The 72,089-nt window shown below is 43.7% G+C and overlaps 1 long non-coding RNA gene across 1 annotated transcript; it reads left to right on the forward strand.

Moving 5' to 3' along the window:
• Positions 1 to 18,935: 18,935 nt before the first annotated feature.
• On the forward strand, positions 18,936 to 37,285 carry LOC137374895 (uncharacterized). The gene is made up of 3 exons (XR_010975912.1): positions 18,936 to 19,055; positions 35,315 to 35,394; positions 35,612 to 37,285. It is a non-coding gene; the product is annotated as an uncharacterized lncRNA (long non-coding RNA).
• Positions 37,286 to 72,089: the final 34,804 nt, after the last annotated feature.

Genomic DNA, 72,089 nt, shown 5'->3' on the forward strand with positions numbered 1-72,089 from the left:
TCATCCAAACTTTCTTTGCCTTTTTTTCTTTATCTTTCTATCTTTATCACCCTCCTACATGGTCGTTCCCTTTGTTTCTTTCTCAATCCTTAAATCTCATTGGTTAAGGAGATACACTGTTGCTCCTTCCGTTCACTAGGGTCCAGATTTTGTTACCCTTGTTGTGCTGTTATCAGCTCACACTTCCAGCAAGTTACACCTCTAACATTTTTTGAGCTGAAAGGTGCAAAAAAAGAAGTCTAACAGGGTACACCGCAAGATGCTCCAATTCAACACGGTACAAATGTGGAAGAGTTCCAAGTGCTTGTTGTCATAAGTACTGCTTAGAAACATGTTAAATCTGATAACAGAATAGCTAATAGTAAATAGAGGTTTCTATCAAAAGAATCTTGATAAGCACAATATAATAGTGCAATAATTATCATAGATTGATAAATAAAAGGAAACTCTTCTCAAAAGAAATATAGCAACCATAAAACAGAAAAAAAATAATTACATTTAGTAACAATATCCAGTAGAGTCTGCATGAGAAGGAAACAGGACAAAATATGTTCACAAACTAACTTTGGCAAAAAGTAGTTTGTGGGCGAAGCAGAATCATTATAGTATAGTTGAGGACTGCATTTGTGGCCCTGGGCAATAAGTCTAACATCAAATTTAAAGTAAATATGAGGCTGTGCCTGAAAGAAGCCCCAGTACCAATTACCAAGACATAACTGACTTCTTCCATGAAATGCATCAAACCTCTAATAAAATCAAAAAGGAATGCTGCAATTAAAGATGTGAAATTGGTGTAATTGTAACATCCTTTTCAGAGCTTTTGAAGGTTCAGCTGAAACTAGGCCCAGCGAAGTTTTATTTTAGTTCTCCAAGCTAAAACTCAATGAGCTAATATACTAAAGACATGAACAAAAACAAAGATAAAATAATTTCCAAGTTTTTTCTTAAAATAAATATAACAGCATTGACATAATGGCAGCACATGCCTGGAATGAGAGAAAAATCTTACAGCAAAAGCATAAAATACTAAACAATTTAAAAAAAAATAACACACAAATTCGAAAGCATGTGAGACAACAAAAGTCACTTCACACAAGGAACAACTCAAAATTGAACAACAAGCCCATTCGGGAAATTGTAAATAATGTGTGACGCAATGCAAACAGTTTATATTAACTTAATACTAGAGTAGAAATAAAGTAATTAAAATCATGTATTAGAGTGTAAAATATGTTTCAATTTATTACATTACAGCCAATAATTGGTTAAATCCTGTATGATCCAGAAAATATGAAACAAATTGAAAGCTGGATACAGGATACATTGACAAATGTGGCTATACTAGATGTTGGCATTAATGTGTTTGTATCTTTGCATATTTAACATTCTTGGGTAGGAATGCCAATGACCATATCTTTTAATATAGGGAATGGCTTCTCATTTTTCACTAGACAGTGGATGTTCAATGAGTTAGACAGTATGACCTAGTTTATGTTTCAGTTTACATACTAAATAAGTCTATGGTGGGTCTGCATGTCTCAGCCAGTCCTGTGGCTGTAGTTTGATGCTCTTGTGAAAGACATTGGAGGAGGGATATATCCTCCCCATTCCATTCCTGTGAGAAAAGAAATTGCAAAGCCACTTTTCTTATGTGGAATATGAAGAATGGGTTATTTTCTGCCTAAAGCACTATTTTAAAGACCTGCACAAACCATCATCACTAATTTGATACTTGATAGAGCAGAAAACCATAACAGGATGAATTCCTGTGGGAAAGTGAGTACAGAGCTATTCGTTCCAGAATCAGGTAAAGGATCTGAGGAGGGATATGGAAGGGTAGGGTAGGTAGACCAATAGTCTTTGTCTTCCCAAAACAGCACTTTGTTACTCTGCATGTTATTCTGTAGAACAAGAATGTAAGTCGGAGGAGGTGCTTTATCTTGCAACAGGTAAAAAGCTGTCTTGATAGCTACATATTTAAAATAGCTAAAATGGAAGCCTACCTCTTTGCTAGCCTAAAGACTTTATAATACTTTTTCCTTTAAGCTACTTCTTCTATTGTCATTTAATTGTAGTATCTGATTCACGTACTTAAGAGCCGTAATACATTTACATGCCTGGGATTGGGCCTCGGGCCTAATCCGAATAATCTGCATGAGCTGCTGGCATCCTTGGGGTCAATGGACCTCAAAATTGGACCATTAACAATCGCAACAATTCCAACCTCAACAAGTTTTACAGCATCTTGATATGATAACAGTTGTAATTGTTACCCTTATAAGATGTAATAATCAATGTAACCAAGAAACCAATGTAATCAAGAAACGGCTGAAGGCACTGGATACTGCAAAGGGAATGGGCCCTGACAACATTCCAGCAATAGTACTGAAGACATGTGCTCCAGAACTAGCCATGCTCCGAGCCAAGCTGTTGCAATATAGCTACAACACTGGCATCTAGCTGACAATATGGAAAATTGCCCGGGTATGTCCTGTGCACAAAAAGGTGTTACGATCAGGTGAGAAAGGGGTCTTCAGGGTTCCCTCTCAGCCTTTGCCTGGTTTAACCGTAACAGGGTTTAATTTTAAAACACCATGTTTTTAGCTTCCCCTCGGTGAATCCTTGTTCACGTCATTGCTTTCCAATTGCAAGGCACAGAAATCAAATCAAATAGATTTAAACAAGAAAGATGGAATTATTATTAATCTTAAACTCTAATTCGGTTAGCGACTACGAATATGCGATGTGACCTCGCTAGCATGCATACATGATAAACACACACACACACACACACAGAAATTGTAAAAAGAATAATGGGGAAAAGTTTGAGGCAGTCTTTGGTTGCCGGTAAGTCTTGCTGCACGTTGGGGCCCAGTGCACATTTTAACTTGTTTCGATGTAGGAATCTTTTCTCTCTTGAGGTTTACTTGTCTTCAGTGGGTCTGGAGGCTTGTGAGAAAGTGAGAGCCAGCCAGCCAGGAGACAGGCTGTCTTGTTCCAGGTTCAGTTACGATCTGCCGTCTGTGTCTTCAAACTGTCCTGTGAACATGATTCAAAATTCTAAGTTTGCCAGCAGGTTAGTCATGTGACCAGCTGGTTTAACCATCCTGCATTTGTGGGTTGTAAAGCTCTCGGTGAGGGGGGGTGGGTGGTAGTGCTGTCTCCCACCCCAACAAGATGTGGATCACCATTGCCCAGCCCAATCTCTGTTAGTTGAATCAGTGAGCAATTCTTTTGTCTCTCCAAGCACTTAGTATGCAAATGTTCTCCAGCCAGGACTCTGGTGATTTCTTGTAAAACAAGTAATTTCTTCACTCCAGCAACAGTTTAAAAATTAATGTTCATATGACGAAATTAATATGCCTCATTCTCGGCAGGTGGGGGTCTTCATGACACCTCCACACCCAGCAGAATGAAATGTGAATTTTTTTTTGAAAAGAGCATTTCACTAAAAGGGACGAGAGAGAAGATAAATACATGCATCTCTCTCATTCATTCAGAAATCCTAACAGTTGTTACAGCCTGTTTTTTCTTGGCAGCAGTGCTGCTTTAAACTGCCCTTTTTAGCATCCCAATAAAAATGTGGTTTTTGGGGAAGTTGTTCAGTTTGCACATTTCCATGACTGCCTAGTGTGTCTTTGTTCTTGTTGAGGTCTGCAAGGGGAGGGTTAGATTTAATTAACCCTAGGTTGGAGTTCTGCTCAGGGGCGGCAGCAGTGCGCGGTTCCACTCTGAACTCTCTTTCAATGCTTTGATGAGTCATACAAGGGCTTTTCACCTTAGGGAATGGTTGGTTCCCTTTTTCCCTGACTGTGGAGGTGGATTCTTTGCTAATCTTCCCTTTGTCCTCTGGGATACTCCCGCTTGCAGGTATTTGTCCAGATTCTACTGCACGCCTCTGCGGCACTTCGACTAAGTGTGGCATCACCCTGACGGTTTCTCTGCCCTCTTGAGGACTTTCTTTGTCTCTGCAGGTTCCTGTAAGTGCTGTTAACCACTCTGGTGGGGTGCTTCTAGTGTCTGCATTTACATAGGAGGATGTGGGGTCTAACGTTTCAAATATTTTGTGGGTTGGCAGACCGGATAGTCGGGGTTTCCTTCTGTGAATCCTCCCGGACTTCCTTTAAACTGCCCTCTTGGTCACTTTTTACCCGTTTCTTTCTAACCTTTTGCCTGCCTTGTGCCTGCTTGTCCCCTTTTGTTCTTGGCAGGGGTCCCTTACAGTTCATCAGCCCTCTACTGGAGGGTCCTCCAAACATCGATATAGGACATGGAGGTGCAGATTTCACAGTAGGTTGGGATTTCCCCTCAATCGGGCACATGTAGTAATGCAAAACTAGACATCCATGAGGCGCTGTGGGCCATCAGCAGCAGCAGAATTGTACTCAACCACAATCTGTAACCTCATGGCGCAGCATATCCCCCACTCTACCATTACCATCAAACCAGGAGACCAACCCTGGTTCAATGAAGAGTGCAGGAGGGCATGCCAGGAGCAGCACCAGGCACACCTCAAAATGAGGAGTCAACCTGGTGAAGCTACAACACAGGACTGTCTGTGTGCCAAACTGCGTAAGCTGCATGCGATAGACAGAGCTAAGCGATCCCATAACCAACGGATCAGATCTAAGCTCTGCAGTCCTGCCACATCCAACCGTGAATGGTGGTGGACAATTAAACAACTAACTGGAGGAGGTGGCTCCACAAATATCCCCATCCTCACTGATGGGGGAGCCCAGCACATCAGTGCGGAAGATAAGGCTGAAGCATTTGCTATAATCTTCAACCAAAAGTGCCGAGTTGATGATCCATCTCTGCCTCCTCCTGAAGTCCCCGGCTTCACAGATGCCAGACTTCAGCCAATTCGATTCACTCCACGTGATATCAAGAAACGACTGAAGGCACTGGATACTGCAAAGGCAAAGGGTCCTGACAATATTTCGGCAATAGTACTGAAGATCTGTGCTCCACAACTTGCCGTGCCCCTAGCCAAGCTGTTGCAGTACAGCAACAACACTGGCATCTACCCTGCAATGTGGAAAATTGCCCAGGTATGTCCTGTACACAAAAAGCAGGACAAGTCCAATCCGGCCAATTACCGCCCCATCAGCCTACTCTCAATCATCAGTAAAGTGATGGAAGGTGTCATCAACAGTGCCATCAAGCGGCACTTGCTTAGCAATCACCTGCTCAGTGACGCTCAGTTTGGGTTCCGCCAGGGCCACTCAGCTCCTGACCTCATTACAGCCTTGGTTCAAACATGGACAAAAGAGCTGAATTCAAGAGGTGAGGTGAGAGTGACTGCCCTTGACATCAAGGCAGCATTTGACCGAGTATGGCACCAAGGAGCCCTAGCAAAACTGAGGTCAATGGGAATCAGGGGGAAAACCCTCTGCTGGCTGGAGTCATACCTAGTGCAAAGGAAGATGGCTGTGGTTGTTGGAGGTCAATCATCTGAGCTCCAGGACATCACTGCAGGAGTTCCTCAGGGTAGTGTCCTAGGCCCAACCATCTTCAGCTGCTTCATCAATGACCGTCCATCAATCATAAGGTCAGAAGTGGGGATGTTCGCTGATGATTGCACAATGTTCAGCACCATTCGTGACTCCTCAGATACTGAAGCAGTCTGTGTAGAAATACAGCAAGGCCTGGACAATATCCAGGCTTGGGTTGATAAGTGTCAAGTAACATTTGCGCCACACAAGTGCCAGGCAATGACAATCTCCAACAAGAGAGAATCTAACCATGTCCCCTTGACATTCAACGGCATTACCATCGCTGAATCCCCCTCTATCAACATCCTAGGGGCTACCATTGACCAGAAACTGAACTGGAGTAGCCATATAAATACCATGGCTGCAAGAGCAGGTCAGAGGCTAGGAATCCTGAGGCGAGAAACTCACCTCCTGACAATGAGAAAAACTTATTAAAATGACAAGAAAAAATATTAACGGAAATGAATACCACACTGTACTAAAAGATGAGAATCAAAATTAAATAATAATTTCAGACCTTTTAAAAGCTGCATTGGTCCTTTAGTCAACTCAATCTTGTCGTAAACAAATAGAAAATTGCACAAGGCTTTATTTGAAATCATTATAATATTTAAATGAGCCTAAGGCTGTTTTTTTTACCTGACCACTTCAGGCTAGTCTAAGAGGCCTGCTGAAAGATTACACTTGACAATCAAAATGGCACACATCTGACTGGTTGGCACCAGGATCTTTTTTAATTGCTGCTTCTTTAATCCAAATTGTTAGACCCTGTTCAAATTACATGCAGGACTTTATCTGTGTTAATATATTTTAATGCACACAAGACCTGATAGGATCTAAATTTATTACAGACTGTAAAAACTTGAAGTGCTGTCGTGTATTTACCATCAGCTGTTGGCTACCAGACAACAATGATGGAGAGATTAGAATTAGAACATTACAGCGCAGTTCAGGCCCTTCGGCCCTCGATGTTGCGCTGACCTGTGAAACCATCTGACCTACACTATTCCATTTTCATCCATATGTCTATCCAATGACCACTTAAATGCCCTTAAAGTTGGCGAGTCTACTACTGTTGCAGGCAGGGCGTTCCACGCCCCTACTACTCTCTGTGTAAAGAAACTACCTCTGACATCTGTCCTATATCTATCACCCCTCAACTTAAAGCTATGTCCCCTCGTGTTTGCCATCACCATCCGAGGAAAAAGACTCTCACTATCCACCCTATCCCACCTTCTGATTATCTTATATGTCTCTATTAAGTCACCTCTCCTCCTCCTTCTCTCCAACGAAAACAACCTCAAGTCCCTCAGCCTTTCCTCGTAAGACCTTCCCTCCATACCAGGCAACATCCTAGTAAATCTCCTCTGCACCCTTTCCAAAGCTTCCACATCCTTCCTATAATGCGGTGACCAGAACTGCACGCAATACTCCAGGTGCGGTCTCACCAGAGTTTTGTACAGCTGCAGCATGACCTCGTGGCTCCGAAACTCGATCCCCCTACTAATAAAAGCTAACACACCATATGCCTTCTTAACAGCCCTATTAACCTGGGTAGCAACCTTCAGGGATTTATGTACCTGGACACCAAGATCTCTCTGTTCATCTACACTACCAAGAATCTTCCCATTAGCCCAGTACTCTGCATTCCTGTTACTCCTTCCAAAGTGAATCACCTCGCACTTTTCCGCATTAAACTCCATTTGCCATCTCTCAGCCCAGCTCTGCAGCCTATCTATGTCCCTCTGTACCCTACAACATCCTTCGGCACTATCCACAACTCCACCGACCTTAGTGTCATCCACAAATTTACTAACCCACCCTTCTACACCCTCTTCCAGGTCATTTATAAAAATGACAAACAGCAGTGGCCCCAAAACAGATCCTTGCGGTACACCACTAGTAACTAAACTCCAGGATGAACATTTGCCATCAACCACCACCCTCTGTCTTCTTTCAGCTAGCTAATTTCTGATCCAAAGCTCTAAATCACCTTCAACCCCATACTTCCATATTTTCTGCAATAGCCTACCGTGGGGAACCTTATCAAACGCCTTACTGAAATCCATATACACCACATCCACTGCTTTACCCTCATCCACCTGTTTGGTCACCTTCTCGAAAAACTCAATAAGGTTTGTGAGGCACGACCTACCCGTCACAAAACCGTGCTGACTATCGCTAATGAACTTATTCTTTTCAAGATGATTATAAATCCTGTCTCTTATAACCTTTTCCAACATTTTACCCACAACCGAAGTAAGGCTCACAGGTCTATAATTACCAGGGCTGTCTCTACTCCCCTTCTTGAACAAGGGGACAACATTTGCTATCCTCCAGTCTTCCGGCACTATTCCTGTCGACAATGACGACATAAAGATCAAGGACAAGATAAATATCAACTATTAGCAAGCACATCTTGCCAAAAAGTTTTTTACTAATCTTACTCAGGATTATTTCCCCAACTACCCCTACCTTTATCTCTCTATTAGAATCATAGGGCTGGAATTTGAGTTTGCGACACGCTGGGAGGGGGGTGTTGAGGGATGTCCAATAGTGTGCAGCAAACCCATGTCAATCATCTTTCGTAGATGGAAGGATACCAATCAAACCTGAAAGTAAGTGCTGTGCGTTTGTTAATGGCTTTATAACCTAGTTGATACAGCTGTACAGGGCCTTAGTTAGACTGCATCTGGAGTACTGCATACAGTTTTGGTCTCCTTACTTAAGAAAGGATATAATTGCATTAGCAGTTCAGAGAAGGTTCACTCAACTGATTCCTGGGATGAAAGGGATATCTTATGAGGAAAGGTTGAGCAGGTTGGGCCTATATTCATTGGAGTTTAGAAGAATGAGAGGTGATCTTATTGAAACATGTAAGATCCTGAGTGGACTTGACAGGGTGGATGCTGAGAGGATGTTTCCCCTTGTGGGGGACTCCAGAACATGGGGACACAGTTTAAAAATTAGGGTCTCCCTTTTAAGACTGAGATGAGGAGAACATTTTTCTCTGAGGGTCTTTAGTCTGTGAATTCTCTTCTCCAGTGGAGGCTGGGTCATTGAATATATTCAAGGCTGAGTTAAATAGATTTTTGATCGACAAGGGAGTCAAGGGTTAAGGGGGGGGTGGGGGTGCAGACAGGAAAGTGGAGTTGAGACCACAATCAGATCAGCCATGATCTTATTGAATGATGGAGCAGGCTCGAGGGACCAAATGGTCTACTCCTGCACCTAATACTTGTGTTCAGTTACTTCATTAACAGATCATTTCTTAGCATCTTGACCAATTAGCATCAGCAGGCATAAATGTCCCCTCTAAATTTTTTGTTGCGTGTGGCCTATTTATTTGAATGCGCAGTACTTTAAAATTCTTTTGTGCGGCTGCACACGCTCCATATCTTAAAGAGAACGGCTTGTGCAGTACCTTCCAGATAGCTGTGTAGCTGCATGCACACATAACTTCAGGGAACATTGGCGGGTGTGATGACAATCCACCTGATGTGATTTCAACTTCACAATTTAAAAGGGCACTCCAAACATGCAGGTTGAAGCAGATGGAGGTGGGAAGGAGAAAGAAACAAGTATTGCCATGGAAGGTAGAAGGTCAAAGGCTGCGGCCTGCTTCAGTGACACCAGGATGTACTGCTGGGGGCTGTGAGGACCCAGAGGGCTATACTGTTCCTTAGAGATGGGAGGAAGAAGCTGATTGCGGACACCAAGAAGGCGTATTTGGAACTGGAACAAAAGGCCAGCAGCAGAATCGTGGTACCATGCTCCTGCATAAAATGCAGGAAGCGGTTCAATGACCTAAGTAGTGCAGGAAAGGTGAGAACAATCACACATTCACCTATATCCTGATATGTATATCATCCCAAGCCCCACCCTCTGCCTTCTTAAAACCGACTCCTGCATATCATTTCTCACACCAACTTACTTTGCAGGTGCATCCATTGCTCTCTGTCTGTGCACTTCCTCACATTCCCATCCGTCCATCACCAGTGACACTCACCTTAATCTTTATACAATGCCATTCCTTTCCCTCATAGAACCCTCAGCAAATGCTGTCCATTCATCCATTCAACACGCGCCATTGCTCTCATTCCTAGGTCTCTTCTTTCTCTCCTTGCAGGAGAACAGACCACAGAACATAAGGGAGAGGCAAGAGAACCCGAGGTGGCTCTCACACAGCTAATGTGCAGAAGAGCAGGCACTGGAAATCAGTGGAGGTTCCGAATGCCTCTCTACCAGAGACGGGGGCCTTCCAGCGACCTGGTGACAGAATTAAATATCAGACAGCCAGGTGAGTGGGCAAAAATCTGGCAGATGGAGTATAATGTGGGAAAATGTGAAGTTGCTCAGTTTGTGAAGTTGACAGGAAGAATAAAAAAAGCAGAATATTTCTTAAATGGGGAACGACTGCCGAATTCCGAGGTGCAGAAGGATCTAGGTGTTCTAGTGCATGAGTCACAAAAGGTTAGTATGCAGGTACAGGAAGTAATAAAGAAGGCTAATGGAACGCTATCCTTTATTACGAGAGGAATGGAAAATAAAAGTAAGGATGTTATGCTTCAGTTATGTAGGGCATTGGTGAGACCACATCTCGAAAACTGTGTGCAGTTTTGGTGTCCTTATATAAGCAAGGATGTGAATGAGTTAGAGGTAGTTCAGAGGAGGTTTACTAGACTGATACCTGGAATGAGTGGGTCGTCTTATGAGGAAAGGTAGGACAGACTGGGCTTGTATTCACTGGAGTTTAGAAGAGTGAGGGGACACTTGGTTGAAGTACTTAAGATCCTGAACGGTCTTGACAGGGTGAATGTGGAGGGGATGTTTCCTCTTGTGGGGGAGTCCAGAACTAGGGGGCACTGTTTGAAAATTAGGGGTCGCCCTTTTAGGATAGAGATAAGGAGAAATTTTTTCTCAGAGGGTTGTGTGACTTTGGAATTCTCTGCCTCAGAAGGTGGTGGAGGTGGGGTCATTGAATATTTTTAAGGCAGAGGTAGATAGATTCTTATTAGGCAAGGGAATCAAAGATTATCGGGGCTAAATGGGAGTGTGGAATTCAAGACAGTAACAGATCAGCCATGATCATATTAAATGGCTGAGCTGGCGCGATGGCCTGCTTCTGCTCCTAATTCATATGGTCATATGGTATGTGGCTTACAACACTCACTCATGTTGACTTGATGACAACAGCAAGTGAAATATGATCATGTGCATAATGACAACTTCAAACATTCTTACCTTGACAGTTCGAATTCAGGTCTTTAATCTCCCAGAGGGCCTTCATGCATAAGATGACCCAGGTTGCTACCATTGCTGCTGACTCCTCAGGAGGAGGTCACTCATTCTGAGGGTGCTTGATCACAGGACTCATACAGATCATGCACCAGCTCAGATACTCACACTTGTGGGACAGGTAAGGAAGAAAGTTGAGTTTTCACCTGGTGACTCACACATCACAAGTAAGCAAGAGCAGATGGTGGAGACAGAGGCAGCTGTGGGGAGTCCACGTTGGAGGGTGTTGGACGCCCAAGCTTTGCCCAGCTGGACTAACGATGAAGAGGATACTTCTGGAGCAGCAGAAAAGAATATGCAATGTATGGGCAAGCGTTCCAGCCGCACTGGAGGAGTCTGTCTCAAGTATGAGTGGCATGATGTTGCAGGTCTTTGCAATGTTTTTGTCCATGGTAAGAATAGCCACCTACATGTAATATCAAATGCAGCTATCAAACGCGTGCATGCAGGCCCTCACCAATGGCTTGTACACTATGAATCTCACCTTAAATAGGCTGAATGAAACTCTAGCCTTGGCCCTTCAGTGTCCCACTGATCTGCAGCAAAGCGTTCTTCAGCTCATTGCTAGCAGGGAAGTGTTGCTGGGTCAGGAGAGGGAAGAAGGTGAAAGGGGATATGTATTTGGGGACTCATTTCACTTCTCACCTGTTGTCACCGGCAGCGCCTGCTCCTGTTGGTACAGCTCCTGCTGTAGCTGCTGGTGGCCATCTTGCTCCTCATGTGTGGTCAAAGTAGCAACAGCGTAAGTAGCACCCATGCTGATCTGATAGATCAGAGTACCAAAGTGCAGATCAGACCTCCGAACCTCCAAAGGGCTGGATTTTATGGGCTCCTCGAGGGAGGGTCAGAGGCGGGTGGGGGGTGCTCATAGAATTGTGATGGGAGGCAGTGGGGTGGAGGGCCCGTTGCCAAGAGATTTTGTTAGGGACGAGATAGGCTGATGACAGCTTTCCCGCCCAGAGGTCAATTGAGACCCTTAAGTGGTCTATTAACGGCCACTTAAGGGCTTCTTTCCCAGCCGCTGGGATTTAGCCAGTAGCAGGGGATGCCTCCGCAATCTGAGGCCCATGCAGGACCCCCACAGGGAAAAACTCCACCTCCCTGGACCCCTCACCCCCTACTCAACACGCCCACCCTCCCACCCCACCTCGCCAGGGCCTTCCAGACTGGCCCTGGCGACCCTGTCTCACTTGCCTGAGGTCCGTGTCTCCAGTGCTGGGCCTGGGTCCATAAGAACATAAGAAATAGGCGCAGGAGTAGGCCATTTGATCTCTCAAGCCTGCCCCGCCATTCAATAAAATCATGGCTGATCTGCCCCAGACCTCAACTCCTCTTTCGTGCCAGGTCCTCATAGCCCTCAACTCCCCGATATTTCAAAAATCTATCCACCTCCTCTTTAAATATTCTCAGTGATCTAGCCTCCATAACTGTCTGGGGTAGAGAATTCTAGACATTCACTACCCTCTGAGTGAACAAATTCCTTCACATCTCAATTTTAAATGAGTGTCCCCTTATTCTGTAACAATGTCCCCTATTTCGAGATTCCCCCACTAGTGGGAACATCTTCTCAACATCTACCCTGCCAAGCCCCTCAAAATCTTGTACGTTTCAATAAGATCATCCCTCATTCTTCTAAACTCTAATGAATAAAGGCCTAACCTGTTTAACCGTTCTTGATAAGTCAACCCCTTCCTCCTAGGAATCAGCCTAGTGAATCTCTTTTGAACTGCCTCCAATGCCAGTATATCTTTTCTTAAATACGGGGACCAAGACTTTCCTATTTTTAAACTCCAACCCCCTAGCAATAAAGGCCAAAATTCCATTTGCCTTCTTAATTACTTGCTGTACCTGCATATTAACTTTTTGTATTTCATGCACAAGAACACCCAGATTTCTCTGTGCTGCACTTTTTTGAAGTCTGTCTCCATTTAAATAATAGTCTGCCTTTTGATTCTTTCTACCAAAGTGCATGACCTCACACTTTCCTACATTAAACTCCATCTGCCAAGTTTTTGCCCACTCACTCCACCTATCAATATCCCCTTGCAGATTCCTTATGTCCTCATCACAACATGCCCTCTCACCTATTTTTGTATCATCAGCAATTTGGATATATTACACTCTGCCCCCTCCTCCAGGTCATCAATATAGATAGTAAATAATTGAGGCCCGAGGAATGATCCTTGTGGCACTCCACTAGTTACATCTACCAGTTCCCCTTTATCAACTCTGCTTGTTATATCCTCAAAGAATTCTAACAAATTTGTCAAACATGATTTCCCTTTCACAAAACCAAGTTGACTCTGTTTGATTGCATTAAGCTTTTCTAAATGTCCTGCTATTTCTTCCTTAATAATGGACTCTAGCATTTTCCCAACGACTGATGTTATGCTGACTGGCCTATAGTTTCCTGCTCTTTGACTCCCTCCCTTCTTGAACAAGGGCATCACAATAACAGTTTCCAATCGCTGGGACCGTCCTGGAATCCAGTGAGTTCTGGAATATTTCAACCAAAGCCTCCATTATCTCTGCAGCCACTTCCTTTAAAACCCTTGAATGTAGGCCTTCAGGTCCTGGCCACTTGTCTGCCTTTAGTCCCATTAGTTTGTCAAATACTTTGTCCCTCGTGATAGAGACTGTTACAAGATCTTTCCTCCCATTAGCTCCTTGCTTATCTGATATCTGTGGGATGTCTATAGTGTCCTCCACCATGAAGACCGATGCAAAATATTGGTTTAAATTATCTGCCATTTCCCTGTTCCCTGTTATCAATTCTCCAGTCACATCCTCCATGGGTCCCACGTTCACTTTAGCTACTCTCTTTCTTTTTATATACCCGTAGAAGCTCTTGCTGTTTGTTTTTATATTTCTTGCCAATTTACTTTCAAAATCAATTTTCTCCTTCTTTATTAACTTTTTAGTCATCGGCTGCTGGTTCCTAAAAAAATTCCCAATCCTCTGGCCTACCACTTGTTTTCGCCGCTTTGTATGCCTTTGTTTTTGATTGGGTACTCTCCCTGACTACCTTTGTTAACCATGGGTGGTTCATCCTTCTCATCGAGTCCTTCTTTTTGACTGGAATAAATTTTTGCTGAGCGTTATGAAATATCTGCTTAAATGTCTGCCACTGCTCATCCATTGACCTTTCCCTGAGACTATTTTCCCAGCCTGCTTTAGCCAACTCTTTCTTCATACCTCTGTAATTGCCCTTGTTTAAGTTGAGGACACTGGTTTGAGACCCGAGTTGCTCACCTTCAAACTGAATTTGAAATTCTACCATTAACTACGATATCTCTTATTAATCCTACCTCACTACACATTACTAGATCTAAAATAGCCTGTTCCCTGGTAGGTTCTGCAATGTATTGCTCTAAGTAACGATCCCTGATGCACTCTATAAATTCGTCTTCCATGTTACCTCTGCCAATCTGATTTGTAGATTAAAATCACCCACGGCAATTGTAGCACCCTTCTTACACATCTCCTTTATTTCCCGATTTATACTTTGTCTTACAGTGAGGCAACTCTTCAGGGGCCTATAAATGACTCCCACCTGTGACTTCTTCCCCCTGCCATTCCTTATTTCCACCCAAACTGATTTCACATCACGATCTATTGCACCTATATCACTACTCACCACCTCACTGATACCTTCCTTTATTAGGCAGTGGCGTAGTGGTATTATCACTGGACTAGTAACCCAGAGACCCAGGGTATTTCTCTGGGGACATGGGTTTGAATCCCACCACAGCAGAAGGTGGAATTTGAATTTAATTAATAAATCTGGATTTAGAAGCTAGTCTAATGATGGCCATGAAACTATTGTCGATTGTTGTAAAAACCTATCTGGTTCAATAATGTCCTTTAGGGAAGGAAATCTTCTGTCCTTACCTGGACTGATCTACATGTGACTCCAGACCCACAGCAATGTGGTTAACTCTTACATGCCCTCTGAAATGGCCTAGCAAGCCACTCAGTTGTACCTAACCGCAACAAAGTCAATATAAAGGAATGAAACCGGACAGACCACCCAGCATCGACCTAGGCACCGGAAACGAAAACAGCAAACCCAGCCCTGTCGACCCTGCAATGTCCTCCTTACTAACATCTGGGGGCTTGTGCCAAAGTTGGGAGAGTTGTCCCACAGACTAGTCAAGCAACAGCCTGACATAGTCATACTCACGGAATCAAACCTTACAGCCAACGTCCCAGACACAGCCATCACCATCCCTGGGTATGTCCTGTCCCACTGGCAGGACAGACCTACCAGATGTGGTGGCACAGTGGTATACAGTAGGGAGGGAGTTGCCTTGGGCGTCCTCAACATCAACTCCGGACCCCATGAAGTTTCATGGCATCAGGTCAAACATGGGCAAGGTAACCTCCTACTGATTACCACCAACCACCCTCCCTCAGCTGATGACTCAGTACTCCTCCATGTTGAACACCACTTGGAGGAAGCACTGAGAGTGGCCAGGGCACAAAATGTACTCTGGGTGGGGGACCTCAATGTCCATCACCAAGAGTGGCTCAGTAGCACCACTACTGACCGAGCTGGCCGACTCCTAAAGGACATAGCTGCTAGACTGGGTCTGCAGCAGCTGGTGGGGCAACCAACACGAGGGAAAAACATACTTGACCTCGTCCTCACCAATCTGCCTGCCGCAGATGCTTCTGTCCATGACTGTATTGGTAGGAGTGACCACCGCACAGTCCTTGTGGAGACGAAGTCCCGCCTTCACATTGAGGATACCGTCCATCGTGTTGTGTGGCACTATCACCATGCTAAATGGGATAGATTTCGAATAGATCTAGCAATGCAAAACTGGGCATCCATGAGGCGCTGTGGGCCATCAGCAGCAGCAGAATTGTACTCAACCACAATCTGTAACCTCATGGCCCGGCATATCCCCCACTCTATCATTACCATCAGGCCAGGAGACCAACCCTGGTCAATGAAGAGTGCAGGAAGGCATGCCAGGAGCAGCACCAGGCATACCTCAAAATGAGGTGTCAACCTGGTGAAGCTACAACACAGGACTATCAGCGTGCCAAACTGCATAAGCAGCATGCGATAGACACAGCTAAGCGAACCCATAACCAACGGATCAGATTGAAGCTCTGCAGTGCTGCCACATCCAGCTGTGAATGGTGGTGGACAATTAAACAACTAACTGGAGGAGGTGGCTCCACAAATATCCCCATCCTCAATGATGGGGGAGCCCAACACATAGATAAGGCTGAAGCATTTGCAACAATCTTCAGCCAGAAGTGCCGAGTTGATGATCCATCTCGGCCTCCTCCTGAAGTCCCCAGCATCACAGATGCCAGACTTCAGCCAATTCGATTCACTCCACGTGATATCAAGAAATGACTGAAGGCACTGGATACTGCAAAAGCTATGGGCCCTGACAATATTCCGGCAATAGTACTGAAGACCCTGTGCTCCAGAACTTGCTGCACCCCTGGCCAAGCTGTTCCAATACAGCTACAACACTGGCATCTACCATGCAATGGGGAAAATTGCCCAGGTATGTCCTGTACACAAAAAGCAGGACAAGTCCAACCCGGCCAATTACCGCCCCATCAGCCTACTCTCAATCATCAGTAAAGTGATGGAAGGTGTCATCATCAGTGCCATCAAGCGGCACTTGCTTAGCAATCACCTGCTCAGTGACGCTCAGTTTGGGTTCCGCCAGGGCCACTCAGCTCCTGACCTCATTACAGCCTTGGTTCAAACATGGACAAAAGAGCTGAACACAAGAGGTGAGGTGAGAGTGACTGCCCTTGACATCAAGGCAGCATTTGATCGAATATGGCATCAAGGAGCCCTAGCAAAACTGAGGTCAATGGGAATCAGGGAGAAAACCCTTTGATGGCTGGAGTCATATGTAGTGCAATGGAAGATGTTTGTGGTTGTTGGAGGTCAATCATCTGAGCTCCAGGACATCACTGCAGGAGTTCCTCAGGTAGTGTCCTAGGCCCAACCATCTTCAGCTGCTTCATCAATGACCTTCCTTCAATCATAAGGTCAGAAGTGGGGATGTTCACTGATGGTTGCACAATGTTCAGCACCATTCGTGACTCCTCAGATACTGAAGCAGTCTGTGTAGAAATGCAGCAAGACCTGGACAATATCCAGGCTTGGGCTGATAAGTGGCAAGTAACATTCGCGCCACACAAGTGCCAGGCAATGACCATCTCCAACAAGGGAGAATCTAACCATCTCCCCTTGACATTCAACGGCATTACCATCGCTGAATCCCCCACTATCAACATTCTTGGGGCTACCCTTGACCAGAAACGGAACTGGAGTAGCCATATAAATACCGTGGCTTCATGGCAGGTCAGTGCTAGGAATCCTGAGGCACGTAACTCACCTCCTGACTCCCCAAAGCTTGTCCACCATCTGCAAGGCACAAGTCAGGAGTGTGATGGAATAGTCTTCACTTGCCTGGATGGGTGCAGCTCCAACAACACTCAAGAGGCTCGACACCATCCAGGACAAAGCAGCCCGCTTGATTGGCACCCCATCTACAAACATTCACTCCCTCCACCACCGACGCACAGTGGCAGCAGTGTGTACCATCTACAGGATGCACTGCAGCAACGCACCAAGGCTCCTTAGACAGCACCTTCCAAACCTGCAACCTCTACCAACTTGAAGGACAAGGGCAGCAAATACATGGGAATACCACCACCTGCAAGTTCCCCTCCAAGTCACACACCTTCCTGACTTGGAACTATATCGCCGTTCCTTCACTGTCGCTGGGTCAAAATCCTGGAACTCCCTTCCTAACAGCACTGTGGGTATATCTACCCCAAATGGACTGCAGCGGTTCAAGAAGGGGGCTCACCACCACCTTCTCAAGGGCAATTAGGGATGGGAAATAAATGCTGGCCAGGCCAGTGATGCCCACATCCCATGAATGAATAAAAAAAAACTACCCCACCTCCTTTTCCAAGGCCTCTGCAGTACCGGCAGTGGCTACGGCTCCCAGTGGCGCTGCCGATACTGCTGAGCTGCTGGACCTGTGATTGTCAGACAGCTCTTCGAGGTGGGATTCCCATCTTTAAAGGGACGGGGATCCTGGTACCGGCCACTTAAGTATCGGAACAATAACAGATCGTGGTGGGGGGCGGGGTGCTGGGAAAGACCAAGGCGGGGTTTCGCCGTCTTTTTGGCCCAGCGGCGAGAGCCCAGCCGATGCCACGAAATCCAAAGGGTATAAAGCACCTCCAAACTGTATAAAGTAACCTCTCATCAGAAGTACTGTAAACAAGCAGTAAGAAAACAGCTTTGAGCTAAGTACTTATTGCCATATTTCCTTGCCATGTCTTCAGCCCCATAAATTGCCACTGTCTAGTTGCTTTGCTTTCACTGGCACATTCCAGGAAGCCCCAGAAACCTGTGGAGCCAGTTAAACCATAAAATCCACATTAATGTTGCTCTAATTGAGTGATTAACACATGGAAATTTCCAAGCTGCACCACATGCAGTGGTTGTGCCCTTGTAGCCTAACGTGCTGGAGTGAAATGCAGAAGTCGGTGCGTTGGAACTGACATCCTGATGCCCTCACGTTTTTCCTGGATTTCACTCCCCACCTACTCCCAAACCAACATGTTCACCCTTGCTAAAATTGACCTCATTCATTCACAGCCACTGGTGATTTACTTGATTAATAATTTCTCTCTTTAGTTTTAAGTACAGAGTCCCGATGTTGCTAAAGAGATCTGTGCAGATTGCATATTGTGTAACTATTTCTTAACCTCCTACATGTACAAACAGCTTGACAAGGCTGTCTGTCAGACCATTAGATACCACACCTTAAAAATGTTTTGCTTACAAAGTATTACAGTTGAAAATGTACACCGCACTTTCAACTGAATAGTTCAAATATCATTTTCAGACAATGTCAATAAATCACAGCTGTCTAGGTACAAAACTTAATAAACATGTAGCAAATAGAATAAAAACATCCAATCACATGGTTCATTCCCTGTGCCTCTGAGTCACCCAGGGCTTGAGTTCATTAAACATGAGAGTTATGACTGTTAACTTTATGAAGCAACTGTGTAAAGTAGCATACTGCATCTCCAACAATGCTGCTATGCCTATATGTTGCAGCATTTTTAATGATTGACAGCAAAATTGACCACTCACAGAATGTGCCAGGATTTTCTGTTTATAAACCCACCCATCCTCTGCCACCATTGCCAGAACGTTTTGGAGGTACAAAGCCAGAAAATCATTATTTGAAGGTATGTATGAATTTGTTTCTGTATATGTAAAAATATGAAAGCAATGTAAAGTCTAAAATTTTGAACTTTTGTGAGGTAATTTTTGGCTGGAAACATTGTACAGACAATATAAAAACACTTGTTCATGCAATTTATGTTCAGTCCTCCCCTTGTCCAGGTGTCACCATACCTCAAGAGTATTACTCTGGTTTGGTTTTTACTTGAAATGTAGACTGTAAAAGTTTCTATAGGTATGTGAAGAGAAAAAGATTGGTGAAGACAAATGTAGGTCCCTTACAGTCAGAAACAAGGGAATTTATTATGGGGAATAAAGAAATGGCTGACCAACTAAATGCATACTTTGGTTCTGTCTTCACAAAGGAGGACACAAATATCATACCAGAAATGCTGGGGAACACAGGGCTTAGTAAGAGAGAGGAACTGAAAGAAATCAGTATTAGTAGAGAAATGGTGTTGGGAAATTGATGGGATTGAAGGCCGATAAAGCCCCAGGGCCTGATGGTATGCATCCCAGAGTACTTAAGGAAGTGGCCCTAGAAATAGTGCATTCATTTGTGGTCATCTTCCAAGATTCTATAGACTCTGGAACAGTTCCTACAGATTGGAGGATAGCTAATGTAACCCCACTATTTAAAAAGGGAGGTAGAGAGAAAGCAGGGAATTATAGACGAGTCAGCCTGACGTCAGTAGTGGGGAAAATTCTAGAGTCCATTATCAAAGATTTTATAGCAGAGCACTTGGCGAACAGTGGTAGAATCAGGCAGAGTCAGCATGGATTTACGAAAGGGAAATCATACTTGACAAATCTACAAGAATTCTTCAAGGATGTAACTCGTAGAGTTGATGAGGGGGATCCAGTGGATGTGGTTTATTTGGACTGTCAGAAGGCTTTCGACAAAGTCCCACATAAGAGATTAGCATGTAAAATTAAAATGCATAGGATTGGGGGTAGTATATTGCGATGGATAGAAAATTAGTTGGCAGACAGGAAACAAATATTAGAGATAAATGGGTCTTTTTCTGAAAGGCAGGCAGTGACGAGTGGGGTATCGCAGAGATCGGTGCTAGGACCCCAGCTATTCACAATATACATTAATGATTTAGATGAGGGAACTAAATGTAATATCTCCAAATTTGCAGATGACAGAAAACTGGGTGGGAGGGTGAGCTGTGAGGAGGATGCAGAAAGGCTTCAGGGTGATTTGGACAAGTTGAGTGAGTGAGCTAATGCATGGCAGATGCAGTATAATGTGGATAAATGTGAGGTTATCCACTTTGGTAACAAAAGCAGGAAGGCAGATTATTATCTGAACAGCTTTAAACTGAGAGAGGGGAATGTGCAGCGAGACCTGGGTGTTCTCATACACCAGTCACTGAAGGTAAGCATGCAGATGCAACAGGCAGTAAAAAAGGCAAATGGTATGTTGGCCTTCATAGTGAGAGGATGCTCCTGCATCCCTACAGGAGCAGGGATGTCTTGCTGCAATTATACAGGGCCTTGGTGAGGCCACACCTGGAATATTGTGTGCAGTTTTGGTCTCCTTATCTGAGGAAGGATGTTCTTGCTATAGAGGGAGTGCAGTGAAGGTTTACCAGACTGATTCCTGGGATGGTGGGACTGACGTATGAGGAGAGATTGAGTCGGTTAGGATTATATTCGCTGGAGTTCAGAAGAGTGAGGGGGGGATCTCATAGAAACCTATAAAATTCGAACAGGACTTGACATGGTTGATGTAGGATGTTCCTGATGGTGGGGGAGTTCAGAACCGGGGGTCATAGTCTAAGGATACGGGGTAAACCTTTCAGGACTGAGATGAGGAGAAATTTCTTCACCCAGGTGAGCCTGTGGAATTTGCTACCACAGAAAGCAGTTGAGGCCAAAACATTGTATGTTTTCAAGAAGGAGTTAGATATAGCTTTTGGGTCTAAAGGGATCAAAGGGTATGGGGCGAAAGCGGGAACAGGTTACTGAGTTGGATGATCGGCCATGATCATAATGAATGGCGGAGCAGGCTCGAAGAGCCGAATGGCCTACTCCTGCTCCTATTTTCTATGTTTCTATGTTTATGTGCAGGCCAGGGTTTAGATGCCCGGCGCTTCTGCATCCCCCCGCCCCACACCGCACCGCCCCCCCACCGCCCTGCACCCCCACCCCCCCCACCCCAGTATTCTTACCAAACCTAACCATCCCCAACATCACTCTTCTGTACCAAAGATTGCGTGCCATGTGATCCTGAGATGCTGTTCTCTCCCTGAAATTTACAAATCTATTTATTTGCCTAACCATAATATGGGAGGGAACAAATTTATTTATATAGCTATCTGCTGCAATTGATTTATTTTCTGGGAACCATTTTAAAATGCACCGCACTGAGAAATGTATTTCCAAGTACTTTCAGCAAAATCTGCACCCTGTCCTACTGCCCTATCCTAACACTTTGCCCTAATATAGTAACCTCTGATGCACTATAACCAACAGCACTGGAGATCCGATAATATTGAAAAATATCCACTACTAAGCATTACATTGTTCCTTCCCAGTCCATTGTAACACTAAAGAACGTGTACTCCTTTTTAGTCACATAATGGATTGTTGACTCTCCAGTTTTATGAGAATGCTGTATGTTTTTAAAAATAGTGCAGACTGCTGTCAGGTTGAGCAGTCTCCTGTTACAAGGGCAATCAGTGTAATTAATCTGCAGGGAAGTTCTGATAATCAGATGCTACGATCACAGACATCTGTCTGTAGGCACTGCTGACTTGTTTTTCCATTTTCTTTGTTTGAAGGAAAGTGTTATGAAATGATTTGGTAAAATCTGGGTTATTTAGTAGAGTTAAATGCATTTCTTTCACTTGTTTAACTTCAATTACTTTAAGAATACACATAAATGCTCCACATTAACTTGACCCTGTGAGATTCTGTTGCATTTGGTTAATGAGTAAAAATGTTTGATATCTGGAGTACATGTAAACATGCTGATACACTATAGACTGAACATACTTAGATTGAGTGCATAGTTTACAGCTGTAGCCAGCCACTTCTGTCAACTGAATACATATTGACATAAAGCAAGCCTTTGTAAACTTCTTTTACTGTGGTTATGTTGCATCAGCTCAATGTCAAAAAACAAAGCATCCAATGCATTATTATTAAAGCAACAGTTGTCTAATAAGTGCTTCACCTTTTTTTTTTAGTTTTTAGTTAGAAGCTTTGTAAAATGCCCTTTGCAAATGGTTCATGGCATGTCAGCTGCTGCCTCTCAGTCAGAAAGTTTGGCCAGGATTTCATGGGACTCAGCAGGAAAGGGAAGGTGGAACTGGAAGCAGGTGGCGAAGGCCCTCCCTCTCCGATTCCCGTTCCCATTGGAATCTTGTGCCAGCTAGCAGGCATGGTGGCCAGCCACTGAGTGGCTGGAGGTGGGCATTGTGGCGATGGCTGCATCGCCAGCTGATGCAGAAGGAAATGCTTGCAGCAGCACCCGAGCCCTGTATCAAGCTGTGGGAGCAGGAAGCCTGCAACCACAATCTTCAGTCAGCAACCAGAGCCCTTCAGCCTCCAGACAAGGACCTCAATCAGCCTGCACGATGCCCATGCCACCAGAGCCCTGCTGCTGTAACAGGGGCACCTTTCCAGTGGGTGCTGAAACTCTATCCAGACCACCCCATTCTTGGGCCCCTCTCCAGTAAGGCCCTGACAGGAGGAACAATGCCTCAAGGGGGCCTCGACCCTAAATAAATGATTGTCCTACTCCTTCCTTGCATTGAAAGTGAAACACCTCACTGCACATTTGCTGAGTGTCGCAACACTAACAGTGGCTGCTCCATTGCCGCCCTTTAAAATCTGTCGAGGCTCTGACCCCTGTAATGCCCCTGCACTACTCGAAAAATTTGGAGGGGCCTGTAAAACCAGTTTCAATTGCCTCCTTAATTATCTAAATTACTGTTTAATTCCTTGTTTTCCAAACTCGAGCTGAATCCCCACACGACTTGCCGTCCGTAGCTCATGAAATTGCATCCCAGATCTTACGGCTCTCCTGCCACCGCGCCCCCCCACCCCCCCCACCCCCAACCTTCACTGTCTGCTTTTTTCCTGTAAAATCCCAGCCATTGGGTTCAAATCTTTTTTTCCCAAAAATATACGTTATTTATAAAAATTTGTAAAAATACATTACATAATTCAAATTGGACATTACAAAGTGCAATACAGATCAGTATCTTTCAATGCAGTACATGAGGTACCTCAGTACGCTTGTCATTTCAGGTTATATTTACAATGTACATTGACATTACACAATAAACATTTTCTGGTGCCTACAGCCTGAGAGATTTTACACAGGTTCCAGCCCCTTGGTTCGCTATGGCGAGAGGGCCTTACACAGTGGCCTTTCCCCATTGAGCCTTTGCAGCAGCTACCCCAAGCTACAATGCGTCCCACAGCATGTAATCCTGGACCTTGGAATGCATCAGTCTGCAACACTCGGTCGTGGACATCTCTTTGCACTGGAAGACCAGCAAATTTCAGGCAGACCAAAGTGCGTCTCTCACCGAGTTGATGGTCCTCCAGCAGCAGTTGATGTTAATTTTGGTATGCATCCCTGGGAACAGCCTACAGAGCACTGGGTCCTGCGTTACGGAGCTGCATTTCTTTCCAGACTTGCTTTGCAAAGGAACATTCCAGAAGGAGGTGGGCGATGGTCTCTTCCCCACCGCACCTGCTTTGAGGGCAGCGTGCTCAGGCAGTGAGCTTCTGGGAGTGCAGGAAGGGCTGATGGTGAGGGCCCTTCTCACCACCAACCAAGCTACATCTTGGTGCTTGCTCAAATGTTCTGGTGATGAGGCATTCTGCCAAATGAGTTTGACAGTTTGCTCGGGGAACCATCTGACAGGATCCACCATCTCCTTTTCCTGCATTGTCTCAAGGATGTTATGTGTGGACTACTGCCAATGGACTTGTGGTCAATGGTACCAACTTCTGTACAAACCTTTCTACGACGGACAGGTGGTACGGCATGGTCCAACTGAACAGCACTCCATGGCAACATGACCGGACCCATACTCCGTAATACTGAGGACAAATAGAGCCTCAGCACGTAATCCCACTCCAGAGATTTGAGCATAAAATTTAGGCAGGCACTCCAGTGCAGTACTGAGGGAGTGCTGCACTATCAGATGTGCATCTTTTAGCTGAGGCGTTAGACAGAGACCCTCTCAAGTGAAGGTAAAAGATCCCATGCCAATATTTTGAATTTGAAGAACAGCTTGGGAGCTCTCCCCACTGTCCTGGCCAATATCAATTCCTCAACCAACATCACAAAATTATCTGGTTATTATCACATTGTTGTTTGTGGAACCTTGCTTTATGCAAATTGGCTGCAAAGCTTCCTACATTACAACACTAATTACACTTCAAAAGTACTTCATTGGTTGTAACGTGCTCTGGAAGATCCTGGGGTCTTGAAAAGCTATGTATGAATGTAAGTCTTTTTGAATGTTGTGAAATGCTCTTATTACTCAAAAAATATTGTTACCTACAATGATTTTATATTTTTGAATTTAGCACTGCCTTCTGATCATCTGTTGTGGCTATATTGACATTTTTTCGCCTTTATTTTCAAATTTCTGACTGAATAGTTATATAAAACACAATTGTTGTGCATTCAGAGTAAAACTACATGAGGTCTTTATTGGGAGCAGCATGTTGGAAACTTTTATTTACATCTCCCAGAGAGGGCAGCAGAGAGGCAGTATACAAAAGATATTGCAATATACCACTCTCCTTCTCCACTTATTTTTTTTGTACATGAAATGTAAAATGGTACTTGTATATAATTTTCCAGAATACAGAACTCCCTTTCTAACAGCACCGTGGGTGTACCTACAGCCCAAGCACTGCAGCAGGTCAAGAAGGCAGCTCACCACCCTTCTCAAGGCCAACGACACCCACATTTCATGAACGAATGAAAGAAAACCCTGAAATTTAACAGGTTGTGTTACACGCTTGTTAGTGTAATCACAACTAAAACATATATAACCAATACTTGCAGAGAAATTAACATGTAAAAAATTATCTTTCCTTAACACCAGTATGGCTTTAACAAAAACATCCTACTACTACCAAAGGCAAGTAATGGGTTGCATCATTGTATTCCACCTTAACACTCACTTCACCTAATACTGGAATACTGTTATTGGAATAACTAACTAGTCAGCTTCACACCAGTTTTTCATTATGGAATGTGACCTAGGGACTTCTTGCACTCTTCTTCCGCGATAACCGGCACTGCTGCAGCTGTATCGAGGACGAACGCAAGTTGTGAACCTCCGATTTTAATTTTTATTGTGGGCGCTGGAATTATATCTTCAGCCCCTTTTCTCTCAACTTCTGTTTTCCTTGCTCTGTGATCGAGTACAACTCTTGATTTTCCTGCTGGATAAAATCAACTTCTGTTTCCATATCTACCATATGCACATTCGAGGACTTCCAGGAGCCTGATCTAGCTCTAGGTCTACCGCAATCTCAACCTGGTGTATTGCTGCGACCTGGAGCTTTACTGAAATCTGGAGCATTACTGTTTCCTCTACTCCTGCATGCCCCCTAGATTTGATCAACTTTCCCACAGGCATAGCACTTTGACTGGAAATGGGAGCATTTGGATGGTTGGTGGCTACCATGGCAACGATAGCATCTAAATTTCTGATTCAGACTGCAAACCTGGCTGCCGTGGCCTGGTTCCTGCTGAAATCCAGTGGAGTTCCCCTGCTGGCTCAGAAAAAGAATTTCCTTGCAATCTGCCACTACCTCTTCCTGCCATTTCCATGCTTGTGGCCTCATTGCAGGCCACCTTCCACGTCAGTTTATTGCCTTTACTCAAAAGCTAGGCCTGGACTTTACTGTTCTTCAGACCTCCAACAACTTGTCTACAAGGTTTACTTGTAAGTTGGCACCATAACCACAGTGACAAGAACGTTTCTTTAACTCAAGAACATAATTTGCAATAGACTCATTTGGTAACTGCTTCCTTCCACAAAATGCAACTCAGAGCGCAAGTTCATTCTTAGTTGAGGCATAATGAGTCCAGAATTGCATTTAATTCAGAATAGTCCAAAGTACTGGGGTCTCGTGGGCAACATTGGTTAAACACCACCACAAACACATTCACCCCAACAGGGTTAGGAAAAAATTCACTTTATCCTGATTTCCGATTTTGTTAACTTAAAGCCAAATGTGTAACCTTTATTTATAAATACACCGGTCCTCTTTGTGAGGGTTGAATTCCCCTATTGTCCCAAAATATGTCTTCAGTGCCATATTTTTAAAATAATGTACTCACTGAGCTATAGCAGAACATGTGACACATGAAGCAATCTTTCAAATTGCACAAACTTCCTCAAAATCAAATGTGGCAGTTCCAAAATGTGTGTCAGAATGTTCTTCAGATTGTAATCTCTCGAATGAAATGCAAAAAAAAATCAGTCCCATCCTTTGTTGTCCTGTTTCAGTTGTTTATTCAGAGTAAAACTACATGGGGCGGTGGGGGGGGGGGGGGGGGGAGGTGGGGTGGTGGGGGTTGATTTTAACATTCCTTCATTTTATGTCACCAAGCAAAGCAGAATAGTAAGAAATGCAACATTATGAGGTAGTGTTTTTAATGGAGAGGTGTACAATTTTACTCTGGTATATTCTTATGGCTATGACTGGGAGAGTACAGTAAGGTACAGAGCTACCCAGGTATCTTAAAAACAAATATAAAAATAGAAATGACTAGAAATGCTCACTCGACAGCTGGAAAAGAATAATCAAAACGTGGAGGGTTCCCTACAAAATAGTAACCTACTTACTTTTCTAGATGTTTGCTGAGCTGCTGTGTATTTCCAACATTTTCTAATTTTTAAAAAATATTTTGAACCCTTGTGTTTCTTAATCAATCACTGCTAGAATCTCACCCTAAAAATATCAAACCTCACCCCAATCTGCTTCCAACCCTATCCACCTCTGGTTTAATGGAGACAGGACAAGGAGTGAGCAGCCAGCCTACTCCCAGGAGACGGGTTGGCAATTTAAATGTTTTAAAGATGCTGGCAGCTTCAGATTTAACCTAATGTGCAGGTTTAGCCCTGGCTGGCCAGTTTCCCAGACCTTAGGAAAGCCGGAGGCTGAAGGGAGGTGAAGATAGCTTCATGGAGAAGGGAAGTGCCTAGTCCCCAGCACTACTTGTGGAGGAGCAAATGCGCTTTTCTCTGCCACCCAAATGCCCCTCCACCATCGGAACACACCGCCCCCCTCCACATCCCCATACAACAACGATTCAGGGTCATGGATTGGACCTACCTCATGCTCCCAATAGCAGCTGCAGGCTCCATACCTGGGGCTGTGGCCTGCTATGGACTGCTTCCTGCCCAACTGGAAACCAAGCCTGTCAATCAAGCTGACTTCTGGGTGGGGAACCAATGAAAATAATCCACACGCTGTGGAGTCAAACCTCCAGAGCATCTGGGAAAACTTAGACTTCGGGGTTTCCAAACTGAGACTCCGGCCGGAATTTTAATCTTAGACAGGAGGCGTCCACTGACCGAAAAGTCAGTGGCGATCCTGCCTCTGCTGGGCCTGGGGATCCAGACCACATCTTACGGCTCCCAGGCCCTTAATTGGTCTGAGGTGGGACTTCCACCTCATTGAGGCAGGAAGTCCCCCCTAATGCAGCTGCTGGCCAATCAGCGGGCTGGCAGCTCTTAGTCCCAGCAGTACCACCAGGAGCGGTGGCTACTGCTGGGACTGCAACCCAGCTTCAAGAAGAGGACACAGACACAGAGTTATACAGCACAGAAACAGGCCCTTCGGCCCATCGTGTCTGTGCCGGCCATCAAGCACCTAACTATTCGAATCCCATTTTCCAGCACTTGGCCCGTAGCCTTGTGTGCTTGATGTTTCAAGTGCTCATTTAAATACTTCTTAAATGTTGTGAGAGTTCCTGCCTCTACCAATTCTTCAGGTAGTGTGTTCCAGATTCCCACCACCCTCTGGGTGAAATTTTTTTTCCTCAAATCCCCTCTAAACCTCCTTCCCCTCACCTTAAATCTATGCTCCCTGGTTATTGACCCCTCTGCTAAGGGAAAAAGTCTCTTCCTATCTAACCTATCAATGCCCCTCATAATTTTGTATACCTCAATCATGACCCCCCTCAGCCTTCTCTGCTCTAAGGAAAACAACCCTAGCCTTTCCAGTCTCTCTTCATATGGCAAGTATCCTATATGCCTTCCTAAGCACCTTGTCTACCTGTGCTGCTGCCTTCAGTGATCCATGGACAAATACACCAAGGTCCCTCTGACCCTCTGTATTTCCGAGGGTCCTACCATCCATTATATATTCCCTTGCCTTGTTAGTCCTCCCAAAATGCATCACCTCACACTTCTCAGGATTAAATTCCATTTGCTACTGTTCTGCCCATCTTACCAGCCCATCTATATCATCCTGTATCTAAGGATTTCCTCCTCACTACTTACGACACCACCAATTTTCATGTCATCTGCAAACTTACTAATCATACATACCTCCTATATTCACGTCCAAATCCTTAATGTACACTACAAACAGCAAGGGTCCCAGCACCGATTCCTGTGGTACACCACTGGTCACAGGCTTCCACTCGCAAAAACAACCCTCGATCATCACCACTTCCTGCCACTAAGCCAACTTTGGATCCAATTTGCCAGATTGCCCTGAATCCCATGCAGCACCTTATCAAAAGCCTTACTGAAGTCCGTGTAGACCTCATCAACTGCTTTACTCTTAGAAGCAGAGACAGGAGAAATTATGAGGAAATGGCAGAAGCAGTGAACAAATACTGTGTGACTGTCTTCACAGTAGAAGGCACAAGTTGCATGCAAGAAATAGAGGATAACCTAGGGGCTACAAAGAGTGAAGAAGTTCAGGCAATTAGTATCAGCAGAGACAAAGTATTGCTGAAACTTAAGGGATTAAGATGACAAATCCCTGGGACCCGATGGCCAACATCCTAGGATTCTAAAAGAGATAGCTGCAGAGACAGTAAGGATGGCTCCGGGAAAAGGTACGTTTTTGGGGCCTCGCCGGGGGTGATCGGTTGGGCCCCGGCGAGGCAAGGGCGGTCGAATGGGGGGGGGGGGGCGTATTGGGCGTTGGTTGGGGCATTGGGAGCAGCCCTCCATTGGGCACAGGGTGCCTGATTAGGAGGGCACCACTCCCAGGCTGTCAGAAAGCCACCTACTTTTAACAGGTGGCTTTTCTCAGGCCTGGGACGCCCGCCTGCCAATGGTAAAATTCCCATAGTGACGGGCGGAGGCCCTTAAGTGGCCATAAACTGGCCACTTAAGGACCTTGATTGGCCTGGGGAGGGTGGGTCATTTCCCGCCTTCGCCCCGGGTAAAATGGTGGCGGAGGTGGGAGCGGGTCGGGAAGGGCCCCCAAGCCTCCCACACCATTTTATTCCCCCCCTCCCCCCACCGTTACCACCATCCTGCTCTTTGGGGGGCAGGAGTGAAAATTTTCGGCCCCCGCCTCATCCGCTGAAGCAACCGGCCATCAAGATTGGGGTCTATATCATGAATACAACTAGCTGTCTCCCTTTAACCTCTATCCAAGAAGTCAATGTCATCCTCAGTGGCCTAAGGAAGCAAACATCTAACATACTTTTCCAAACATCAGTAATCACCTCCTGACAAGCTTGGTCAAGTGCTGCCACAATTGCTATTGCATTTCATCAAAAGCTTAATTAATGAGGTCAGTTCAATACTCCATGCGGCGCTGTTAAATGCACTTTGATTTATATTTATTTATTTTACTATGGATAAAGTTTGTGGGACATGTTGATTGGATTTAGGAAGATTTTTAATCTAGTGAAAGGCTAAAGGTGGTCAGATTCTCAATTATGTTTTAATTGGGTCTGTAATTTCTTCTCCACAGCAACAGAATGCAAAGTGTCTTTAAACATTCTGAATTTGCATCTTTAAGACTGAATTTGATCAGTGGTGAAAACTGCACAGTTATCTAGAGTGTTGATAAATTATCTAGTGTAGTCTGCATTCTGGCAAAAAATAGTCGACTCCAAGTTGAGCAACAGTGGGAAGATCAGAAAATTCAATATGGAAAATTGCAGATGTGGAACTTCACCACTCTGCTGCCTTTTTTGTTGGCAATCAGATCTTTCAGCTCCTAGAAAGTCCAATGCGGAGCCGTGACCAAGATATGAGGGGCACAGTTTTTGTGCTGCATGACATCAAAATTCGTTGCGGGATTAATGTGTTTGAAGTTGCATTTCCATTTTTTTAAACTGTATTTTCATACTTTGAAATACCTTTGAATACAATTGTTGGAACAGAATATAAATGTGACTCAAATAGCAACATGAGAGAAAAAGAGCGTCTGTTCTGTTTGCAGATTCCTTGAAGGAGGAATAGCACGTAGGCCTTGTATTTACTGGATGGCTTTTTTAATTCTTCTACTAATCCCTATCAAGACACACCAGATTTGCTATTTTTTCAATTAACTTCTTCAGATGCTATGAGGTTCATCTGTCTTGGCTCTGCAGCGTTTTAAATCAGAAGCAACCATTGTAAGTGGAAATATGATCATTCTGGCAAGATTCAAAAAGATAGCACTCTGATTAGTTGGCTTTCATCAGCATGCTTTGCAGACACATGCCTGAGATTTGGGTGAGTTGAATTGGCTGTGGAGTTCATGTGGGAGATTCGGTGGCAACATTACAGAATCACAGAATCATAGAATTCTTACAGTGCTGAAGGACGCCATTCGACCCATCTTGTCTGCACTAGCTCTCTGAAATAGCAATTCAGTTAGTGCCATTCCCCCACCTTCTCCCTGTAACCCTGCACATTCTTCCTTTTCAACAGTCTAATTCCCTTTGAATGCTTCGATTGAATCTGCCTCCACCACACTCTCGGGCAGCACATTCCAGACCTTAATCACTCGCTTTTGCTTCTTTTACCAATTACTTTAAATCTGTGCCCTCTCATTCTCAACCCTTTCACAAGTGGGAACTGTTTCTCCCTATCTACTGTGTCCAGACCCCTCATGATTTTGAATACCTCTATCAAATCTCCTCTCAGCCTTCTCTTCTCCAAGGGAAACAGTCCTAACATCTCCAATCTATCTTCATAACTGAAGTTCCTCATTCCTGGAACCATTCTCGGAAATCTTTTGTGTACTCTCTCCAATGCCCTCACATGTTTCCTAAAGAGCGGCACCCAGAATTGGACGCAATATTCCAGCTGAGGCCGAACTAGTGTCTTATATAAGTTCAACACAACTTCCTTGCTCTTGTACTCTATGCCCCTATTAATAAAGCCCAGGATACTGTATGCTTTATTAACTGCTCTCTCAACCTGCCCTGCCACCTTCAATGACTTATGCACATATGCACCCAGGTCCCTCTGCTCCTGCACCCCTTTAGAATTGTACCCTTAATTTTATATTGTTTCTCCATGTTCCTCCTACCAAATGAATGACTTCACATTTCTCTGCATTGAACTTCATCTGCCACCTATCCGCCAATTCCGCCAACTTGTCCATGTCCTTTTGAAGTTCTACACTATCCCCCTCACAGTTCACAATGCTTCCAAGTTTCATATCATCTGCAAACTTTGAAATTGTGCCCTGTACACCAAGGTCTAGATCATTAATATATATCAGGAAAAGCAAGGGTCCCAACACTGACTCCTGGGGAACTCCACTACAAACCTTCCTCCAGGCTGAAAAAAAAACCCATTGACAACTATTCTCTGCTTCCTGTCACTCAGCCAATTCTGTATCCTTGTTGCTACTGTCCCTTTTATTCCATGAGCTATAACTTTGCTCGCAAGTCTGTTGTGTGGCACTGTGTCAAACACCTCTCGAAGTCCATGTACACCACATCAACTGCAATGTCCTCTGTTACCTCCTCAAAAAACTCCAGCAAGTTAATTAAACATGATTTTCCCTTAGGAAATCCATGCAGGCTTTCTTTAATTGACCCACATTTGTCCATGTGATTATTAATTTTGTCCCGAATTATTTTTTCTAGGAGTGTCCCCATCACTGACGTTAAACCGGCTGGCCTGTAGTTGCTGGGCTTGTCTTTGCACCATTTTTTGAACAAGGGTACAACATTTGCAAGTCTCCAGTCCTCTCGCACCACCCCCAAGTCTAAGGAAGACTGAAAAATTATGGCCAGTGCCTTGGTAATTTCCACCCTCACTTCCCTCAGTATCCTTGGATGCATCTCATCTGGTCCTGGTGGTTTTATCCACTTTAAGTACAGACAGCCTATCTAATACATCCTCCTTATCAATTTTAAACCCTTCTAATGTCTGAATTACCTCCTCTTTCAACATTGCCTGGGTAGCATCTTCTTCCTTGTTAAAGACAGATGCAAAGTATTCATTTAATACCTCAACTATGCCTTCTGTCTCCCCTTTATGGTCCCTAATCGGCCCAACTCCTCCTTTTACCACCCTTTTACTATTTGTATGTCTATAGAAAACTTTGGGATTCTCTTTGTTAGCTGCCAGTCTCTTTTCATACTCTCTTTGCTTCTCTTATCTGCTTTTTCACTTCCTCTCTGGACCTTCTGTAATCAGCCTGGTAATGTAAGGAGGGAACAAATGGAATTCTGCCTGTCTCTAATGTGAGCAGAAACAGTTGGTCCGATGATAAAATTAGGTCTTTTTATCCAAATTTTTAAAAATTCTTTCATGGGATGCAAGTGTTGCTGGCAATGCCAGCATTTGTTGCCCATTCCTAATTGCCCTCGAAGGTGGTGGTGAGTTATGACAGTCCCACTTATGACTTTTATGTAAGTTGATTTGTGGCATATTGAATGATAAATAGTGATATTGTGACCATCCATTGACCATTGCTCCTCTCTTTACTCTGCCATTTCTTGAGTGGCTGTGAATTTGGCCATTTTGCTGTGTTTAGAAGAATAATGTCAATTTACCAGCTTCTGTTTTGTGGCAATATGGGGAATGCTTATGAGCAGGAGGCAGGCCTCCATTTGCACATGATGCTGGGGCCATCAATTTTTACACAGACAAAAATCAGTGGAAGAGGGAGATTATTGGTAACTGTGGACTAGAAATGGTCATGCCCATGTAACCCACTTGGTAGGCTAGTTTTCAACAATTTGTTGATTGGTTTACTTAGTATGTGATGCCAGATTAAATACTAAGTCACAAAATCCTGTGATTGAGGATGTCATGCAGACTTTTTTTCCCACAACATCCAAAATGTACCCTAATTTAAGGTAAAAATGTATTGTGAACAGGAGAAAATTCCAACATCTTCCTGCAAAAGGAATTTTATAACATTTAAACAAGTTGTTTTAACTCACATTCAGTCACAGAATGAATGATGTACATGGATGTAGAAATACTTCAAATTGATTATTCTAAAAAGTCCTGATAAAATGCATTTTTATTTCAATTAGGGCTGTCAAATGACAAAAAAAGAACGTAACTAATCACAATTTTTTTTTCCTTAGTTAATCTTGGTTTTAATCACATTTAATTGATACAACATTCCATCCATCTGATTTGTTTGGTTTATTACTGATAATTATTAATACACTGAATTATAAGTTTATTGTGGAGTACTTCTGTAATACTGGAACTCAGTTTGACAGTAGATGTAAGTAAACGTCTTTCTATCCAATTAACCATTAGAAAAAGTTAAAAAAAAATAAACGTAATATTTACAAGGCATTCACTTTACAGTGCTTTGCTCGGTAATACTTTGGTTTACATTTACCAGTTGCTTTCTGTTGTAAATGTTTTTCAAGATAGGAGAGTTAAAGAGGTTACATTATGACAGCATGTAGAATGTACAGAAATGAGTCATGCAGGGTTTTATTAAATCTCGGGAATTAAATTTGAATGAAGACCAGCAAAAAACAACCCCAACAATAACATTTTTCATCATATTATTTGACGAATTATGTATTTTAGTAAAAGATGCATATGAATTTTTAAAAATAGCAATTCTAATTTGCATAAACTTACCTTTTGATGATGCACTGAAGAAAAAAAATGGGAGAAAGTCCTGGAGCTATACCGTGAACTTCAAAGATACCCTGGTGTCAAATCTTATGAGCTTTTGCGAAATCCGGGTAAACTAGCAAGTCTGTTAGTATTGCAGTTAGAATCAATAAAAGTTAGTTTAACAATTATTCTAAAATCTAGGACTATAAAAGATATCTGTAAAACTTGAAATTGGGGAACCTTAGCTGCATAATAATAAAAGCAAAATACTGCGGATGCTGGAAATCTGAAATAAAAACAAGAAATGCTGGAACCACTCAGCAAGTCTGGCAGCATCTGTGAAAAGAGAAGCAGAGTTAACGTTTCGGGTCAGTGACCCTTCTTAACCTTAGCTGCATGGTCGTTCAATTAAATCTTTCCCTCTACTGGAGAATAGAAAGCCGTTATATTTTGCCATCTTGTGGCCATAGGCTGTATTTACAAGTTGTAATGCTGTCTGGAACACTGCAACGTTGCAAATAACATCTCTATCTTTCAAAAATTGCTTCAAAGGGAGACCCATGAGTTAAAGGCAAGTCTCGATCAATTCCAACTATTTTGCTTTAAGCATTAGCAATAGAAACAGCTCAAAGAGACTGTGATAGCACAAATATTTAATTTAAAAACACGCATATGTGCACAAGCAAATTCCCTGGGTCTGATCACACACTCTAGGCTCCTCTAACTGCGGCACTGGTGCAGTACTAGCACCTTTCAAGTAGCAACGTGAGTGCTAAAAATCATGGCCCCATCTTTAATCCAACCTGGAGAGGGGAATGGCATGGATGAGCAATTAAAATCATGAAAATTGATTTCCCATGCATTCCTATTGGAAATCCACCAACCACCAATTTTAATTCTGAAGCTGACTCAAGTGCCAGAAATAAGCAGTTGCCTCGTGAATAAATTTAAATCAGGGTCCTATGACTTCATTAGGATGCTGATGTGATTTTAATTGGATGGGTCAGATGTCCCACCCAGTGGCAAACCTGCTAAGTATATTGTAATGGAATATGCTTAACAAACTGACTGATGTGACTGGATGCTGCATTTAAAGGGGCAGTTAGTTGCAAGCATATAGGCCATCATGATCCGTGTGCCTTCGTGAGTACAATCAAGCAGTTTTGACCTTCCAGTTTGCTTCTTTCTAATTTTTTCTCCTCTTACCTACCTTCATTAAGCTCTCATTACTTATAGATACTGTTTTTCAGTCACTCCCATGGATGGCCAAATAGTTGGAGGAAGAGCAACGTGAACTCCCAGGACAAGCACCAGGTGGGCTAGTTAGAAGGTGAGTGGGGCTGCTTGTAAAAGGTTATATCCATCCAACCAGCTGTATATGCCCAGAGTTAATTTCTTGGATATTTTTGCAGAGTGGTGCAGGAGGAGGCGATATTTCACCAGGTAGGTTGTTGCTCACTTAGCAGGACATGCTGATTGCTGCACCGGGGGTCATAATTTGCCAGTAGCTGTTAAAGTCACCACCTCTTTTATCACTTCTGTTATAGGCTCCTTTCAGATGACTGACGAGAATGGGACATCTCCTGCATCTCCCAGTCTGCAATGCACGGCTTCCTCAAATGGGTCACCAGTGCCCTCCTTGCTAGAGCAAACTAGTATATTACTGTCTCAATGGATGCCAATGGTCAGAATGAGAGCGCTCTAGGGTTTGCTGCAGTGACCAGCTTCTCCTATATTCAGGGCATCACAGACTGTACTCGTGTAGCTATCAGGATACCAGAAGATGGGCCAGCAGCTTATTTGAACAGAAAGACCTTTCAATCCATCAATGTTCAATTAGTGTGTGATCACCACAGATGGATAATGCAGGTCTGCACCAATTCCAGTGACAGTTGACACAATAACTTCAATCTGTGACATTCATTTATCCCCCCCACTTCTCCTGCTGTAAGACATTGCTTTACAAAAATTTAACTCCATGTGGAAGCTTGACTATACTCATGCCATATCCTGCAAATAACCAATGAACTGTGTTGAAAGAAGGATTTCTTGTCTTTAATTTAAACTGGCTGCTCTGTGGCATGAACCAGGTAACACTATCAGGAAGGAACAAAGACATTCCGATTAAAGGAGATATCTGTTCAAATTAATGAGCCACAAAACCTTGAGAAGTCCTACAAGAATGAGATAACACAGAACCTAATGATCTGTTGACTTCTTCTGCAGAACAACTTTATTTGGAAGTTGGCCAGCTCGATGGATGAGCCTCACAACCAATCCATGACTCTCAACTGTTGCAGCTGTTCGTCACATGATGGAAAATTACTGAAGGATGTCCAAGGAAGGTGGAGAGCACCAGGGCGGGCTTTCTCAAACAAATGGGCCAGCATATGGTTGGACATTTGGCCTAAGGCAAATACCATTTGGAGAATAAGCCACTGTCAGTATGATGTCTTGTCCCTCCCTAAAATTAAGGTATAAAGGAAACTGCTAAAGAAACTTTGGTATTGCAACTGCAGGGGAACGAGTGACTTGGTCAGTCACTCGGAAACTGTATCAATCTGAAGTTGACTGCTCTCGGGTGATTGTATTTCGCTGACTTCATATTTTGGGAATAAGTAATTATAAATGTTAAGTAGTCCATAGTAGGGTAGGTCACTGTATTGTATGATTTTTAGATATCTGGAGTAACTCAAAGTTTAATATCTGACTTTGTGTTTTGAGTGTATTCCATTATTCCTGTGATTTTCATGTGTGAACCAGAATAAGTAGACTAAAAAGTTCTATACAGCCACCCTGAAGAATCAGAAGATTTTTTTGGGGACAGGAGATGGCTCCTTACACACATGGCTGATGACACTCTTCATAAGTCCGTAACATACTGCTCTATCACCTCAGTTGAAAAGTCAGATAAAACCTTCCCAGCATTAACAGTCCTTATTATCTCTTCACCATTCCTTTGACTCTGCATTAAAGAACATTAGGAGTAATTTTGACTTTGTCAATGTTAAACAGGTGCAAGTGAATTTGCATCCTGTTTTATATCTTTCCTGATCGATATTTTCAGTGAAGTCAAAGGTTGAATAGTAGCAGATGTCAGGCATCGCAATGCAGCTCGATGTAGTAAAGCCACCAGAGTTGTTCTTTGGTACATGCAAGGATGCAAGTAATGGCGAGACCCTGTTCAAAGAAACCCCTCTACTCAAAACGTGGTAGGCATTGGCGTAGTGGTATTATCACTGGACTAGTAACCCAGAGACCCAGGGTATTTCTCTGGGGACATGGGTTCGAATCCCACCACAGCAGAAGGTGGAATTTGAATTTAATTAACAAATCTGGAATTAAAAGCTAGTCTAATGATGGCCATGAAACCATTGTCGATTGTTGTAAAAACCCATCTGGTTCACTAATGTCCTTTAGGGAAGGAAATCTGCTGTCCTTACCTGGACTGATCTACATGTGACTCCAGACCCACAGCAATATGGTTAACTCTTACATGCCCTCTGAAATGGCCTAGCAAGCCACTCAGTTGTACCTAACCGCTACGAAGTCAATATAAAGGAATGAAACCGGACGGACCACCTGGCATCGACCTAGGCACTGGAAACGACAACGGCAAACCCAGCCCTGTCGACCCTGCAAAGTCCTCCTTACTAACATCTGGGGGTTTGTGCCAAAGTTGGGAGAGCTGTCCCACAGACTAGTCAAGCAACAGCCTGACATAGTCAAACTCACGGAATCATACCTTACAGACAATGTCCCAGACACTGCCATCACCATCCCCGGGTATGTCCTGTCCCACCGGCAGGACAGACCCACCAGAGGTGGTGGCACAGTGGTATACAGTAGGGAGGGAGTTGCCCTGGGAGTCTTCAACATCGACTCCGGACCCCATGAAGTCTCATGGCATCAGGTCAAACATGGGCAAGGTAACCTCCTACTGATTACCACCTACCACCCTCTCTCAGCTGATGACTCAGTACTCCTCCATGTTGAACACCACTTGGAGGAAGCACTGAGGGTGGCAAGGGCACAACATGTACTCTGGGTGAGGGACTTCAATGTCCATCACCAAGAGTAGCTCGGTAGCACCACTACTGACCGAGCTGGCCGAGTCCTAAAGGACATAGCTGCTAGACTGGGTCTGCGGCAGGTGGTGAGGGAACCAACACAAGGGAAAAACAAACTTGACTTAGTCCTCACCAATCTGCCTGCCGCAGATACTTCTGTCCATGACTGTATTGGTAGGAGTGACCACTGCACAGTCCTTGTGGAGATGAAGTCCCGCCTTCACATTGAGGATACCGTCCATCGTGTTGTGTGGCACTACCACCGTGCCAAATGGGATAGATTTCAAACCGATCTGGTAATGCAAAACTGGGCATCCATGAGGCGCTGTGGGCCATCAGCAGCAGCAGAATTGTACTCAACCACAATCTGTAACCTCATGGCCTGGCATAACCCCCACTCTACCATTACCATTAAGCCAGGAGACCAATCCTGGTTCAATGAAGAGTGCAGGAGGGCATGCCAGGAGCAGCACCAGGCATACCTCAAAATGAGGTGTCAACCTGGTGAAGCTACAACACAGGACTATCTGTGTGCCAAACTGCGTAGGCAGCATGCGATAGACAGAGCTAAGTGATCCCATAACCAATGGATCAGATCGAAGCTCTGCAGTGCTGCCACATCCAGCCGTGAATGGTGGTAGACAATTAAACAACGAACTGGAGGAGGTGGCTCCACAAATATCCCCATCCTCAATGACGGGGGAGCCCAGCATATTAGTGCGAAGATAAGGCTGAAGCATTTGCAACAATCTTCAGCCAGAAGTGCCGAGTTGATGATCCATCTCGGCCTCCTCCTGAAGATCTCAGCATCACAGATGCCAGACTTCAGCCAATTCGATTCACTCCGCATGATATCAAGAAACGACTGAAGGCACTGGATACTGCAAAAGCGATGGGCCCTGACAATATTCCGGCAATAGTACTGAAGACCTGTGCTCCAGAACTTGCCGCCCCCCTAGCCAAGCTGTTCCAGTACAGCTACAACACTGGCATCTACCCTGCAATGGGGAAAATTGCCCAGGTATGTCCTGTACACAAAAAGCAGGACAAGTCCAATCCGGCCAATTACCGCCCCATCAGCCTACTCTCAATCATCAGTAAAGTGAAGGAAGGTGTCATCAACAGTGCCATCAAGCGGCACTTGCTTAGCAATAACCTGCTCAGTGACGCTCAGGTTGGGTTCCGCCAGGGCCACTCAGCTCCTGACCTCATTACAGCCTTGGTTCAATCATGGACAAAAGAGCTGAACTCAAGAGGTGAGGTGAAAGTGACTGCCCTTGACATCAAGACAGCATTTGACCGAGTATGGCATCAAGGAGCCCTAGCAAAACTGAGGTCAATGGGAATCAGGGGGAAAACCCTCTGCTGGCTGGAGTCATACCTAGCGCAAAGGGAGATGGTTGTGGTTGTTGGAGGTCAATCATCTGAACTCTAGGACATCAGTGCAGGAGTTCCTCAGGGTAGTGTCCTCGGCCTAACCATCTTCAGCTGGTGCACAATGTTTAGCACCATTCGTGACTCCTCAGATACTGAAGCAGTCCGTGTAGATATGCAGCAAGACCTGGACAATATCCAGGCTTGGGCTGATAAGTGGCAAGTAACATCTGCGCCACACAAGTGCCAGGCAATGACCATCTCCAACAAGGGAGAATCTAACCATCTTCCCTTGACATTCAACGGCATTACCATCGCTGAATCCCCCTCTATCAACATCCTAGGGGCTACCATTGACAAGAAACTGAACTGGAGTCGCCATATAAATACCGTGGCTACAAGAGCAGGTCAGAAGCTAGGAATCCTGCGGCGAGTAACTCACCTCCTGACTCCCCAAAACCTGTCCACCATCTACAAGGCACAAGTCAGGAGTGTGATGGAATACTCTCAACTTGCCTGGATGGGTGCAGCTCCAACAACACTCAAGAAGCTCGACACCACCCAGGACAAAGCAGCCCACTTGATTGGCACCCCATCAACAAACATTCACTCTGTCCATCACCGACGCATAGTGGCAGCAGTATGTACCATCTACAAGATGCACTGCAGCAACGCACCAAGGCTCCTTAGACAGCACCTTCCAAACCCGCGACCTCTACCAACTCGAAGGACAAGGGCAGCAAATGCATGGGAACACCACCACCTGCTAGTTCCCCTCCAAGTCATACACCATCCTGACTTGGAACTATATCGCCGTTGCTTCACTGTCCCTGGGTCAAAATCCTGGAACTCCCTTCCAAACAGCACTGTGGGTATACCTACCCCAAATAGACTGCAGAGGTTCAAGATGGCAGCTCACCACCACCTTCTCAAGGGCAATTAGGGATGGGCAATAAATGCTGGCCTGGCCAGTGACGCCCACATCCCTGAATGAATAAAAAAAAAATATCCTGCTCTGACAGCTCTGGAGGGACCACTGATGCCCAGTGCTTGTTTCTCTAGCTCTGACAGAACAATGAGGTTGGCTGGTCCTCTCCTGGCCTTAATCGTCTCCCTTGCATTGTGCATTGTCTTGCCCTGCAGAAACAGAGAAGGAGAACGTTAATGAATGTCTCCTGCAAATGCGAATGCAGATGTATGTGGCTTCTGCTTGTTGTACATATGCTGAGATTGAGAAAAAGCAAGGTTGGGGAAAGCATGTCTATGGGGTGTGAAGTGAGGAAGGAGGCATGAGAGAAGTTAGTGATTGTGCAAATGTGGCAAGTGGGAATAGAATGATGTTGGTGGCTGCTGGGAAGAGAACAATAAAGAGGTTCTGACAAAAGGTAACAGACCTGAAATGGTAACTCTGTTTCTCTTTCCACAGATGCTGCCTGACCTCGTGAGTATTTCCAGTGTTCTCTCTTTATATTTTAGGTTTACAGCATTTGTTGTAGAGGCAAGTGTGTGTTTCTGATGGTAATGGAACCAGTATACTGTGCCCTTGTGCTGGATGGTGAAGGATGGGAGGGAATTGTTCATGGCACTGGGCAAGTGAGGAAAGGACTGTTCCCCAGAGATGCAAACATGAAGAGGTGTACTCATCCTGCTGCTCTTGTAAAGTCATTGAAGTGCTTCCTGCACTGCATCCAGATCCTGGGTGTGATGTTCCTGGAGCTGGCAATTTCAGAACTGTCTTTTCATGCTTGGTGTATTGGGAGTCTCCTCCCATTAGCTGATGAGAGCTTCCTTTAAGGATCTGGCCTCATCCAGGGACCTCTAAGGTGGCTTCAGAAAACCTAGAGATTTGCCAGTGGCTGATGTTCAATCAGTCTTGATCTATCACTCCAACAGGGAAATCATAGAATAGTTACAGTACAAAAGGAGGCCATTTGGCCCATCATGTCTGTGCCAGCCCTCTGCAAGTGCAACTCACCTAGTCCCACTCCCCTGCCTTTTCCCTGTAGCCCATCAATTTTTTTTCCCCTTCAGGTAATAATCCAATTCTCTTTTGAAGTCCTCAATTGAATCTGCCTCCACCACATTCTCAGGCAGTGCATTCCAGATCCTAACCACTCGCTGTGTAATAAAAAGTTTATCCTTATGTCACCGTTGCTTCTTTTGCCAATCACCTTTAAATCAGTTCTGGATCCTTCTGCTTTTGTGAACAGTTTCTCCCTATCTACTCTGTCCAGACCCTTCATGATTTTGAACGCCTTTATCAAATCTCCTGTTAATCTTCTCTTCTCCTAGAGAACAGCCCCAGGTTCTCCAACCTATCCAACTGTTCACCCAAAACCCATCTGGAGTTAAAATTGTGGCCCAACATTTTTAATTCAGAGAAACAGAAAAGCAGCCAACTGTATCATCAAATATTTTTGGAAAAACAAAGTGGATAGAAGATGGCATGCAAACCTTGGCAGATGTGAAATAAAACTGAAAAAAACTCTTGGAGTTGGAGGTCGTCACATTTATTAGCACTACTATCTCCCCTCATGCCCTCTCCAAGCTGATCTTGTACATAGATCGACCTGATCTTGTACATAGATCGACCTCCTGCTCCCTCGACCCTATTCCCACTAAACTGCTGACCACCCAACTTCACTTCCTGGTTCTGATGTTGGCTGATATTGTTAAGCTGCTCTGTTCTCTCTCCTCTGATTCTGTCCCAGCTCTCCCTCAAATTTGCTGTCATCACTGTTCTCAAAAAAACAACCATTGACCCTTTTGTCCTTGTGAACTACTGCCTCATTTCCAAACTCCCTTTTCTCTCAAGACCCGTAAAAGTGCTATCAGCTCCCAAATCCCTGCCCATCTTTCCTGGAACTCCATGTTTGAATCCCTCCTATCAGGTTTTCGTCCCTGCCCCAGTACCAAAATAACTCTTATAAAGTCTCAAACTACGTCTTATGTGTCTTTGACAAAGGTAAACTATCTCTCCTTGTCCTTCTCGACTTGTCTGGAGCCTTTGACACGGTTGACCACACCATCCTCCTCCAATATCTCTCCACTGTCGCCAAGCGGGGGGCACAGGGGGAACTGCATTCACCTGGTTCCATTCTTATCTATCCAGTCATAGCCAGAGATTCGCTTGCAATGACTTCCCTTCCCACTTCCACACGATTACCTCTGATGTCCCCCATGGATCTATCTTTGGTCCCTCCTATTTCTCATCTACATGCTGCAACATCATCCGAAAACAGTCAGATTTCATGTGTATACTGATGATACCCAGATCTACCTCACCACCACCTGATTGCTCCACTGTTTGATTTGTAATACTGCTTTGGCCAAAGCCCATTTTACTTTTAGTTATTTTTTTCTTTTTTATTTCTTGTGTTTATTTTATTTTAGTTTGTTTCTACTGTGCCAACCCACTGTGTTTTTTTCATGTTTGTGCTTGTGGCTGTTCAGTTTTCAGTCCATTAACACCCTATTTGTACTAATGCTTTGTCTTTCAGCACACCATTAACATATTGTTTGCCTTGCTCCATGACCTTCTGGTCAGCTATATATTTTTTTTATTCATTCATGGGATGTGGGCATCGCAGGCCAGGCCAGCATTTATTGCCCATCCCTAATTGCCCTTGAACTGAGTGGCTTGCGAGGCCACTTTGAGGGCATGTAAGAGTCAACCACATTGCTGTGGATCTGGAGTCACATGTAGGCCAGATCAGGTAAGGACAGCAGATTTCCTTCCCTAAAGGACATTAGTGAACCAGATGAGTTTTACAACAATCGTCAATGGTTTTATGGCCATCATTAGACTAGCTTTAAATTCCAGATTTATTAATTGAATTCAAATTCCACCTTCTGCTGTGGTGGGATTCGAACCCATGTCCCCAGAGCAATACCTGGGTTACTAGTCCAGTGACAATATCAGTACGCCACCGCCTCTCCTATTCTGTGACCTTGTCCTATCAACACCATTTTTGTTATCTCTTGCCCCACCCCCGCTTTACTTGCTTAAAATCTTTTACATTTCTTATATCTGCCAGTTCTGAAGAAGGGTTACTGACCTGAAACGTTAACTCTGCTTCTCTCTCCACAGATGCTGCCAGACCTGCAGAGTATTTCCAGCGTTTCTTGTTTTTATGCTTATTCTAGGTATTAGTCTCGTAAATACCTATTCTAGGTATTAGTCAAGTAGTCTGTACTGCTTCCAATGCATTTACATCCTTCCTTAAATAAGGAGACCAGTACTGTACACAGTGCTCCAAATGTGGTCTTACCAATGCACTGTATAACTGAAGCATCACCTCCCTACTTTTGTATTCAGTTCTCCTTGCAATAAACAATAACATTCTATTAGCTTTCCTAATTACTTGCTGTACCTACATACTAACCTTTTGTGATTCATCTAGGACACCCAGATCCCTCTGCATCTCAGAGCTCTGCAATCTCTCACCATTTAGATAATATGCTTTTTTATTCTTCCTGCCAAAATGGAGAATTTCACTTTTTCCCACATTATACTCCATTTGCCAGATCTTTGCCCACTCATTTAACCTATCCATATCCCTTTGTATCCTCCTTATGTCCTCTTCACAACTTACTTTCCTACCTATTTTTGTGTCATCATCAAATTATTATCAGCCAATTAGCAACCATATCTTTGGTCCCTTCATCCAAGTCATTTATTTAAATTATAAAAAATCTGAGGCCCCAGCACTGATCCTTGTGGCACACCACTCGTTACATCTTGCCAACCAGAAAATGACCCATTTATGCTTACTCTCTGTTTCCTGTTAGCTAGCCAATCTTTTATCCAGGTCAATATGTTACCACCTACATCATGAGCTTTTATTTTCCACAATAACCTTTGATGTGGCACCTGATCAAATGCCTTCTGGAAATCTAAGTACAATACATCCACCGGTTTCCTCTTTATCCACAGCACATGTTACTTCTTCAAAGAACTCCAATAAATTGGTTAAACATGATTTCTCTTTCACAAAACTATGTTGACTGTGCCTAATTACCTTGAATTTTTCTAAGTGTCCTGCTATAACATCTTTAATAATAGCTTCTAACATTTTCCCTATGACAGATGTTAAGCTAGCTGGCCTTGGTTTCCTGCTTTCTGTCTCCCTCCCTTTTTGAATAAAGGAGTTACATTCTCTATTTTCCAATCTATTGGAACCCTCCCCGAGTCCAGGGAATTTTGGAAAATTAAAACTAATGCATCAACTTTGTTTGCAACCTTGGTGTTATATTTGACTCTGAGATGAGCTTCCAACCACATATCTGTGCCATCACTAAGACTGCCTAGTTCTACCTCTGTAACATTGCCTGACACAGCTCATCTGCTGCTGAAACCCTCACCCATGCCTTTGTTACCTCTAGTCTTGACTATTCCAATGCACTCTTGGCTGGCCTCTCATGGTATACTGTCTGTAAAATTGAGGTCATCCAAAACTCTGCTGCCTGTGTCCTAACTCGCACCTAGCCCCATTCACTCATCATCCCTGTGCTCGCTGACTTACATTGGCTCACAATTAAACAACGCCTTGATTTTAAAATTCTCATCCTTGTTTTCAAATTCCTCTTTGGCTTCACCCTTTCCTATCTCTAATATCTATAATTGATTCTAACACCCAACCTTCTGAGATATCTACATTCATCTGATTTCACCTCTTGAGCATGCCCAATTTTAATCACACCACCATTGTTGGTATCAATGTTGTAAGCTCTGGAATTCCCTCCCTAAACTTCTCTGACTCTCTACCTCTCATTTCTCCTTTAAGACACTCCTTAAAACCTACCTCTTTGATCAAGCTTTTGGCCATCTGCCCTAATAACCCCTTATGTAGTGAGGTGTCAAATTTTGTTTGATAACACTCCTGTGAAGTGCCTTTCCTTGTTTTACTATGTCAAAGGTGGGATATATAAGTTGCTGATGATGATGTTGACGACAACGATGATGCTTGAGCTGCCATTGGTACTAGCATGATCAAAATCACCACAAATCACCATTTGATACTTACGGTGAGGGGGAGGTCAAAAATGACTAAAGGACTTGGCAATGCCAGAGATGTGGAGGTCCTGCAGAATTTAACGGCACTATGTCATTATCATATGTCTGTTCCCTTTCCTGCCCAACAATCGGAAAGATTGACAGCCTGGCCAATGGCTTGGAGAGAAAATCAGCAGCAGGAGGTCACAGCTGGGGACCCTTGGTGATGGGCGCCGGCAATTAGGAGGGGAGGTTGGCCATTGAAGCTGCTGAGGAAGGATATTGGCAAATGCGGCACAGGGAGAGAGAGAGAGAGAGACCATTGGGGCTGGGTGGCGAGGTCAGTGAGCAGGCTGGGGGTGGGAGGTCAGTGATCAGAGTTGCCGGGGGAAGAGGGGGAGTTGTTGATGAATGTGATGGGGGAGAGACAGGTCAGGATAAGTGGGGATAGAGGGGAAGAAGGCTTCCATTAGGGGCTGGGGGAGTACTCCTGTTCCTCCTGGCCCACAAGGAGTGCTGGAAAAGGCACTTACCTTATGCAGCCAGCAGCTTTCACCTCCTTTCACTGCCGGTTTACCTGATCCCTGGGAAACACGCACAGCAGCAGCAGTGAATTTTAAATCAACCGTTGCATTGCGGGAGCTCGACTTTAAATATATTAATTAAGTATCCTGCCTTTCTATGGTTGGACATGCAAACGATCCAATTTCTGTAAAAATGTCAGCAGGCGCATGTGCGGTGTGTTGAGGACACATTCCCTGTATTTAAATCTTTAACACCCACCTCAACCCCCAACATCTTTCGACCAGTCATGGTAGGGAGTGGGGAGGGGCAGGCAGATTAATTTTTAATTTTAATTTTTTTAAATTTTAATTTAGAGATACAGCACTGAAACAGGCCCTTCAGCCCACCAAGTCTGTGCTGACCATCAACCACCCATTTATACTAATCCTACACTAATCCCATATTCCTACCACATCCCCACCTGTCCCTATATTCTCCCCACCTGTCCCTATATTCCCCTACCACCTACCTATACTAGGGGCAATTTATAATGGCCAATTTACCTATCAACCTGCAAGTCTTTTGGTGGTGGGAGGAAACCGGAGTACCTGGCGAAAACCCATGCAGACACAGGGAGAACTTGCAAACTCCACACAGGCAGTACCCAGAATTGAAGCCGGGTCACTGGAGCTGTGAAGCTGCGGTGCTAACCACTGCGCCACTGTGCCGCCCTCAAGCCAATGTCCTTGCAGAAAAATGTAACTGTCATAAAGACTTATTCACACTCAGGTCCTTTATTCTGTTTCTATTCATTTCTGTATTAATAGAGAATATTGATGACGTAATAAAAGAAACTGCTTCTGAGAAATTACTGAGCCTGACAGTGTCAAATAGGTTAAAATGAAAGATCTCTCCCGTACCATGTCTTATGTGAAAGTGTTAATCTATATGGAAAATCTTCAGCTATTCCTCATGTTTTGCAAATTTGAACAACATTGTCTTTGCTGTAATTCTATGAGCTGGATTTTACGCTCAATTAGTTTTTTGGCAGGGGGTGGGGGTTGGGCGTGTGCCAGAGAATAGGTGCGGAGTTGCCCACCATGGAACCCGATACTGTAATGCCGGTTTCCGATTTTCTCAGAGGTGGCGAAGTGTGGTGGCAGCACCTCCGCCGCAATGCGACGGGATCATAATTTAAATCTGTTACCTACTGTTTTGCATGAATTTGTATCTAATTCACCGTGATCCTACCAAGCGTTTGCAAACTTATGCATGATGTGCGGCACTCACGTGACTTCACTTTCCCACCTTTGAAAAGCTGGCACCACCGAGGTGAGAGTGCTCAGTGCCTGCAAAGGTTAGGTAAGTTATCCGTTGTTATCTTGGTTATTTTTTTTTCACATCGGACATTGCTGCTGAGCTCAATCTGCAGATGTGAGGGAAGGTTGGAACTCTGCAAGTGGATGTTGTTGGGGGAGGGGGCAGGAGGGAGCTCTGCAAGTGGATACTGTTGCAGGGGGGAAGAAGAGAACTCTGCAAGTGGGTACTGTTGGTGGGGGGGAGGGTTGAACTCTGCAATCCAACATCAGGTGACGCTGTTAACGGCATCGCCAATGCTGTGCCCGCCACATGATTGGGAGGGGGAATGGCCGCCGTCATTATGCTAAATGGCTGCCCACTGCGTAATCACGGCAGTGTGGCCATTAACATCACAGGTTGGACCACCGCCATTTTGTGCACCCGCTGCCGCTCTTGGTGATGGGGTAATAAAATCCAGCCCGAAATGTGCAATTGTGCATAAATTTTGTTCAGATTCATAAGAATTCAGACACAAATTGTGCTACTATAATAGTAATGATTTGCAAATAAGTAAATAAATATGGACCGAGGTGGGTAGATGGAGTTTAGGCAGACATCAGCCATGGTAAATGTGTACCACTTTATTCTGTATACTGACGTGCAAAGGATAAAATGGTAAACAAAGATTTAAAGAAACACAACAGGAATGGGCAATGTCACATATGTGATAAGATGTTTGAATTGTTGGTTGCAGAAACAATGAAATTCACAGGAGAGTCTTTGGGATGAAGTTGTGATTTCACAGTTCACTGCCACTTTACTCATGAAACCCCCACTGACAGATTCACAATGCTTCAAAGCAGTAAGAGTATCAAATATTTAATTGTCCAATATTGTTGCATTTGCCAATGTGTTAAATTTCTTTGTCATTTGACTTTTGTACCCTTGCTGAGAATATGTACGTCTCCATAACAGGAAAGGCTTTGAATCTATTCACGGATATAGGGCATGCCTCTGGGCATCAGAGACAAAGGATGGTAAAGGAAGATGACTGAAATTATAAACAGAAACAAGTAATGTGCTCACTAGGGACAGCTTTAATGGCATCATCCACCATCACTTCCTAAAAGTGGTTTCATGCATTATCTTTCTGGTGTTAGCACCTTTGTAGCTCTTAAGGAGATAAGTGCAGTCTGTTAATAAATATTACATTGAAAAACTAAGACTGAACAGAAAGAGGAGTTGAATCAGATGATTATAAAAACAATTAGTAAAAAGCATCATATGAGTGATTTAAACATTAGTTGCTTAATGCTGACAATAGTAATTTCAAAGCTAGCGTACTTTAACTAGAGATGAATGGGTTTTGACCTAAATACATGTTTATTTTACAAAGATCCGAAAGTATAGAACATGAGCCCAGATCTTTCAGCTTTGAAGAAATGTAGCACACCTTCAGCAGGATTTTCACCCATTATTTAGATGTGTCCCTGACTCTGGCCTTTATCTCAAGGGGACTGGAATACAAAGGGGTAGAAGTTACATTACTGTTATTTAAAGCTCAGGTTAGGCCCCATTTAGAATACTGTGTTCAGTTCAGGGCTGTGCACCTCAGGAAGTATATCTTGGCTTTGGAGGGGATGTAGTATAGATTCATAGGGCTGAATTTTACCAGCCCTCTGGAGATGGGCTGGGAGATGGGAGGGCTTATAAAATGGTGGCAGAAGGCATCGGACAGGGAGCCCGACCTCTTCCCGCTGCCAGGGGACAGTGTCAATATGGTCGCAGCTACCCACTGACTGGAGGTGGGCCGCCATTTGATGCATTTAATCGTCCAATTAGTGGCTACCTCCCACCTCCGCCGGCATTTTAATAACATCAAGACGGGCCTCCACTGCTTGGGGAGGTTGCCAGATAAACCGTGGTGGCCTCCCAGCAGATTCTTGGGGGCAGGGGCAGTGGGCCTTCCTTATGGCCATTCCATGAGCCATGGAGGAAGCCCCCCTTGGCAGCAACAACTGCCCCCGTGGCTCCAATGCTGCTGGTGAGGGGTTCACCCCTCCAATTGCTGGGGCCTACCTGCCTGGCCTCGACACTGTTGAAAAGAAAAGTACCTGGCCTTCGAGGGCACCTCAACATGAAGGCACCCTCTTCTCCCTGCAACTTCAGCAGCAGCCACCTCTATTGCTGGCACTACCGAGGCAGTTGGCCATCTGGGCCAGCAAATCTGAGAGGCGGGCTGCCAAACTTAATTGGATGGCAGTCTCGGAGGTGGCCTCTTAATTGGCCACAGCCGATAAAATTCAGCCTGGGGTCCTGGTGACAGAACTACCTGGCTTTTGGGAAAATCCAGCCATAGAATCACTGAATGGTTACAGCGCAGAAAGAGGCCACTCGGCCCATCATGTCTGCGTTGGCTGTCTGCAAAAGCAACCAGTGGCACTGCTAGAACTGAGGAGCTGCCAGCCTGTTGATTGGTCAACAGCTCTTGGAGATGGGACATCCTGCCTCAGAGGGATGGAAGTCCTGCCTGGGGTCATTTAAGGGCCTGGGCCCCGCTGGAGGCAGGCTCATCCCCAGCTTTCTAGCCCAAGTTCCTGATTTCCGCGCTTATCTGTGGGTGTGAAAAAGACCGATAGTTGCTGCCTGATTTACATTTTAATAATGGTGAGCGCTGTTAACCTCACCGGTATTTCTACAGCAAATCTTCCCATTATGATTGTGGGACAATTCCATGATGTGTAGCACTAGCACCAATCTGGTGAACTGGGTCAACACTATTGTGCAGTCAGGCAAAAACATGAGAGCGGAGGGCATGTACCCAAGCCATGCAGTCACCACATAGGAATTAGTGGATCAAGATCCACCATGCTCATCTTCTACCATTCTGGTCATATGATATTATGATAATGGGGTTGTAAACTAATCATAGCAATCAATCACTTACGATTAATCTGCAAAAAACCCAGACTTGGAGAGCTTTGGGAACCATAAATCCAGATTCACTTGTTCTTCCCAAGCATCCCACACTTACCATGCCATATTTCGAACTTCTCATATACCTTGTCCCAAAATGTGAAAATTCTGAAAGAAATCTATCTATTTTGAATTTATATTAAACAATACTGCTTCCATCATCTCCCTAGGGAACCTGTTCCATATCACTCGCTAACTGAATATTGTTTCATGTGCAGTCTGTGAGCATTGGTTCTACAGTTCTGGTCAGGGTGAAACAGCTTGCCATGGTCCACATTATTCACTCCCTTTAGAATCCACCAACAGCAATCATATCATCTCTCGACCTTCTCTTTACAAGTGAAAACCTGCACAACATACACAATTGCACCTCATCATTCAATCCCTCCAATCCTCACTCATTTTGGTTGCACTCTTTTACATCCTGTGATGACCAAAACTATACACTGTATTCTAAGTGCGCTCACAGGAATGATTTATAAAGTGGCAGAATTACCTCATGATTTTGGCTCCGTACTGACCTTTTAATACATCCCAACATCTGACTAAACATTAAGGCCATAAGATAAATATTAATGAGCTGTTTTCCCCATAATATATAATAAGTACTTGGAAAGTACTTGCACCTTAAAAGGGAGTCTGCCTGTTAGCTTTTTACATTCATGTATTCGTTATTTTTTGTTTTTCTCTCTTTTAATTTTGTCTTTTTTGTGGAATTTGGATCTGCTTTTTGTTATTTTCAAGCTGGGCACTCTTTTCCATTTCTGGTTCGTCAGCACGTGCAATGAATTGTGCCACAACTACAATTCCTTTCCATGTATGCTCCTGGAAATATAATGACAAGGCTGGCAATGCTGTCCCAGCTTGGCAGCACCAAGCTGTCTGTGAATCAGGCATGGCCAAAAATGACACTGGGTCTAAAAAAATTAAATTATGAGGACAGGATTCATAGACTAGGCTTGTATTCCTTTCAGTATATAAGATTAAGAGGTGATGTAATTGAGGTGTTCAAGATAATTAAAGATTTTGTTAAGGAAGATAGAGAAACTATTTAATCTGGTGTGGGTCCTGAATAAGGGGGCATAACCTTAAAATCAGAGCTAGTTCACTCAGGGGTGATGTCAAGAAGAATTTCTTCACACAAAGAGTACTGGAAATCTAGAACTCTTCCCCAAAAAAGCTGTTGAGGCTAAGCCAGTTGAAAATTTCAGAACTGTGATTGATAGGGTTATGGAACCAAAGCAGGTAGATCGAGTTATCAGTCATAACCTAACTGAATGGAGGAACAGACTTGAGGTACTGAATGGCCTTTGTTCCAATTTTCCAGCTTCAGGGATATTTTTGGTAAATTGTTTGGCTTCATTCAAGGAACCTTCCATTGGGAGGACATTTGCTGCGGCAGATCTTGGTAAAACTTAAAAATTGCTTATTTTACCTGGAATTTAAACTTGAAATCCCTCTTCCGCCATCGCCGAAGCACTGGGTGAGATGCCCAGGTGCCTCTGGGATTCAATGGCTGAAAATATGTCAGATGTTGTATTTCTGGCATTTGAATCTGATTTCCATCTACCCAATTACATATAAGCATCACCAGATCAAAGTCAGCTGAGCCTGAAAATGGGCAGGAACATGGCAGAGTCCACCCCCATTCCATTCCCACCTACCCCTGATCTACGCAGAAATCATTGGAAAAAGTAGTATTAGCTGGACTAAATACAGGGATTGTATAAGGACTTACGCTACTTTTTCCAGCTTAGAGTGCTGCAGGTGGACATATCCTTGGGACGGATTTACATATTGGCAGCAATCTTTCTGCATTTTGATATATAATTTATTAACCTGCTCACATCAATGATCAGGCCAGTCTTAACACTCCAGACTCCAAAAATGGCAATTAAAAGTTAGAAAAGAAAGGATAGATTTGATTAGGCAATCAAAGCAAAACTTACAATTTTAGAAATAAAAATGGAGCAGAGGGACAATTGGGCCAAAAGGATGACAGTGAAAGCAAAGTTAAATGTCTCAGTTTTTAAAAAAATTATGCTTTTTTAGTTAAAATAATTCTCATTTTAGTAGTTTGGAGTTACTTTTGCAGTAATACAAGTGTTTCAAGCATTTGAGTAGATTTATTATTTTAATATTTTCAGCGTCAGTGTGTGAGTTGACAACTTACACAATCAGTTGGTCCGAAGGGACAGGTGCTATCTTTGTCCTGCTGGCAGTCTAAGGGTTAACAAAATTGCTATCAAAACCTATCAAATATAGGGTGTACTTCAAACTCAATTACCAGCAGGAAACTTCTAATCATTGTACAGATATGATTCCCTTCATATTTTTCACCTATTGTAATGAACAACACATACTGTGCTCCAGTTGATATATTGTTGAACTCTATTCATTTTAATACTCTGATTTTAGTTCATTGAAGTATATAGCATAGAAGGAGGTTTAAACAAATTCCAGCAGCTCTGCTGATTAATACTACTTTCACAATATTCATCACTTTACTTTCAATAAATTTAATGTTTATAAAATCTTTTCTCAAAGCACTTGTCATTAAAACTTTTTCTGAGTTTAAAACAGGTTAATTCAATGAACAGGTACTCAACCCATTGCTGATTTTTAAATTTCATTATCTTACACTATTTGCAGCAGGCCCATAAAAAGTGAATTTTTTGCAAATGTGCTGTACCTTGGATAAAACAATAAATCTGAAAATTATTTAACTGATAACTTTATGTCTCACTTTGCAAATACTGATTTGATTTCATATTGCCTATAATATTTTAATAATTATTGTGTCATTATGTTAAGCAGTTCTAAATATTACATAAATATTACAGATGAACAATGATGGACAGGTAAAGACCCTCTAGTCTATTGAAACTGTCCCAAAATTGTGATACCTTATGCATCACAAGATATATACACTCGCCACTCCAGCCAAAATCATATGATCTCCTGGGAGAGGCAAAAAAGCAGATTAAAAACCCAGGCCAATTTGGAAAAAAAGAAATCTGGGAAATTCCTATCTAGGCAATTAAAACTAATCCAGGAGATTACTCTGTTCCTGAGTTCCGTACAGTACCTACTATTAGTAAGACGTGATGTTCACCCCAGCCAGAAACAAGTCCCACTCTCGCTTGAAGCAATTCAACAAATTCGTGCTCACCACACAAAATATCAGCCTGTTGGATAGGTCCAATATTCTCTGGGAAAAGAACCTCCTGACATCTAACCTAGATCTAGCCTTAACGTAAAATTGTGACCCCTGACCCTCCCTAATCTATTTAATTGGAACATACTGTCAACTGGAATGCAATCTATTCCTTTCATCATTTTATAAACCTCAATCAGATCACCCTAACTCTACAGTTTTCTAAAGTTTAGAATCCCAACTCTTTTAGCCTATCTTGATAACCAAGATACTTTACATTGGGAATTAGTCTTGTGGTCTTTCTCCGCACGCTTTCCAAAGCCTCATCTAACATGTGAGGAGACCAAAACGAGATACAGTATTCCAAATGGTGCCTGACCAAGGACTTGTACAAGGACAATAATAGTATCCTCATCTTATCCTCGTTTCTTAAATGCCCCCCAACACACTTTTCGCTCCAGCTATTGCTTCACAGCATTGCTTGTGTACCTTTAGAGAGCAATGCAGTTGTGCATTCATATGCCCAAAACTCTTTCTTTCTCCAGCTTCTTTAACGCTTTTCCATGCTGAGTGTATGTATGTTGAACATTCGCCCTGCCCACATACACTTGTAATATTACAAATTCAATATCATTTGCCAGTCATGAGTTCAATCTCCCATCACATCAAGATCCACCTGAAGTTGTCGAGCATTGTCTACTATTCTAAACTTGTACATATCTTCAGCAAATTTGCAGATCCTGTCTCCAGCACTTTTCTCTCATTTATTAATAAAAATAGTGCTCCAACACCGATCCCTGCAGATCTCCAAACAGATCCTAATCCATCTATTACTACTTTTTGTCTACGTCCTTCCAGCCAGTTCTCAATCCAGCTTAATATATTGCCATTAATACCAAAGGTTTCAATCTTGTCGCAAAGTCTCTAGTGCAATACCTTACCAAAATTGATTTGGAAGTCTAAATAGACAATGCCTACTGGACTTCACTCATCAATTATCTTTGTAGCCTCTTCAAAAAAATGCAATTAAATTTGTAAGAAACAACTTCCTTTTTCTGAAGCCATGTTGGGTGTCCGTGATATGTCCTTAACTATTCTAGCAATCCCTGAATGATTCCCTCAGCATCTTTCCCATTACAGATGTCAAAACTAATGGGCCTATAGTTTCCCAAGCTTCTTTGACAGTACCTCCCAAACCCAGAAGCTAGAAAGGACAAGGGCAGCAAGCACATAGGAACATCACCACCTCTGAGTTCCCCACTAAGTCACACACAATCCTGACTTGGAAAAAAGTTTCCCCAAGTCTAGCTTGTCAACTTTTTCAAATATGGGGACTACATTAACCTCCTTTCAGTCTATGGGAACCATCCCACAGCGCAGTTATCTCTTAAAAATATGGACTGGGGCCCGACACAACACATGCGCCATCTCCATGAGGACCCTTGGGTGGATATCATCTAGCCTGGCTTCTCTATCTACTTTCAATTTCTTATTTCTATCTAAAATAATGGAGGTAATTTTAACCCCCAAAACCAGATGGATTTGGTTTGGGTGGTATGTTAAAAAAATATTCTGAAGGAACCCAACCCGCCCCGAACCTGCCCACTTCCAGTTTTAATGGAGGTAGGATGAGGGGCAGACGAACAATCCAGGGCTGAATTTTACAAGCCCCCCAACTTTGGGAGTCGTGGCCAGTGGGGGTGGGGGGAGGGGGGTGTGGGGTCCGAAAAATCCTTCGGGGAGAGGTCAGCCTAGGGCCCCGATGCTGGGACTGCCCTGCCCCATTTTACCGGCAGCGCCAAGGCCTCGTGGTGCCCTATCCCCCCACCGCTCGACCCTCGAACCTTAATTTCAATATTCAAATAAATTTAAATCACTGAATAATTGCTTACCTTTCCATGATAGCTGTCCCACACCGATATTTCGGCCAGTTGCCGGAAGTCCCGTGCGTTTGGATCGCCGAACACTGGTGGAGAGGGGGGAGGAGTGAGGTTTTCCAGGCGGGAGATGATGGTAATGGGGAAAACTCTTACTATTAGTTGAAGGAATGGTGGGAAGGGGTTGAGGGTCAAAGGTAATGAAGAGCCGGGGGAGTTCGGCATCAGAATAAAAGTTTGTTCTGGGAGATAGGGCAATTTATATATTGAGTACTCATGGGGGGCTGTGGGAGAGGAGATTCAAAGTGATATTGCAATTTTATTTTAATTTTTCGCACACCGAGACCTTAAAAAATTTAAATGACCTGTCAGGGCTTGAAGCGCTTTAAAATGGCACCGGCACATGCGCGGTCGTGCCTGACACTGTTGCCGGGAATAAAGCGCCCGCGAGAAATATCGCAGCAGCTCCGTGGCGCATGTCTCGCATTTGCACTGTGCACTTTTTAAAGCTTGCCGCCAAGAAAGGTGGCAAGCTATAAAAATTCAGCCCCCACTCTCATGAGGTACGATTCTCATTTAAACATTTTAATGAGACTGCGTGCCTTCATTTGAACTGATTCTATTTTTAACCAGTTAACCAAGTTTGCCTAACCTCAGGAAACCCAGCAAGGGAAAAAAGGTGAGAATCCATGAGGTAAATGCCTTTACAGCACTGTTTGTTGGTCAGGAGGAGCTGGAATGTTCCTTCCAGACCCAACAAGCTTACCAGTAAACCCCCTTCACTATTTCTCTGCTTTCCCCCCCACCCCAATCACTGACCACCATCTGCCCCCACAACCCCCCACGTTCCGACCTCCTCCCGACCACCAACATCCCCGCCAACACTCTCTCCTGCCTCCTGCTCCCTCTTTCTAGACCTAACTTCGACTGCCGCCCCGGCTATTTTTAAATGAGCCACCACGCTTAAGATCACGACGACTCTTTGAGTGCGGCCTGCACTCTTAAAATCCAGCCCATAGTTCCCAGTCAGGATGGTGTGTGACTTACCACAGTCTCGTCTCTTTTAATTTAATTTTGGATGCATATTTGCACTCCACATTTTTTATCTTGTTCTTAAAAGCTTTCCATTTGTATTCTACATTGATCTCATTACCAGCCAGTAGGGTAGGGCAATTTACTCATTCCTAATTGTCTGCCATTTTAGTACAGTTTACTCTTCTGAAATCTGATACAATTGTAGATTCTCAGAACCTTTAGTTCTATCAGCCAATTGAAACTGTATAACGCTGTGATCACTGTCACCCGGATGTTCCTCCACATGGAAGCCTGATACAAAAGGTTCACTACTAAACACAAGATCTAATATATGATCCTTGGTTACTTCAATAACACACTGTATGTTTTCAACAAATTTTTCAGCTGCACTTCATGCACTAAACCATCATGCCAATGAATTCCAGGAAAATTAAAATCATCCATCAAACAAAGATGGCATTATTTTGAAGGATTGGCAATTTGTTTCCATAATAACTCATCATGTTCAGTTATCTGACCCATAGAATTACAATCAATAAAACTAAATTGTCCGATGAAGGGAAAATCCAAGATTTGGTAATGCAATAAAATTCTTTAGTGGTAACCTGGCTTTATTTGATCTTCTCCAGAGATAAGCTTACACTGAACATACTTTTTTGTTTGTCTAGTTTGTTTGGAGTTCTGATGAAAGGTCACAGACCTGAAACATTAACTCTGCGTCTCTCTCCACAGATGCTGCCCGACCTGCTGAGTATTTCCAGCACTTTCTGTTTTTATTTCAGATTTCCAGCATTTGCAGCATTTTGCTTTTATTATTGTTTGTCTAGCTAGACTTCAATTGAACACCATAAGATTTTTAATAAATGTCAATACCAAGTGGAAATTTTTTAGCAGCTGGGAAGAAAAAGGCAAGAGAACCAAGTAATGGGAATGATGTTCACTGCAAAAGTGCACAGGATATGATTGATAATAATAATCAATTAGTAGCTGAAACTGGTGGGGAGGGGAGAGGAGGTAAGATTTTCAGTGCCGGGGGTGGGGGAGGGGACGGGGTCAAATAAACGTAATGGGTGTAGGGGATGGTGGGAAGGGTTGACCTTTAAACTTTGTGTAGTTTGTGAGGGGGAGAAGGTCACATGTAAATGGTAAGAGTTTTGGGGAGGGGAAGGGCAAATAGTTACTGTAGTTATTATGGGGGTGGGTGGGAAAAGGGCATTATAAATGTATTTATTTAACTTTCGGGGGTTACTTTTAAAATTTAAATGTGCCGGCAAGGCTGGCTGTCCGCTATAAACGGTGCCAGCGCCTGCGCACAGCCAGCTGATTGGGGCGGGGGTGGGGTGGGGGCGGGTTGGTCACGGGCCGCCCCGGCTATTTAAATGAGTCGTTGCGTGCGAAATTGCGGCGGCTCTTTGGCGTGCAGCCTGCACAGGCGGGCCGCCATTTTTTGAACTCGAGCTCTTAAAATCCAGCTTTCAGAATTCAGCACTGCTGTTCACTCGCAATAAACCATACTTCCTTCTGGTATAAGGTATAAACTGACTTATAACCTGAGTGCTGTCACTGAAGAGGATGGTCAATTTAACTAAGAAATCTGTTTTAAGTCTGTTCTTTCTCGTATTACTTTCTTTGGTTTTCATCTGTACAGATATGATCAGTCCAGTAGGCGGAGACAAAATTATTTGACAGCAACAGAAACGGTTGTTTTCCTTCTTTGCATTAGCCACTTACCATGGGTTGGAATAACGAAAGAAATAATTCATATAGCTCCTTTCACAACTTCAGGATATCCCAAAGCTCTTTACAGCCAATGAAGTACTTTTAAAGTTGAGTCACTGTTGTAATGTAGGAAATGTGGCAACCAATTTGTGCATAACCAGATCCCACAAAGAGCAATGTGATAATCCCCAGATAATGTGTTTTAATGATGTCGGTTGAGGGATAACTATTAACCAGGACATAGGGTTGGATTCTCCTCCTATTGGTTGGTTAGTTGTGGTGGTGGGGGTGGGGGGTTGGTGGTGGTGGGACTTCTGCTAACCTGCTGTTTTTTCTTTTCCCCCGGGGTCCTAATTATACAGGGAGACAGATTCAGAGTTGAAATACCTTTCCTTATTGAGTTCCAATGCAGGAAGCAGTGTACTTCTGCAGGTAATTGAATGGGGCATAACCTGTTGGGCAGTAAGAGCCACTAGGGGAAGGATAACTAAAGGGGCAGCAACTTGTGTTAAATCGGTAGACATTTTACTGGTCGAAATAAGGGCTAGAAGAGACTGAGGGCAGGAAGCCCCATAAAAGGATGAGTTATGTCCTATACAGGGTAGTTGCTAAAGCAGTGAGTATATCTTCTACTGCCACACAGTGCACAAAGGAATTCAATTATCTCATTAAGCTAGCCAGGGTAATTCAAGCCACTGTTCTCTGCATATCCCACACCAACAACCTCACTCACCTCCTTATCTTTCATGCAGTTTTTGTGTCATCACGTGGGTGTCAGAGAAACAGGCTTATTAAGAGGGGGAATCTTTGGTAATGCTGAAGCTCTGCCTTCATTTAAAACTGCTCTGTGCTTTTACATTGACTCTTCTTCTTCTTCTTTGGCCTCCATGTCGAGAGACAATGGGTAAGTGGCTGGAGGTGGTCAGTGGTTTGTGAAGCAGTGCCTGGAGTGGCTATAAAGGCCAATTCTAGAGTGACAGACTCTTCCACAGGTGCTGCAGAAAAAATTGATTGTTGGGGCTGTTACACAGTTGGCTCTCTCCTTGCGCTTCTGTCATATTTCCTGCCAACTGCGAAGTTTCTTCGACTCGCCACACTTTAGCTCTGCCTTTATGGCTGCCCGCCAGCTCTGGCGATCGCTGACAACTAACTCCCACGACTTGTGATCAATGTCACAGGACTTCATGTTGCATTTGCAGACGTCTTTAAAGCGGAGACATGGACGGCCGGTAGGTCAGATACCAGTGGCGAGCTCGCTGTACAATGTGTCCTTGAGGATCCTGCCATCTTCCCTGCGGCTCACATGGCCAAGCCATCTCAAGCACCGCTGACTCAGTAGTGTGTATAAGCTGACTACCACTCGAGATTCTGCTAGTCTTGAAGGACAGTTGAGTTAAAGGAATGATGCATCTTCAGCTTTGATCATCATAGGGTATATGTCATACAGGCATCAAAAGTGCCCGTGCCACTCACATTCCCTGAACATTGTGTTCCCTCCCTGCGAAGGAAAAGATCACACATAAGCAATGATAGAAAACTGCAACTGCAGGATCAATAACATTACTGATGCTTCACCTTACCCAGTTTTGTACCCCATAAAGTGGACTGTAAGTCAAAATAAAATCCAACCTGTATAACCACTCAGCCAGATCTAATGTAATTCCAGTTGAGCCAATCTTGGGTATATGAGTGTGGCTGTAATCAGACTTCTAAGTCGTACTTTTGTGGCATTTTCTTTGCAGTTTGTTGGAATTTAGGATGTTTCCATTCTTAGATTTCTCTTAAGTTTCCTGACTATTCTGATGGCTGAACCATAACTTTAAGTATACAAATGAAGTTCCTTCACAGAACCATATAAATTAATTACAACAAGGAGAGTAGTGCATTTAAAAACCTTTTAATCATTGTCACATACTTAACAGTATTCAAGTTAATCATTCTCCAATGATTGAGAATCTTGATAATAAGATTCCCTCTCTTGGGTCTTTGGGAACATTTTCATTTTGTGCAGGTTCATTTAAAAAGCAAAATCAAAAAAATATATTCATTAAACCGTTTATTTCTGTGTACTTGTGTTTATCTTTCTATTATTTTTAAAATAATTTGTATGTATGCAGTTCAGTTGTAATGTAATCCACAGCTCTGTGCTAACTAGTGATTGTGTAAGTGCACACACTTGTACTTAGTTTCTCATCCCTGAGTAAGGAAAGCTGCATATGTCTATGCATTTTCTTATCATCACAATCATCTTTACTTCACGTTTTCATGAAAATCAGTCTGATTGTAACTTCAAGTAGTTTCAGTCTTCAATTTATTTTTGGTCTGGTAGTTGGGTGAGGTTCACTGTTTGTTTATTTATTTTGTCTACTTTCTTCATACACTTAGGTCATGCCTGCAGTTGAAGGGCGGCTAAACGATTTTCTCCCACACCATTATAAAGCTCAGCTCCATGAGGTAACAATAATCACACAGGCTTGACTTTACCCTTCACTCAGTATTACTCAGATTAAGCACCAGACAGACTTAAATCTGTGTCTGCCCAATACAAGGGAGGGAATTTAACACAGAGGAGCAAGTGGGATTGGGTGCTGGTGGGGGTTTTAAACATTTCAAATATGGAAGCTGCCTCCAACCCCCTGACTTCCAGCTTTTACTCAGGTGGGACAGAAGGGCGGGTTAGCATTTAAAATATATTAACGCTGGTAGCCTCAGATTTAACTGTGGCTAGCCAGATTTCCCAGGCCTTGGGAGACCTGGCAGCTGCAGCCAGTTGAGGACAGCTGCAAGGAGCACTCCTTGTAGGTCAGGGGGAGCAGGAGTGTTTCTTCCCAGCACTCAAGCTCCCCCATATAAACCTTCCCTCCTTGGGTCAGGACTAAGACACACCTGGTCCTGCAGCTGCTTCTTCTGTGTTCCCTGCCCAATTGGAAGACAAACCTGTCATGAACAGGTAGAAAAAATCATAAAAAAGGCTAATGGAATGCTGGCCTTTATATCTAGAAGGCTAGACTACAAGGGGCTAGAAGTCATGCTTCAGTTATACAAAGTCCTGTTTAGACCACACTTGGAGTACTGTGAGTAGTTCTGGGCACCACACCTTAGGAAGGATGTATTGGCCTTGTTGGGAGTGCAACATAGATCTACTAGAATGATACCTGGACTGCAAGGATTAAATTACAAGGACAGATTACACAAACGAGGGTTGTATTGCCTGGAATCTAGACAGTTAAGGGGTAATTTGATTGAAATTTTCAAGATATTAAGTGGAACAGATAGAGTAGATAGAGAGAAGTTATTTCCACTGGTTGGGGAGTCTAGGGCCAGGATTTTATGGGCCCCACTGAGGCGGGGAAGGAGGCAGGCAGGTGGGAGCGGGGGGTGCACAGAGTATCATGACGGGTGGCGAGGAGGCGACAGGGCAGGGGCCCATTGTCTCCCCATTGCCAAGTAATCTTCCTGGGGGGCGGGATAGGCTGACAATGACAGAGGTCAACTGAGGTCCTTAAGTGACCTGTTAATGGCCAATTATGGGCCTGGTCCGGCCGGCACTGAGGTGTTACCAAGAGTGGGGGGGGGGCTCCGCCATGTGGGGAGGACACCTTGCAACACAAGGGTGGCCTCCTCAGTGGGCAATTAGTGGCCCTTGGGGGAACCCCACCAGGAACAATTTTACCTGCCCGGGACCCCCCACCGCCACACTGGACTTCACGACCATTCCCCGCCCCCCGCCGTTGCCAGGATCTTCTGGACGGGGCCTGGCCCTCTGATTGGCCGGCAGCTGATGGAGGTGGGATCCCAGTCTTTAAAGGGACGGGGATACTGTCTCGTGAATCTTTAACTGAAAAACACCGTAGGATCATTCCAGGGGGCTGCGAAAATGCAGAGGCCGGTTCTCTAGGAGCCCTGCATCCTACACAAAATCCAGCACTAGGACTAGTGGGCATATGTCGCGCTTTAATTTTTAGACTTTCAGGAGTGAAATTAGGAAACATATCTGCACACAAAGTGTGGCAGAAGTTTAGAACTCTCTTCCATAAATGGCAATTGATGTTAGATCAATTAATTTTAAAACTGAGATTGATAGATTTTTGTTTAAATACCCAATATTGGACAGAGGTGGGTATATGGAGTTAGGTCGCAGATTAGACATGATCTTATTGAATGGCAGAACAGGCTCAAGGGGCTAAATGGCCTACTCATGTTCCTATGTTCCAATGTTTCTGTTAATCAGGTTGATGCTTGGGTGGGGAACCAGTCAGCACCATTACACACATGATGTGGAGTTAAAGCTCCACAGCATGAGGAAAAACCCAGTTTCCCAGGTTTCCCACGAGCTACCAGGCCCCCCACTCCTGAAGAGTCCCAAAATTAAAACTCCCCCCATGGTGCTTACTGCTGTTGTGTTAACACTGAACACCAATGCACTAGATATTGGACTCATAATCAATGTTCTTAGCAGTAGTCATATGGCCTAAACCTTGTTTTTGTTCAGACATTTTTTCTGTTTAAAGTAACTGTCCTGGTTCTCTTAGTATTCTGTAGTGCAGAACATGTAATATCTACAGATTTAATTAATAGCTTAAATGTGGAGAAAGAAAATTCCCATGATAATTGGTTTTAGCCATCTTCTATAAATGGGTTTAATTTATTTCTGAAGTCTGTTTTCAGGATTAAACGTACATGCTGGACATGATGTGTAAATAGTGAATTATTCATATTTAGTAGATAAGGTTGCTTGTCTTAAGTGCTCCCATCACAGCCAGGGACTCCAGCAGTTGTGTATATATGTTTCTGTTGTTGATTTACACCTACCAAGAGGTTTATCTGACTGTTCAAGTATGAAGCCAAATACAATTCTGGAGGCAATTGGAATGACTTGTTTGCTACATGTATTTGAAAGGATTGAGGCAATATTTATATGTTATTTTTTATCTACAAAATAACTTGTGACGAGTTCCAGCGTTTCTTTCTTTCTGCATTACTGAGCTTTGGCATGCCAAAATGTGCACCAAGAAAGTGTTTTTTTTCCAGAGTTTATTGGACTCAGGCTAATTAATCTCAGAGGACTGGAAAATAGTAATTGTGACTCCCAAAAAAGAGAAGAGGGACAAACCGTCAAACTAAAGATCTGTAAATCTATCTTCCATTGTTAGTAAAGTGTTTGAAAGTATTATGAGGGATAAAGGAGTAATTTTAAGTCTACGCCAGGTTGCTGGATATGTTATGTATATCTGATTTATCTCAGAGCAATGCAGATATCACACCTGTATTAAATCACCAACTGGTTTATTTACAGCACATTAAACTATATTAGTTCTTACACAATTTCAATACATATCTCCTCAAAGCAGGCAATGTGTTTTTCATCCAAGATCCAAGCTTTAGTTTCATTTTTAACTCTTCAGTTCCACCCATAGGCTTAAGCAATCAAACACAGTGAACACAGATAAGTAGACAGATTAATACTATCAAACCCAAATCAATCAAGCACTACATTTTTCCCCCTTTTGACTAAAGACATTATTTCTGAATTAAAGTATTATAAATAACAAACATATAAACATCAAGTTATTTCTTAGTGTTCAACTTGTCTGTTTTCTCCAGGTACAGAAATAGTCATTGAGATAAGAAGGTCTCTTCGGTTTGCAATTAGATTTACAAATTTGAGGTTGTGAATCTGTTTGATTAGTTTGATGAGGTGGATGATCAATATCACTCAGAGGAAAAGGAAATGTATCCTCATAACCACTATCCTGAAAATATCCTGGTCTGCTCCCTATCAAATGTCTCGCATTCCACTTGTTGTCATCCAACAGATAAGCATTTGTACCGAGCAAACGTTTAATCTGCTTTGGATCTGATACTGTTGAAACTAGTTTGTGGTCGTGATTTGGCCGTTTGATTCGAACCCAATCTCCAACTTTAAATTGTGGTTCCCTTGCGCCTGTACATTTGTCAAAGTATGCTTTTATTTTATTTTGTCGCTTTAAAATTTCATCTGCTTTTGCTCTGACATCCTCGTTAATTGGTAGTGATGGTTTAAGAATAGTCAGTGGCATGTGAAAGTTGCGAAATATCATAAGTTTGGCTGGTGTCTTTCAGGTCAGAGAGTGTAGGGTGGATTGATACGTGTGGAGTAGGATGTAAATGGATTGTTCAAATGTGTTCCGCTCCGACATACTAGCTTTCAGACTTTCCTTTATCACCCTGTTGAATCGTTCAATGCCATCATTCGATTGCGAGTTGTAGCGTGACGTCAGATGGTGATGAATTCTGTAACTTTCTAAGAACTCCGTGAACTGACTTGAAACAAACTGTGGTCAATTGTCTGTCGTGATGGTCTCCGGCAAGCCTTGTTTTGCAAATAACTTGTCCAGAATGTCAAAGACTGAAGTGGCTTGTAATGGAACTTGTTGTAGCAATTTCCGGCCATCTCCTGTGAAGATCATGACAACAAGCTAAAAAACATTGATTCTTAGGGGCTGTTTGTACTTCACCAAAAATATCAACTTGGAGTTGTTGCCATGGTTTTGTTAGCCATGGGGTCAGTTGTAGAGGTGCAGGATACAGTTTAACAGATTTTTCACTGAGTGTACAAGTTACGCAGTTCCTAATGAACTCTTCTATGCAGCAATCTATTCCTGGGTACCAGACTGCTTCATGGGATTGTTGTTTTATCTTAACAACACCCGGATGTCTTTCATGGGCAAGATGCAACACACGTTGCTGTAGTGCCTTTGGAATAACTGCCCAAGTTCCACGTGCAATACAGTTATCACCAAACAATGCGAGTTCATTGTGTACTCTGTAAAACGAGGTCCGTTCTTCCCCTATATCACGAGGTACTCAGATTTAAGGTACTGACTTACCTGCAGCAGTGCGTTGTCTGCTGCCAACTCTGCCTCCAACTCCTCTCGCATAACAAGATTCGCGGTCACGCGTGAATTGACTGTGATCATGTAGTCTTCAACATCGCAAGTTGCCTTGTTGTCACTAACACTATCTACGACAATATTAAGGCTAAGCACATCTGCTACTTGGTTGCAAGAACCTGCAAGGTACACGACCTTGAAGTTATACTGATGTAGATAATCTGACCATCTGTAAATGCATAAAGGTCAATGACCTGATCCTGACGTAGCTAATAATGTAGTCAAAGCTTTGAAATCAGTGCGGAGAGTAAAGTTTCTACCATAAAGATACAAGTGCCAATGTTCACATGCATAGATACAGGCTAGTGCTTCCCATTCTCCAGTAGAATATTTATGTTCAGTTTCCAACAACAGGCCTGACACATAAGCTATTGGTCGTTCACATCCATCAATGGACTGTGAGAGTACAGCTCCAGTTGCAATTCCTGACGCATCTGTTGTGACATACGTTTTCACATGTGGGCTGAAATACACGAGGACTGGTGGAGATGCTAACTTTGCCTTTAACTTTTCAAACGCTGTTTGCTGTGTGACAGTCCATTCCCATTGATCCTCCTTATGCAGTAGCTTCCGAAGGGGCTCAGCGATCTCTGAGTAATTAGGAACGAATTTATGATAAAAGTTGGTAGTACCTAGAAACGATGCCAACTCATTTACGTTAGAAGTGTTGGAAGTGCATGAAGGGCTTTGACGTTGTACTGTGTAGGCTTTACTCCAGCTGCTGTCACCCTGTAACCTAGAAAGTCAATCTCGGGTGCGTCAAATATGCATTTGTCCTTGTTGAGCGTCAAATTGTGTTTTGCAAGTCGAGTCAGCACTGCTGATAATCGTTGATCGTGTTCAGCTTTGTCCCTTCCGTGGACAACGATGTCATCCAGCAGGTTAAGTGTCCCCTCAACATCCGAAAAGACTGAAGAAACGATCTTCTGGAATTCGCTAGGTGCTGAACTTAGGCCATAGGGCATTCTGCGATACTGAAACACACCTTCATGGGTAACAAAAGCTGTAAGATATCAGCTTTATTCTGCCAGAGGTATCTGAAGATAACTCCATCACATATCAAGCTTTGTGAAGACTGTGGAGTCATGAAATGACGCTGACAGCTCTTGAATTGTAGGAAGTGGAGACTAGTCTGGTAGGATAGTTTTGTTGACTGCCTCTAGGTCAATGCATAGTCTAAGTTCACCATTTCGTTGTCATGCTATGACTAGATTTGATATCCATGCCGATGAGTCGATTCGTTCAATGATATCATCTGCTTCTAGTCATTTCAGCTCCTGTGACACATCACGGATTTCATCTCAAATTTTGTGAAACTGGTTGAATTGATGTGTCGACGTGAGGAGCATGACAATATCCCTTGATCTCCCCAAATCCAGCAAATAAGGAAGGATACTGGCGGGTATAATCTGCATTATCAATCCCATTAATGTGTGCTCCGGTGGGGTCAGTCAGTTGGAATCCAAGTCTATTGAAAAGATTTAAAAGGCTTCACCTTTAGCTACATAGAAAGTGAACCTATCTAGGGTGACGTTTTGTAGCGTACTGGAACTGTGATTGTCCCCGAAACTGGAATGATAGAGTCGTCATAAACTCGAAGAGTGTCTGTTGCAGGAGTGAGAGAGAATTGTGATAAATACTGATGGTAGAGTTTGTCACTCAAAATAGATACTTTCATGCCAACATCGATAAGAAGTGACACTGAGATGCCTACGATCTTGACTGAGCAAACTTAAAAGTGACCTGGTGCTTTACTTTTTGTGATGGTAAATACATTTTGTACCTCACTCTCAGGAACAGACTCCTTCACATGTCGAACCAAGCAAGTCTTTTTCTTTGACCTACACATGGTTCTACTTTGAACATGAGTTACACTTTTTCCCTCTATCTGGACATGGCATTGTTACTCGATGAACATTTCCACAATTTTGAAGGTAACTGCCCATGATGGGGCACATTTTGATGAGGTTGCTGAAGTCTTCTTGGCCTTAACCCTTGCACTGAAGCTGGTTGGGCAAGCTATGTCTGCATGCCTGAGTCTAAGGGTGCATGTGTATGTAGCCTCTTCAAATCTGACATGGCAGATTCGATCTGGACTGCTAAGGTTGTGGCTTTTTCCAGGGTTAAATCATCCTCCTCCATGAGAAGATGTTCCCTAATTCATGGAATTGAAGTCTTTTCAATTAATTGGTCACAAATTAGTTCATTAGTTAGTGTTACAAATTCACATGTAGCTGCTAATTTCTGCAGTGCTGTCATGTATCGTTTAATGGGCTCACCATGTCCCTGGGGTCTCTGGCGGAATGCATATCATTGTATAATCACACTTTTCTTCGGCCCGAAGTATTTTTCGAGAGCAATAACGTCATATCAAACGTAGACGTATCTTCTGTGAGCTGCGCGAAGACTCGTTTGCCTTTTGCGCCGAGTCAATGTATGGGTATTGCTCTCTTACGGTTTACTGCTATATCTGGGCTATCCATCCCTGTAACGAGCAAGTAGGTCTTCAACCCTGAAATCCATTGCTTCCAGCACAAGGGAGGATTTCCTGGCGTCAGAAGAAAAGGTTCTGGAGCTAATAACATTAGATTTTGTTGAATCATCCTCATCACCACATTTTTGTGATGTTTATGACGGGTTGCTGGATATGTTATGTATATCTGATTTATCTCAGAGCAATGCAGATATCACACTTGTATTAAATCACCAACTGGATTATTTACAGCACATTAAACTATATTAGTTCTTACATGATTTCAGTACCTATCTCCTCAGAATAGGCAGTGTGTTTTCTGTCCAAGATCCAAGCTGTGTATTTTAGTTTCACTTTTAACTCTTCAGCTCCACCCATAGGCTTAAGCAATCAAACACAGTGAACACAGATAAGTGGGCAGACTAATACCTCCAATCAAACCCAGATCAATCAAACACGACAAGTACCAGTTATCTTGAGGGTCATGAAGGCACTTGCCAATGTCCCACATAAGGTTCAAATCCTTTGGATAGATGGGAACGTATTAAAATAGATTTGTAAATGATTGAACATAGGAACATAAGAAATAGGAGCAGGAGTTGATCATATGGTCCCTCAAGCCTGCTCCGTCATTCAATACAGTAATGACTGATCTTCTGCCTCAACTCCACTTTCCTGCCTATACCCCTTACCTCTTGATTCCCTGAGAGATCAAACATCTGTCTTTCTCAGCCTTGAATATACTCAACGATAGAAGATCCACTATCCTCTGGGGTAGAGAATTACAGATTCACAACCCTCTGAGTGAAGAAATTTCTCCTCATCTCAGTACTAAATGACTGAGCCCTTATCCTGAGACAGCGCCCCAGTGTTAGATTCCGCAGCCAGGGAAAATTACCTCTCAGTGTCTACTCTATCAAGCCTCTTCAGAATCTTGTATATTTCAATGAGGTACCTCTCGTTCTTAAATCTAGAGAGCATAGGCCCAATTTACTCAGCCTCTCATCACAGGACAACACACTCATCCCAGGAACTAATCTAGTGAACCTTCATTGTACCACCTTTAAGGCAAGTATATCCTTCCCTAGATATGGAGACCAAAAATGTGCATATTACCCCAGGTACGGTCTCAACAAAGCCCTATACAACTGTAGCAAGACTTCATTGTTCTTGTACTCCAGTCCCCTTGCAAAAAAAGGCCAACCTGTCATTTGCCTTCCTAATTCTATCAACATCCTGGGGTTTACCATTAACCAGAAACTGAACTGGAGTCGTCATGTAAATACTATGGCTACAAGAGCAGGTCAGAGGCTAGGATTCCTGTGGTGAGTAACTCAACTCCTGACACCCCAATGCTTGTCCACTATCTACAAGGCACAAGTCAGGAGTGTGATGGAATACTCTCCACTTGCCTGGATGGGTGCAGCTCCAACAACACTCAAGAAGCGTGACACCATCCAGGACAAAGCAGCCCGCTTGATTGGCATCCCATCCACAAACATTCACTCCCTCCACCACCGACACATAGTGGCAGCAGTGGGTACTCTCTACAAGATGCACTGCAGCAACGCACCAAGGCTACTTAGACAGCACCTTCCAAACCCGTGACCTCTATCACCTAGAAGGACAAGGGCAGCAAATACATGGGAACACCACCACCTGCAAGTTCCCCTCCAAGCCACACACCATCCTGACTTGGAACTACATCGCCGTTCCTTGACTGTCGCTGGGTCAAATTCCTGGGACTCCCTTCCTAACAGCACTGTGGGTGTACCTACCTCACATGGACTGCAGCGGTTCAAGAAGGCAGCTCACCACCACCTTCTCAAAGGCAGTTAGGGATGGGCAATAAATGTTGGCCTAGCCAGCAATGCCCACATCCTATGAACGAATAAAAAAAAGATTGCTTGCTGTACCTGCATGCTAAGTTTTTGCATTCCTTGTATGAGAACACCCACGTCATTCTCAACATTATCATTTAAAAGTTCCACACCTTTTAAAAAATATTCTCCTTTTCTATTAGTACCACAGTTACACTACCACTTTCCCACATTATATTCCATCTGCTGCCTTGTCGCCCAGTCGCTTAGCCTGTCTATATCTTTTTGCAGCACCTTCTCATCACTCTCACTGTCATGTCTCTTTGTGGCAAAACATCACTTGGGTGTACAATATGGAAGTGGGAAAGAGACTGGTTTAATCTGGTTTAATATATGCATAAATACACATGAATGGCCACAAGATGGCACTATTACACTCCTCCCTCAATGAAAAAGTTACAATACAACTGGTCAAGATTTGAAAAATGACAATAATTTCAGTGTATAACTGTTTCATTTGTCTCTGTTTTGCTTTCCATACACAATGTGTTCATCAACAATATGTTTGATTTCCACACAATCCTAATACATTTCTTCATTTTCCTTTATTCACAAATCAAACATAACCACTGGTTTCCTATTCCCAAGAGGATACCTCCTTTCCTGATCCATCTTGGACAGAGTTTGAGGAGAAGTTTTCTCCAAGAAAGGCTGATTTTGATCTTGACCTACAATTAAAATTTACATAAATAAAAGCAAAATACTGCAGATGCTGGAAATCTGAAATAAAAACAAGAAATGCTGGAACCACTCAGCAGGTCTGGCAGCATCTGTGGAAAGAGAAGCAGAGTTAACGTTTCGGGTCAGTGACCCTTCTTCAGAACTTGAAATTTACACTTCATCAGACATGTTTGTCTGACTCTGATTTGGATCTGAACTCTGACTTTCTATTGCACTAGTTGCGTCTACCCTAAGGCACAGTGTGGCTTTCGTGCAGAGAGATCAACTGTTGACATGCTGTTCTCCCTTCGTCAGATACAGGAGAAATGCCGCGAACAACAAATGCCCCTCTACATTGCTTTCATTGATCTCACCAAAGCCTTTGACCTCATCAGCAGATGTGGTCTCTTCAGACTACTAGAAAAGATTGGATGTCCACCAAAGCTACTAAGTATCATCACCTCATTCCATGACAATATGAAAGGCACAGTTCAACATGGTGGCTCTTCATCAGACCCTTTTCCTATCCTGAGTGGCGTGAAACAGGGCTGTGTTCTCGCACTCACACTTTTTGGGATTTTCTTCTCCCTGCTGCTTTCACATGCGTTCAAGTCTTCTGAAGAAGGAATTTTCCTCCACACAAGATCAGGGGGCAGGTTGTTCAACCTTGCCCGTCTAAGAGCAAAGTCCAAAGTACAGAAAGTCCTCATCAGGGAACTCCTCTTTGCTGACGATGCTGCTTTAACATCTCACACTGAAGAGTGCCTGCAGAGTCTCATCGACAGGTTTACGGCTGCCTGCAATGAATTTGGCCTAACCATCAGCCTCAAGAAAATGAACATCATGGGACAGGACGTCAGAAATGCTCCATCCATCAATATTGGTGACCACGCTCTGGAAGTGGTTCAAGAGTTCACCTACCTAGGCTCAGCTATCACCAGTAACCTGTCTCTAGGTGCAGAAATCAACAAGCGCATGGGAAAGGCTTCCACTGCTATGTCCAGACTGGCTAAGAAAGTGTGGTAAAATGGCGCACTGACACGGAACACAAAAGTCCAAGTGTATCAAGTCCTCAGTACCTTGCTCTCTGGCAGCGAGGCCTGGACAACGTATGTCAGCCAAGAGCGACGTCTCAATTCATTCCATCTTCGCTGCCTCCAGGGAATACTTGGCATCAGGTGGCAGGACCGTATCTCCAACACAGAAGTCCTCGAGGCGGCCAACATCCCCAGCTTATACACACTACTGAGTCAGCGGCACTTGAGATGGCTTGGCCATGTGAGCCGCATGGAAGATGGCAGGACCCCCAAAGACATATTGTACAGTGAGCTCGCCACTGGTATCAGACCCACCGGCCGTCCATATCTCCGCTTTAAAGACGTCTGCAAACGCGACATGAAATCGTGTGACATTGATCACAAGTCGTGGGAGTCAGTTGCCAGCATTTGCCAGAGCTGGCGGGCAGCCATAAAGGCGGGGCTAAAGTGTGGCGAGTCGAAGAGACTTAGCAGTTGGCAGGAAAAAAGACAGAGGCGCAAGGGGAGAGCCAACTGTGTAACAGCCTCGACAAACAAATTTTTCTGCAACACCTGTGGAAGAGCCTGTCACTCTAGAATTGGCCTTTATAGCCACTCCAGGCACTGCTCCACACACCACTAACCACCTCCAGGCGCTTACCCATTGTCTCTCGAGATAAAGAGGCCAAAGAGAGTTTCTGCCATGACTTGTTTTGGAGTAACTATTTGTATTCAACTCATATCCAAACTATCTGATTCATCAAACTCATTTGATTCTTTCCAACCTCTTTCTTTATCGTGAACCTCAGAAGGCAAAACATGAATGATATGTACAAACCTAACCTTTCCAATACCAAACATCTTGACCAAAACTGTGTAAGGACCATATATTTTCACAACTCTTCCTGGTAGCTAATTCAACCACGTGTGATGATGATTTTTCACTCTAACCTTTGGTCAACCTCAGACCTCTTTCTCTCACTCTACCCCGATCATAGCTCTCTTTCTGTCTTGATGGTTTCTATTCTACTGACTGTGCTAAATGTGGCTTTAGCAAT

This window comes from Heterodontus francisci, chromosome 11 (genome assembly GCF_036365525.1).
Source record: "Heterodontus francisci isolate sHetFra1 chromosome 11, sHetFra1.hap1, whole genome shotgun sequence".
Classification (NCBI taxonomy): Eukaryota; Metazoa; Chordata; class Chondrichthyes; order Heterodontiformes; family Heterodontidae; genus Heterodontus; species Heterodontus francisci.